The following is a 72,089-nucleotide window of genomic DNA, read 5'->3' on the forward strand; positions in this document are numbered from 1 at the left end:
TTAAAAATGATACAATATTGTTGCTTCCTTTATGCAAATGAGAAATGAAATAGCCTTGAGATGATTTAGATACACCCATAAATCAGACAAGCCAAACAAAGTAAGCTTTGCTTTGCACAGATGTGACAGCCAGATGTGGCTCTGCTTTTTATTTCATAGCCGTAATCTGTACTGGATTTAAGTTATTTCCTGAAAAACAAGGCATGCACTCAAAGCTGAAACATCACTAGTAGCTTCAGATCAGTACTTGTTTTTAACAGGGCTCATTTCTCTGTTTGGACTCTTTTCCTCTGGGGAAGAGATGGAGTAGAAATTGTTGTTTCAGGGCTTTTTCTTAAGAGTTCTTAAGAGAGGCCAGCATATTTCATGGCATTCAGATAGTGGGATCATTCTTTAGATTTCTGTTTGTTTAAAAGATTCGTTCAAATTATTAAATAGTTGTTGGCAACAGGCACAAAATGCCTTCACTGTAACAGGTTTGTTTCTATACCACATTAATTTATTGCTCTTTTAAGCCATAATTAATATATATCCCAGGATGGTTATGTTTTAGTGTAGAGAAAGTTTATTATTAGCAGGCTCCTTTGGTGAAACAGAAAGCTTTCATGGGTTTTCGTTTTTATGTTTTTCACTCTATACAGTTGATATACTCTCTAGAATTAAGAGACCAAGCTTTGTCCTTGGCATATGCACTCTTCCAATTAAAGGTAATGGGTGAAATTTTGTTCTCAGTTATGTGACCATGATTTCCAACAACTTCATGCCAATTTTTATAGAAATGATGAACAAAAAACCTAAAATTGCAGCTGTGATCGCTTGTATAAGGTGCAGGGAAAGTGCTGTCATGTCTCTGTGCACTGTCCAGTCCTTATTCCTATTGCCTTGTTAATGAATACTCCATATCTAACCACTTGTTAATGGATGCTCTAAATCTAAAATCTGCATGCTCCAAATGAGTAAAAAACATCTAGGTGTTTGACAGTGGAAACCCAAGACACTGATGCTTTCACAGTCAAAACAGTAGGCAAACACCTTCCACTTGCAGATGGATGAGGCAGAAAGATGACCTTAAGATATACAGTGCATCAACTTTGTTTAGGCTTTCCTATTCAGCTGCTTTCTATGGGCTTTCCCTCTATCCAAACACTGCTTTTCCTGGATTGCCTGGCAGCTACTAGGCAGTCCTCACCTCTGAACCTCCCAGCTCTGTCTTGCTGTAAAGTTGTGTGTTCTGAGACAATGGGTAAATAGTTGTATCAAACTGGATCCTGTTCGTTAGGGGTCAGGCACTCTGGAGATCCTCTCTCTTCTGATAGCACACAACCAACTTTGTGAAGTTGACTGTGAAAAATATTTTTTAGTCCTTTTTCTTGTATATGGCGTATTCTAAACAAAAGGTCTGCTTGGTACTGTGTTTGTAGATTTTCAAGGCTTACTTTAACTGCAGCTAATACAAGTTATATAGACTTGTAAACATTGATTCCTTTTAGGGCTTTGTGACTCCTAGTCATTTATATGGAAGCTTTTTGGTAGGGTAGGAATAGGATCAGTTCTCTTTTCCCATTTATAAAGACATATTCTTGAGAGAAAACACAGTAATGCCATTAGTCAGACCAAGGATACAAAGAGGTTTGATGTCCTTCCATTACAAAGTAATCCGGGCATGAACTGTGATTGTCCAGTTGTCTTGGATTCCTCCATGCTCAGATTATCTGATAATGATTTTTGACATGGTCATGGACTAAAAACTGATCACTTTATTGAAGCGTCTTCATTTGAATGGCAGTATTTAGGATATTAAACTTATTTTAAGGGCCAAGGTATTTCCAGGGTACACCTCTTTCCTGTTTTTTTTTTCTTTTTTTTTTTTTTTTTTTCATTCCAGCATTTGATGAACCTTGAGGCTGGTCAACTATTTATGTCATCTATACTTCTTGTTTAGTATTTTTTAGGTATTATTATCTTGTGTAGTATGAGTAGTTCCTGCTAATCTGGAAAAGAGAATAAAAACAGGCAGATGTAACTCACTTATTCAGGCAGGCAGGAGGTTAGTGAATAAAGCAATGTTGGCATGATGTAATGACTCAGTGTTAAGTTAAAAATCAGACTTAGAGTTGGTCAGATTACAATTTATAATGTGTCTAAATAGATCAGCCTGGAAGTCTATACTACTTTTGCTGTGCTCTTCCAAAAAGTGGTTCACCCTGGAACCTGGTAAAAGGGTAGTCTATAACTGTACCCAGCTAGGATGCTACCCTGGTAAACAAGTGTCTATTATTTTGTCATTACAAGGATTACATGCCTTTTTTTTTAAGTCTGTTTATTAAACTTATTATCCTAGGTTCATTTTGAAAAGTCTGTTTAGGTCTCACATAAAAAAGTTAGCACAAATACAGCTGGAGACTTCCCTTTACAATAGCCCTACCTAATATTACTGCTTTTTATTTCAGTCCATCACTTTTGCATTCACTTCTGCTGTGATGACCAATCCTCTTAGTTCATCATTTCATAAATCAAAAATTCAAAACTTTTTTATATATTTCAACACCAAAAATTCAGGTGTTTTTTTTTTTACAAACGGCAATCCTAGATGCCACTGAATATTTTGATCTTGGGTTTATGCTCAAAATACAGAATTTCAAAATACAGACTTCAGAGAAAGATCTGACTGGCTAGAAAAAGGTGTACTTTAAATACAGAATGTGGTTGGTTTAAGTCACAGTATTTTTGAGAAAGACTACATGAGCCCTCTGTAGATGTCTTTATAATGAGCTTCCACATTAATTTTAAGAAATCAGTATGATGTGCTGCTTGCAGATTATAATGTAATTCTGTAATACAAATTAGATCAGCTTTGAATGTCTTTGAAATGTAGTGTGTTAAAAATGGTATGTACAGGTTAAAAGATACAGATTCAGAACACCGGGATTTACATGAAATTATCACACATGCTTTGATAGAGTCCTAGACTGATTCAAAAGAGCAAGTTTCATATGAAGCTGTCTCATTTTCTTTGATAGCCACCTTGATCTTTATGCAGTCATCTATTAATTATATTACAGATAAGGTAAATAAAAGTGTTGAAATATTGAGATCACAGCCTCCTTTTTTCTTGTGAAGACTAAAGGTATGCTTCTATGAAGTCAGTGAGCAATGGGGGATGATAAAGGTATTCTTTAGCTGTCAGACAATATTTATTTTGACACGTGACTGAAAGATCTAGAGTTCAATAGCTAAGAGCATAACTGAAAGGGTAAAACTTGTATGTGATCTAGACCAAAGGTGCTATAAAACAGTCTACGGATTTTCGAGGGCCAATGCACTGGATAACACTATGAAGGTTTTCCTGGTGGAATTATATTTCATTTAGTTCTCAAAAGATTGCACTGTGAGCCCAGTCCTGCAATGTGCTGATCACACCATACAACTGCCATTAACATCATTGTGCATTCAAGCTTGTTTCCTCTTAGGTTTGGCCTCTCTGATTTCCTCACACAAGCAGCTTGGAGGCTTTAACCCTGCTAGTTCTAGAGGAGCCCATCATGGTTATTACAGACTAAACATAGGAAATTTGCTTATTTTATCAGTGTTCAGGATTTAGCAGTGTGGGTTTTGAATGTAGCAATTTTTCAGCTTTTTTTTTTTTAACACACCAACATTTAGCTAATAAGCTACAGTGTCACAGTTACAGAGTTGTAACTGCAGAGTACTCTGTCTCAAAAAATTGGCTTATCTGCTCATTCTTTAATTCAGAACTTTCCAAAAGCAAAGTCCTTCGCTTTCAGTAAGCCTAAATAGAAATGTCTAAACTATAAAAGGTATTTATCTGTGTAGTGACAGAACTTTCAGCTGAACTAAATGCATGTACTCACTTTAATATTTAATTTCAGTGTTCTGCCCTCTGTAGAGACAGATAACAGAACCTGCCACCAAATAAGCAATCAGATCATGGGTATATCTGCTAGAACAATAGCTTTATTTAAACAAACATACAAGTCCCTATACAAAGCCATCTATCAGTGCAATAGATTTAATTCAATTCATTGCCTATACAGACATTGGCATTGTGAGAATCACAGAATCATAGAATAGGTTGGAAAAGACCCTTAAGGTCATCGGAAGATGACTCCAGAAGTCTTATTTCTTTTTTTTTTTCTTTAGGATATACTCATATATATTTAAATTTGAACCTAATATCAGCATTGGTTTGTATAGCTCACTGTGAGATCACCAAAAGTTAACACCCATGTCTCCACTGACGTGTTAAAAGTGTGAACCAACAATCTGCTAATAAAAGACTCTAGATCCACATGGTTGTTAACAGTGTGTTTCTCCTTTAAGGGATTCTTTTTCTAGTTCTGTGTGTTTCAGTCATAGTCTTTAAAGGGTTTATTTTCCAAACATGCATATCATTCCTACCACCATTGGTGATATTTATGCTACAAATGTATGAAGAGTGAAAACAGTGCTTATGCTTTTAAAAGTATTTTATATAAATATTGCAATAATAAAACTATTCAGAACCCTGTCCAGTATTTTTCTGTACTAAAGTTCTTTTGTAAACTCACTTTGTAGTCAAGACAGATGAGTTTTTTCTAAGTTTATTTTTCTCAAACCAAGGAATGCAATTAGGTGACTTTTATCTAAAACATAAATCTGCTGACTTGCTGTTAAAGTTTTGGAAAATGAGGAATCAGGCAATGGCTACAGCAAAAATTGCCTAGACTGCAGTTGTCTAGGTGCTTATTCCTAATTTTGTGTTTTGCTCTATAGAGTCATTATATGGGAAAACTGTGTAAAGCATACACTGGCTATATGCAAGCAGAAGAGAGCATGGAGAATGAAAGGGAACAAAGACGGACCCAAATCCCCTACAGGAAAACATATAGAAAGCTCTAAAAACATTCTTCTTATAGGATGACCAGGTAGTATCCTCTGCTAGCGAGGTTTTCATCGAAGACAAAGTGATGATTTGTATGTTAAGATCATCTTTGGTACAAGACAAAGAGTGGTAACATCTGTGCTTGAAAAAAAAGTATCATAATGTAGCAATGTACTAATACAGAGACAGGAGATGATTAGATAAGTATGTATGTTTTCCATAAAACAGGACTGGAGTATTGCCAACTGATGATGAGCAGTTCGGCCTGTGAGAAAGTAGCTTCAACAGGTTTCCTTTCATGAGCTTAATTTACTGTAAAATACATCTTCTAGTGTGTATGAATGCCCATTGCTGTTCTGGCCTTTGGGTGATTTCTGTAAAATTGTCAAAACTGAAAAGTGATGTGGGCTTATAAGTCATGTGCATGCTTGACGTTTCTGAAAACTACACCCTCAACTACATATCGGACCACACAAGATATGCTTGTATGGACAGCTAAAAAATATCCAGGACCTTGCTATGCAGATTTTCCCTTTTTGGTTGTTCGGATTTTTTAAACTTTTCCGGAGGAAAAAAGTAAAAAAAAAAGAAAAACAAAAAACAAAAACAAAAAAAAACCAAACACACACCAAAAACCAATTGTCATAAGTCCCAGGGTATGCCAATAGAAATACTTTCATTTTCAGACACTTAGATGTAGTAGGAAAGTAACACGTTCTTGTCTTTTTATTGAGCATGTCTATCAAGCAATTCTTTAAACCATTAATTTATTTTCTCTTGCCCTCCAGATTAATTCATACATACATTGCTTTCCAGAGGAACTTCTCACCTGTGGTTTGGAGGTTTGGGGGTTAGTTGTTTTTATGGTGTGATTTCTGCTTTTTTAGTTGGTTAAAAAAAAAGCACCTCTAAGTCATTCACTGAAGTATCAAAAGTCAGATGCAAAGACTTTCCAGATTATCTCCAAATAGTTCTGGATTGTCTGACATAGACCAATATCTCACGCTACAACAGCCATGATATGGTCTAAGAAAAACACGATCCACAAACTAGCTAGGGACACCAAAGTTGTAGCCACAGATATCTTTTGATGTTCTAAATTGATCCTTGCCCTCCCTGCAGCTGTGAGAGCTGGCACCAGCATGCTACTTGTTGATGTGCACAGACACAAAACTTGTGATAACACCATGAGAGTCATCAGAGAGGGGCTGACATCAGGTGACCTCTTCTAGGTGGGAAAACAATTTTCAAGTCGAACATGGGCCTTCAGGGGCAAGTAGCAGATGAGCAGGAGGGGGATTTTTTTTTATGGTTCATAGTTTTTTACTTCAGTACTTTTTTTCCATGTTTTCCAACCAGTTCTTTCGTCTCCTATGGCCTATATTGAATAATAAACAAAATACACTGATTTTGTTTGGATTGACTGTCTGAGCCTTTGGATGTAGAATAGTGAAGCATTTGTTAGCTTTTATACAGAGTTTTTATCTTTACTATAGTTTTCATTCAATATGCATCATTGTTTCTATGTTAAATGTAGGTCTATCACACATGAATACATTACAGAACACATTTTTAAATATAAGCTAACAGTTACTTTTTTCTACTTGGTTAAAAACCGTGTGCCTTTGTTTGAAAATCAAAATAGGTGTTTCCTTGTAGGAAAAAGCTATATCCACAAGATTAAAAGACACAGAAAGATATAGTGTCTAAGATCAGTTGGGGAATTCTGAGACAATGTTGTATTGATAAATTATTAGAAGACCTTGACTTATCATACGTTTTGAAAGGTCACTCACCTTATGATAACAAAGGCTGACACTTCAGACCCCAGCTTCCTCTTCCAGATACTAAGCATCTGACAAAACCCAGCAGTATAGCATACCAGAGACTACTCAACAGATGTCTGTAACTGGTGTCCTCAGATCAAACTTCATCTCCTTCTTAGCATACCCTATTCCAAAGCTGTAGTGTTTGTATTTATGTGTGGTGTGTACCATTTCTGCACATGCTTTTTAATACAAAAGTAAGCTTCAAAAGGAATTTAAATCCGTCTCGCAATGCATATATATCTGTAATGCAGAAAAAAGACAGCAAATTGTCAGTCATACCACCTTTTCTGCTAAATCTACAGAATACCCATCTAACACAAAAAGAACATTTTTGCAACAAGTGTAGGTACATTTAGAGCTAATCAGAAGGTAGAAATGATACACAGAACCATCCATAATAATTATGCCACTTTTACAAGTATTTCATTCTTGTCCTAATTTTCCTGCAAGCTAGTCATGGGATGCCCCTGAACCTCCCATTGATATGTTAACATAAGGCGTTCTGAAAGTTTGTCTTTCTCTAAAAATACACTTGAACTAGTTGAACTTCCTGATCTACTTCTCTCCCCAAAATAAACAATGAGTGAGATCTGTTTATATTTGAGAAGAAACTGCTGTGAATACCCTTTAAGTGCTTTTGTAGAAGTGCATTTAACTGCACATATTATTCTAAGTTTTGTATTATGCAATATTCCTAATATGAAAACTCCAAAGGATTTAATTGGAACATAAAAAGAGCAATATCCTTAATCTGATATGTTAGGATTTACTAATTTTATTTAATATTTTTAAATTTATGAAAATCATGAATTACAATAGATTATTTTGGAAAAGGTCCCATGTTATTTGTTCCCTAATAGTCCCACGGACATTATATTTTTTCCAAAAGAAATATAAATCTTATTAAAAAAACTTGCGAAAGTTGGTGTGTATACGTCTAGAGAGAGGTTACTTTCCTTTTCATCTTTTTTCATCCAAATTCTGATTTCTTTGCCTTTGTCAGCTTAAATTAGGCTTTTAATGTTATTTTAACGTTTTGTATTTAATATGTACTGAAAACGGTCTGGGCCTAATGTTAGCACAGCTGTGAAATTTGATTTTTATCCTCTTTGCTAAAAGACTTGCAGGAGTATAAAGATTGTTATAACAGTGCTTCCTAAGGAGGTAAAAATAATCAATATAATACCACTTTAAAAAAAGTAGATAATTTGCACAGTACTCCTGACCATAGCAGTGATTAAATAAACACTAGGTAGGGTCACCCGCTGCTTGTAAGCTGGTAAGTATAATTTAGCCATTACCATCCACTCCTGCTTTTTATGTATCAAATTCTGGCACTGTGACAACAGCTCCAATGCATTTCATAGAGTCATACGATAATTTAGTAGAAAGACCCTCTGGAGATGGTTTCTCAGGGACGTGTCCAACTGAGTTTTGGATATCTCCACAAACAGAGAATTCAAAAAATCCCTGCACATGTTTGAAAATCCTTGTGGAGAAAAGATTATTCATAATATCTAAAAGTTGCACCTTCCATCCATCGCCTTTTACCCTGTCACTGTGCAGCTCTGAGTAAAGCCTGGATCTGATTTTCTGCATCCTCCACGGTAGAGGAAAACAGCAGTAAGATCTCCCTTTCACGTTCTCTTCTTACTGCTGAACAAAGAAAGATCTCAACCTCCCAACAGGTGTCCTGTGCTCCAGCTCCTGCTCAGCCTGGTGGCCCTACAACAGGCTCTCTCCTGTGTGTCACTGGGTGACTTTTACTAACTAGGGAGCACAAAACGGACACAGTACTCCAGGTGCCTCCCCTCCTCAGTGCTGAGCAGAGGGGAACAAAACATTTCCCTTGACCTGCACCTCCCTTAGTCATCTCACCAATGCCCAATCCAGGCTTAACAGGCAGAGGAGCTGGAACCTCTTTTCCAGGAAGGAGTGGATGCCTACTCCTGCATCCCAGGGGTGTCTCTCCCACCGCTGGTGAAGTTGGTATGGCTGGTTCTTATCAAGTCTTTGTTGGAAAGACTTGGTTGATGGGGCAGGCTTGTGCCAGTCTTTCCCAAGCTGGACTGGGCTCTGAGGAAATGTTCTTTCTTCAAAAGGTCGATGTAAAGTCCCTCATGCTCCAATCAAAGAGCTGGCAACAACTCCCATTTTCCTCCTTACACCCCTGCCTGCTCCAAGACCCCTCAGTGACCACAGGGATGACACACTTAGCGACTTGAGGGGCCAGTCATGTGGGCAGACTTCTTTTAAGGGCTAGGGTACAACAGGTTACCCAGTATGGGCTGTCCGGTGGCTGGTGACAGCAGGAGGTTATTGAGAGATACTGTACCTCTGTTTCCTGCCTCCAGGATTTGAAGTCCTTCATCAAAGCCACCCACTGGGTGGCTTCTCCAGGAATGTCTGGAAACCACTTAGTATGCCAAGACAACTTTCATCCCAGTTCAATGGGAAAGCTTGCACAAACGTTTCTTGTTCATAATTCTCTCACACTTGATGAGTTTACAAAGATAAAATAGGAAATGTCAGTAAAGATAAGTTTCTTGTTAACATTCAGAATTAATCAGAAAGAGTACTTGTTCTGTATGTATTCCAAGATCTCTGGGTGAGGGTGAAAATACAACACTGAAGTAAAATATGTTTTACAATTACTTTTTCAATTATTCTCCTTTTAACTTTCATCACCTTCATTTTTTAATGTATTAGTATCTATTTAGCATGGTTTTTCCTCGATAAGACAAATATTGATCACTCATGATCAAGACTTCTGTCATTTTGGACAGGTAATTTATAAAACTCTCAACATAACACAAGATCAAAATTATATGCCATTTTTCTTACATTACAGTGTACTCTATTTAACTAGTAATATTACTTAAATCAATAATCTCCAAAATGTAATCTGGAATCTAAAATATTTTATATCAATGGCAGAAACTTCTTCAAAGTAATGTTGAATAATATTAGTCTGTTTCATGTACAATTAAAGGTAATAATAGAAGTTAATCCTAATGAATTGCAATAAATGAAAATATTTTCTAAATTTATGTTTACTGTTTACTTAACCACTTAAAAGCAGTTACCTACCAAGACCTGGAATTCAAAAAAGATAACTTCACATAATTGTGTTTAAAACGATGTAGAGTAGTGTAACACTAGTTTCCAACATTAGTAAGAAGCAGAAGCTTGAAAAATCACTTTCACATAAACCCACAATGAAACTTTGATAATATAGTTGTCACAAGAGCAATAGAAGAAATATACTAATATCTCAATTATTATAGTTGCACTTTTACTTATAGACATAGAGGTTAAATAAGAGGATTTGAAGAGAGTTTAAGTAAGAGAGTATTACTGTAACTTTTGGCAAATGAAACTGTCATTCTATTATTTGAACTTTTAGTTAGTGTAAGCAGGTGGTTGTCAGCAGCACTCCAGCTTGTTTTTTAATAGAATTAAGATATATTTTTTATTAAAACCACCTTGGCTAAGCTTATATCAAGACGTAGCTCTTCTATGTTACTAGAAAACCAAGGTATTACCTGTCAGGGTACAGGGTACGGGCAAAGTACAGGGTTGTTAGATTCCACATAAAGAACATCTTACAGGGCCAAAAGAGATATACGCTTAATACTGCATTGGGATAACTGGAAGGATTTCTTTACTGTATAAAGACATACAGTATTCCCTATTCTTCCCCTTCATTATCAGCACTGAGTTGCTTTGGCTTTGAAATGAGAATGTATTACTTTCCAGCCTAAAGATGAGTGCTATGTTGGCACATAAAGGAAAAGCTATCAACATACAGCTTTGTTTCACGTGCTTAGAAATTTCAGAATAGACCCACCACAATTTTAAACCCTTCTTCCCTATTTAGGTAGCTGCTGTAAAGCCCCATTTTTAAAGGAATTGAGAATACAGAAGGTCTTTAAAAGGATACTGAAATATGTCTGTGGAAACATCTTCTCTCCATTTAAACATCTTGAAGGTAAGAGGGAGAGGTCTGGAGTTTACCCCCTCAACAAAACCAAGAAAACTAACATTAGGGACATAGCTAAAAAGCAATAGTAACAAATTATCAAACACTTTTATGTGATGTTGCTATCAGCATATATTTAGCCAGATATATGTTGTCAAGATAAAACTTCAGGGAAGGTAAAACTTCAGGCTTTCACAGGCTCGTGAATCAATGCCTGAAACCCTCTGGGTTAAAAATATATGAAGTGTGAGTGCACTACTCCAGTTTTACACATATGAAACTTCATTGATTTCTGGCATGAAAGTAGAGTATTGTACTGATAAATCAGACCTCTGCATTTCCTACAGGTCTAACACAATGTTTTCTAAGGCAACTTAAGGAAAAAAAAAACCAAACCAAAACAAAAAAACAAACACCACAAACAACCACTCCAATACACCCCCAAAAAAACCTGCACCTCCTAAAACCAGAAAAGGCTTCACAAAAAAAAAAAAAAAAAAAATTAGTATTTATTTCATACTATGTACTGATTTTAAAATGCATCCCTTGAACACATCATGAAAGTGGAAAAGAAATAAAAGTTGTACTTATTTTGTAGTGACCTGAATTTAGCATCAGATGTTAAAATCAAGACATGAAATTTTGGTAGAGAGATAAAAGTCAGAACAGAGACCTGACCACATGCCGGATGATATTAGTGGCAGATGTGATCGTCAGAAGTGTGATGGCATTTCCTCTGAATAGGCAAATGTACTCTTCAAACTTTGATGTTAACATGATTAGCAATGAAAGTATGCTTTGTTCCTTTGCCTTCACATGGTCTCAATATTGGCAGTTATCGTTTACTTGTATTTTTAAATCAAATATTATCCTGCCCTGTATTCATGTGCAGATGCTTTGCACAATGCTGCTTTTTCTGTTGGACCTAGAAGAAAACTGTGAACCAGTGTACTGAACAGGGGCTAAATATATATATTTTTTTTTCTCTTTTACTCAATCCAAGCATTTGTATTTCTTAGTTTTATACTAGAAGTCCCAGTACTATGCTTTCTACTTCACACCAATATTTGTACTACTTTGTCCATTGCCCCCAGACAGCCATTAATTGACTGCAAACACAACTTTATTGCAAAATGACTGCAGCTTTATTAAGCAACAGGATTTACAGGCAATAACATAATCAATATAACATTAATATATCACATAATTAAGTAAGATTCTTACAAGCTCTGCCTCTAGCCTGAAATTGTAGACCATCATTGTGACCAGTGATAGCAGTTGCCCAAAAAAGATACAAATCATTATTTCTAAATTGGGAAAATACATATCCTCTCTGAATTGAAGGAAAGATGTCCTGTTTATCCCACACACATCCTCATCAGTCACCTAGAGATTCTCATTTGTCCATCTGAAAATATAACAGTTGTGTAAGAATGCTACCATAATTAAAGGTAGAATAGCAAGGTGTGTTCTTGAGTACATAATGGGATTGACTCTTTTATTCAAACTCCTGTGAATACTCCTGGAAGTCAGTGATGCTTCCTGTATTTGACATTACTTGTGTGAGTAAAGATGGCACGTTTGAACTCAAAGTGACTGGGAGTGACTAATAAGTGAAATATGGAAAAAAAGTCAAATGTTTCACTAGACTGTACCAAACAAAATAGATAAAATGTTGTTAAGTCTTGCACATTAGAACACCATTGAATGTCTCAGCTGCTGCAATAAATCTGGGTGCACTTACAAAGTTCTGCAAACCTAAAATAGGGTTTACTATTTCCATGAACTCTTATCTGTACGTGAATGAATGACTCTTGAGATGACTGAATCTATTCAAATGGTACCAATGTTGAAATGCCCTTGAACATATAACTTGCCAAAAACTTGCACAAATAGTCTCCGATGTTCTTCTATTTCTTCCTTTTTAGCCAAAATATTAATTATTCTTACTACAGTGGACACATGCCAACCTGCACTGTCTGCACTGCCTTGTTGTACTTTGGTTCTGTTGGCAGCCCTGAGGTCATATTCCCCGAACAAACTCCCTTACCGCCTCCATCTAGTTTTTAAATGTTCTCTGGGGCATGGTAGGAATGTTGCTGCTTGAACAGGGAAATGAATGGGAGAGAACCATGGAAGTATCTAACACCTCCAGCATACACCCCCATACAGCCTCAATACCCGTGCTCTGTAGTGCCCCTCTTGAAAAAACTAAGCCTATCCACACCTCTCTTTCTCTCTCACACACACACACAAAAAAAAAGGGAAAAAATGAAAACACCCAAAAAACTGCCCCAAAACAATTTCGTAGCATAAGATCATGAGATCTTCCTGCCATGCCCCTATACCTACTTTCTGCACACAGAACGTATCTCTTCAAAAAGACATGGCACACATTGGCCTTTTATTTCTAGGTATGGCACCCAAGCAATGACAGTATGCTGCCTCTGGGAAATCATCAAATCGGGAGAAAATCTGGACAGAGTTAGTTTAGGAATACGGTGTGGGAACGTCATTTGCAGCCATCTTAATTCTATAGAAAGCACTGACTGTTTGGACCAAGTCAACTTAATGTAGAGAGGAAAGCAGTGACACATTAAGGAAGAAAAGCTGATGGAGTTTTACAGGCCAAAGGCAGCAACTGCTTGGAAGGGGGCTACGTATAAGGAGGTTCATCATAAAAGACTACTGTGCAGCTCATTCTATTCTTGGAATGGAAGATGGGAAGACAGATCTCCAAACTAGTTAACTCAAAACATAATGGAGGAAAATAGGACCGAAGATGATATCTCCTAAACAAGGATACTTCCAGAGATACAGACAGCAAAACATCTGCCACGCACATAAGCCTGAGTGACCTCTGCCTACCATTTGCTTTGTAGGGGCTTCCAACCAAGCAAGGCAACCCCTTCAGCTTGTTTGGAATCACTGCCTAGGGGCAATGAGAACTATCCCAATGATATTCACTGCCTCGTGCCATGCTTCCAGGCTGGCAATCTCTTCCCTCATGCACCTAGAAGTTATTCTTCCTCCTCATATCAGTGAGCAATACTCACAAGCCAGAAACTAGTTATTCTCTCACACCGTGTAGGATACAGTTCTGCTACACCTACAGTCATCTGAAAAACCCATATTGGGACATTCAGACTATCCTACACTAGATGAGGGGGAACAATTGTCTTGTGCTGATTCCCTACTCCACAAGCTCCATTTCAGAACTTTCCGAGGAAATTCCTCAACATCTCTAGGAAGTGAGACAATCAAATCTTTAATGGTGATTTACAGTAGAAAATCCCAAGACAGCATTCATTCTGTAGAAGAGGAGGCAGAGGGAAGGATGGAGATCACTTTCAGACCAGACTTCACACAATTTCCCCATCACTCAGAGGGACTCTTGATTTACACACAACACGCTTACATAACTAGTCCTATCCCTGCTACCTGAAGATGAGGATGAACATGGATGTAAGCCCAGAATTCCCTCTGGCAGAGAACTGTGTATTATCAAACACAACAAGAAATAACCAGATCAAGAGCTGTGTCCCAGGAGAATCTCACAATCTTATCCACTCTGGACACTTTCTTATGAATAACTGGGCAAACAGCCCAAAGCCTGATCTGGTTAGAATTGCACATCAGGTTTATACATTTGACAACAATAAAATATTTTTCTACTTTCCAACATGTGTTTGTTCTCTGGGCTTGAGGTCCTTTGGGACTGCCCTTAGCTCTACTGCTGTTTTCCCTGTCTTCCCTATGAGATCTGCATGCACATGCTCTGATCCCAGGAGATGAGAACTTCTGCACATTCAGGTATGGACTAATGGTCTCTTACAGAAGACCGGGGAGTTTCAAATCTCATTCCAGTGAAAAGTTTGAAAAAGATGACTTTCAAGTGCAAAAAAAAGTTCTCCCTGGGATCAGGGATATGAGAGATCGTGCTTCCTCTGACTAGGAGGTGCACAGCCAGCATTTTTTCTGCCATCCTTTGAAACTGATGTAAGGAGCAGCTTCTGTCAGGAAAAACAGCAGTATTCTTGTATTCCTCTGCTTGGATCAAGACTAGCAGAAGACTGGTCAGGATGACAGGCTGTGATGTTTGTAGTGATGGTTTGGGAGCAGCTTCCCATTGCTCACTGTCTCCCAAAAGTTCAGTAAAATGACATCCGTATACCCTCAATAGTGAGTTGAGTATTTTTTCTGATGTAAAGGGATGATGGAGGCTGGTACTCAGTGTGGAACAATTTTTTTTTCCTTGTAGTTTCACAAGAAGTTTAAAAGTGTCATTTTTTTTTCAAGTGAAGGGGGAGGAGAATGTTTTCAGTTTGGAGAGAGAAGGGAGAGTAGAGGCAAGCAGACATGGAGGCCTGGTGTAGAGGACAGAACCATCAGGCTGTCTGCTGACAGCAGCCTGTTCTTAACAGCAACCAAGGGAAAGCCTCCTACCTGCTGAGAGGATACAGAGGAGAAACAAAGAAGACAATATTATTTGAAAGGGAGGACGAAGAACAAAAGAACCCAGATAAAAGCCTTGAAGCCAGAAAAAGGCCCTGAGGAAAGGTGATGAAGATGACCAATGAAAACTGAAAAATGAATTAGCTTTCAGCCACAGCCCTTCCATTCCAGGAGCAACTGACTGAAGCCACATCCACGGTCAATGAGCCCAGACCTGTCAGTGCTTATTGTCAGGAGAGACTGAGCACATTGTGGCTCCAAAGATAAGACCCACTTGCCAATGATGCAGGTGAGAACCCTTGCATTTTATATTGGTGATCATACCCAAGACCCAAAAGACGTGCACTGCCAGCATGGATATCATGTACTATCAAAAGGTGCTTTCCACAGAGATGTGACAAAACTGAACCAACTTCTGAAAGCTGATAAGAGGCTATCAGACAAATGTAGGTAGGCTCAAGTACTATCAGCCAAATATTATTTTTGGGGGAAAAAACAAAAAAACAAACAAACAAAAAGAAGGCAAAGCCAATAGCCTAGTGAGACCAAGAACATGCACACACCACTTACAATGGAAAAGCAATCAAGAGCGACAAGTTTGTTGGCGAGAACAGCACTTCTGTTATGCTTCTCTGATCCTCCATATACCTTGCATAAATTGGTAAGAGAGGGCCTAGGCAGACTGTAGGACTTGTCCTGCCTAAGAAAGCCATGTGCTTGGGCATTTCAAGGAGTCCAGCAACTTAGCTTTCACACTCCTTCTGAGAGCATCCTCATACCTGGATAGCAGCCACACAAAATGTAAGGCAAGTTCAGACTTCGTTAGCTTCCTGGTGGATTTACCACAGATTACCAGAAGTATACAAATTTCCTGTGTTCACAGTAAATCATCTCCTCTTACCTCTTGTCCACATGTAATCACTTAGACTCACAGAGCGGCCCTTATGAGCAAGGCCTGGGGGAATAATTTCTTCACTCTCTAACGTACACATGCACACACATATACAATAGTAGAAGGCCATATAAATTTTGAAAAAAGTAGTTGGTGACATGAATTGGTTTCCGCTTCCTCCTCTGTTCCACTGCTTTCATTTCTTGTAAAGTTAGTAAGAAGATCACTACAGAGAAAATGTAACTTGAGAAGGAATTTATATGTTCCCTCAAGTTATTCCTCTCCAAAGGGAGATGCTGAATTAAAGCATCACTATGCTTTTAAGGTTCTGGAAAGTAAGCCATGGGAGACACACAGGTTGTACACCTCCATATCCGATTCCAAACTCAAAAGTTATTAATCTCTTCCGTTAGCACGCTAGTCTGTATTTTAATTCTACCAGAGGCACCATCACCACTACACTCTTCATTGTATCCCACTCTCTTTTTCAAAATGACACCCTGTTTTGTTCTCTTTCATTCTTAAAAACTCCTTCTAGTAAAACTTTGTGCTCTGTGGCACTTATCAGTATTATTTAATTCATATTTTCAAACAGATTCCAAACTGCTGACGTTCAGAGCAGCAGTGAAGTATTTTTGCTATATCCATCCTCATAAGTCTCCTGCTCCCTCACACAACCTAAAACATGCCTGTCTCAGATGAAGAAAGTATCCATTTTCCCTTCTCCTCTCTGTGTAGAGGAGAACCACATTTATGGATATATTTATCATAACCTCACTTTGCAAAACAGTATTTTTCAAGGTTTACCATCTCTTTTAAAACTAGTTTTCCAATGTTTTATATTATCTTATTTTACATATAGTTTTGTGTGTGAAGTTGTAAATTATTTATCCTTTTATACAAAAACTTGAAGGATTTGCCTGGCATTTTTAGAAATCTGTTCATTAAAAAAACTGTTTATAAAGGAATTTTCCCAAATATTGCATCATTTTGTAGGTTAGATTGTTTCTCTAAATATACAACATATTTTTCAAACCAAAGAGACCAAGAGTAGGTTCCTCAATCAATTTTTAACCACTGAAATACATAGAGCAATTTTAAAATATTTTTTTAAGTTAAAAAAAACCCAACCTTTATCTCAAGGCCTTCCTTACAACTGTAACCCTTTCTAGGGCAAGCTGCTCTGATGAATCCAGTGAGAATAAGCATAATTTGTAAATATCAGATTGCTTTCACTCACATAACTAAGTACAGCTTTCAGTGTGTAAATTCAGATACAAGAGTCAAAATGTTTCCAGTGACAACATGGGAGTTGATGACATTGTGGTAAATATATTATGAGGCTGTGGATGCAGTTTAATGGCACCAGTTCTGGCTCCACCACTCACCTGCAGTCACTGCGAATCTTTGAAATATCCCAGTACAGCTGAGTCTTTGTCAAGTGAAAACCCTAATTCTTAGGCTCGGGTTCTCATTTCTGCTATAAACAAAGTAGTTAACTTGGGGAAACCACTTCTCTACCTCTGCGCCTCCATCCTCCACTGGTCTCACAGAGGAATTCTTTCTTTGTTACGTTCTGTGCAGATCTCGTCTAGTACAATTTCACTTGTTCTAGGACAGAGGCTTTCTTCTACGTTATACAGAGCCATTTTTAAGAGGATTCCAGGTACTGCTATTTCAAGGCACAGAATAATAATCACTTCCCCTGGGACTGTGAGTCTGAGCTGTTTCCTCCTTGATAGCCTAAAAAACAGTAAAATGCATATATTTGAGCAAAGTGTTACTGTCACAGTAGAGCCAAAAGCTGATGGATGAGAATGAAAAAAAAAAAGAGAGAAAAAAACAAAAACTTACTTTAAAAGCAAGACTTTGTGTAGTAGTCTATGCAGTTTATCTTGCTCTTCGCTCTGAAACAGCTGGTAAAAGATTCTATGAAGTGCAGTGTGGTAAAACTGAACACTGATCTGATCTGTTTACGTAACTTACATGTTCCCACTGTTGCTTGCAGTTAATGTATGGATTTTCTTGAAATTGAGCTTATTGGATACATTTATTAAGGCCTGTGAAGTGTTTCCTGTATGTAAATTCAGCGGGCCTGAATATAGAAATTTCACTTGCCCGTGAATATTCCATGTTGCATATACGTAGAAAATCTAATCTGGAAGGTTCATTACTAGAACAGTTTTATTACTTCTGCTGCTGTATCATTATCAGACAGGCAACATACTGAATTTGAGTAGAGGAGACGCTTGTTGGTTTGTTTGGTTTTGGGTTTTTTTTCATTTTGCAGCACCTAGAATTAATAGATGGAGGAGTCCCCTTCACAATCACACATGAAGAATGCAAATAGTTATTTCTAATACCACAGCTCCCACATTATATTACTCTAAACGGGTCTTCATTCCTGTAACTGTTGTGAGGTGAATTGTTAATATTCTATTATCAATAGTGATGTCACTAGGCAAACGCAACTGTATCAGAGGGATCAGCCCAAAGTCAAAACTGAAGTTTACAAGGATTGAGATGAAAGAAATCGATATAAATAACGAGAGGGCAGCGCTACAAGGCTCTGCACTGGCGGACTTGCTAACCCTAAACCCTTCCACCTGAATTCTAACAAGTAAATCAAAGCGCTCATATCTGGATCAAGGCACTTTCCTGCTTTGCTTTAGTGACAGGGGAATGGGCATTACCCAGAAGCTGCAGGGTGATGTTCAGATGCGGCTAACAAACCACCAGCTCAGCTTTTCTTTTCCACAGGGCAAGCACTCTAAATGCTCCTCCTCCCCTTAACTTGCTGAAACTTGCAGCTGTGATTCACAACCTGATCAACAGTGATAGATAACAAACCACTGACCTTGAGGGCGGCTTTGTCTGTCAGCCTTCTTATTGCGTTGAGTCACCGCACTCCTCGTGTGTGTTATTTTAAGTAGCACATTTATCAGCCAGTACCAAACAGAATATGTGGCCATGTGTATTTTATTAGTGGGTTTTGAGTATTTAAAAAAAAAAAAATTCCCTCCAAAAATCCGCTTTATTTCAAAAAAGGCTTGAAGGCTCTGACACACTTTAAAAATCTCCTTGTTTTCAGTTACAACATAAGGAATCTATATGGATGCTAATATGTTTGCATTTGTAGCTTTTCCAGACTTTTTTTTTTTTCTCCTCCCAGCACACTGCAGTATAGCAATGTCAGAAATATACCATTCCCCATAACAGGACACATCTGTGGTGAATCTGCACAGAAGCAATTAATTTCCTTGTGGTATTTTTACACTGGGGGCTTAATGCAAGTCCCCATTATACAAACAAAAAGCTCTAGACAGCTCCTGCTGCCTGATAAAAAAAAATAAATAAATCAGATTGAGAAGGGCTGTTTGGCCTAGGACTGCTACAGGCAATGACTTGTAATGAGGCATCCCAACACTAATTATGAAGCTTATTAAAGAGAATTGTCTAAGTTGTACTAAAGTGCATGCTATAATCACCTTAAGGAAGACATGCATACCGAATTGGGGTCCTCCAGTTTCTTCTCTCAGAGAAGTGGACCCACTGCTTAATGAAGCCAATTTGGGTCTCCGTTTATAGCAGCAATATTATTGTGCTTGGCAGACTGGTCAAGATGAATTTGATGGAGAGGCAGGTGAGAATCCCAGCAGCTTGGTGGTAATTCACACATCATAGCCTTCACAACTAACTAACATCTGCAGGCAAGTGGGCCAAGAAACTGTCAAAAACAAATACTTCCAATCCAGGATTTTATTATTAAACTTCTCCCAAATCTTCACTAAGGTTGAAAAAGCAGTATTTCAGTGTACTGTTTCAGGAAAGGAAAAAAAAAAAAAAAGATTAATAAAGATGTTAGGAGGCTGAACTGCTGTGAGATTTGTTTAATTATTCCCCACAGTACTGCCCCAGCAATCTGCTGACATTTAGCCCCGACCTTGCAAATCCTCAGTAAATATTAATATATCAACTCAAACAGGGACCGTTGTTTTATTGGTTCACAGAGCTCAGAGAGATTCGCCACAGCAGTGAAAAATAATGTGCAGAACTGAGGAAGAACGGCTCCTTTGATATCACCTTCTGCTGCACACATGTGCTGGGAGCATCAACAAAATGGAAATTCTGTTACTTTGCCACAGCTGTAGAGTGACACTTCAGATGCCTTTGCTTCCCTTTGTACAGCCTGCTGGAATAATCCCAAAACCACAGTGGCAAGAGATTAGAAAACACACACGCGCGCGCGCGCGCGCGCATACACACACACACACACGCACAGAGGAACAGAGAGAGAGAGAGAGAGAGAGAGAGATCACATTTTATTATCTGACACAGTGAAAATTTTAATAATGGTAAGCTCCTATCTTAAAACCTAATAAGCTTTGCCCAGAACAATGAGTGCGCTAATAAGAGCCAAGGAGAGCTAAGCGCAATCCACTGGAATCTGTTTACTACGGTGACTTCGCTGTTTGTCTCCATGAGCGCCACATAAACTTTTTTCTCCTAACAGTTGCCCCTATTGACTGCTTCCTAATGTATTTTCTGTGCCTACCAGTCCTCACAAAATACCTCCAATTTATTTTCTCCCTTTTGTTTGCTTGTGTCAAATGTAAATGTACATTATTAAAATATCTTCTCATAACTACACTGCCATTACTAATAGACGAGTGTTTGATGTGGGTCAATACTGCATCCAAAATTCTTGGGTTTAGGGGAAAGGGCTGCTGTGCAACATTTGGCATTCAGATGTATTGAGCTGCAGAGTTAATGCGTGATTAATTTTATTCATAAAAATGTTAATCACTTCATTGTGAGATCTTTTTAACATTCTGTGCACCGAACACCTTTTAACTTCTTTTTCACACAAGCTCACAAATGTATTTAATATTTTCAAACATTTGGTTATTACCAATAACACTGGTAATTAAACATACACTTAAAATGCAATAAAAAGCTGGCAAGTAACGGCACAGCACCAAACACAAATGGAAGCCCGTTGCCCACTGCCTCTCCCATGCCCCCTCCGCCTTGGCAGCAACTGACCAGTTTCTTTAATGTGCACTTTTTTGCAGAGTCCCGGAGGCATTTTTTTTCCTCGAGCATGCTTCAACCCTCATTGACACAGTCGAATATCGTGAAAATAATACAACCCTGCAGCACACTATAGATGGTGCTAAAAATACTTCTGTTCTCAGGGAGGGGAGGATCGCAGCACTGGGCACATCGCGGCAGGTTGGGGGCTCCGGGGGTTTTGTTTTGGGTTGGGATGGGATGGGGGGTTTTTTGAGACATGCACTCGAGCCTCATCCGAGAGTGGTGTCAGGCACTGGTGGGTGTGCCGGCTGCACTCACTGACTTCTTGTTTCCAGCTGGGCAAGGCTATTGTGAGTGTATTCAGCCAATGCACTCATGAAACTGGATAAATGGATTAGTGGATCAGAGACATCATCGGCATCTTCAAAAGGAAAACAGCAGCCTGCAAAAAGACTGACATTTGTGTACTGGGGCAGAGGGTGTGTGAATGCTCTGCCTCCTCCAAAGGGACAAGACAGTGATAAACTTTCCACACTGACCACCTCACTTTGTGCTACAATTGACCAACAAAATAAATGGATTGCTTCATTGTTTTTGAACCATAGGCAGCACAGGGAAAGCGCTACTTGCGCAGCAACAAAGGACAATGTATTGTGTGGGGCCAACAGCTCAAAATAAAACCTTTAATTATCTACGGGTCAGCCATAAATCTGGAATAAAAATAAATGTTACTTTTTAAACTCGCCTTTAATTCTGCACAGAGTTTATGCCGGCGCTTTCTATTCTCTCAGGAGAGGCACTACCGGGACTCGGTGTGCGCCCCACGTTTGCATTTTTGCATTAGCTTGACTCCAGAGGAATATGTTGGGAAACAAGTTTGGCTATCAGACGTGAAGGATGTCTGTAGTGCTAATTAAAGTAAGTAAAAACAGATAAAAGACATATTTTTTCCACTTTTTTTACAAACACCCATGCATGTATTCTCTTCATAAACACAAAAGAGAAGCCAAAACTAATATTAATAATGGTGACGGGGTTCGAGTAAATTAATTCCTCACAGAAGTACATTGTTTAGTTTTAAGAGCTCATATTTTCGAAGTCTTAAATTTTGAATACCTATTTCTGTGGGGTTTTCAGTCTCCTGGTACTTCCAGCGATTCCCGTCCACATGGCTGGTTTTACAGGCCAGCTACGAACGGCACTGCATGGGGGCACCGCACAATGGGGAACACCAACCTCGCCAGGAGCCGTTTATGTAACTTTTCACTGGAAAACACGCCACACAGGCCATGTTTATTACATGTTCCAGTGTTTTACTTGATTTGTTAGTCCCAGGTAAGATTTACTGCTGAAACGTAAAACTTGGCAGCTTGAAGCCTGGAATCGGACCCCACGTCCCTCCTCGACGCAGCCCCCACGAAGCTGGCAGTGGGATCAGGCCCTGCCGGCCATCTCTGCAGCCCTTCCCGGCGGAGGGGGACTGGCAGTCCTGCATAGCGTGGCTCCATGTTTGCCTCCCGCTTCCCACAGGCCGGCGGGGACCGTCCCCGGCCAGTTTCGGCCACGGCTGCCTGACCCATGGCGGGCAGCTGGGTTTCAGGGACTGCGGGTGGCACATGCAGGCCAGGGGCTCCCCTCCATCCGCCAGCAGGCCTGCAGGGAGGCGGGTAGAGGCAAATGCAGGACTTAGGTGCAGTGTGGTCGCCGAGATGGCGCGGGGGCCTCACCCCCGAACGGAGCCTGGGGCAGGGGGAAGGAGGACGCGCGCCGGGGCCCATGTTTTGAGGCTCTCTTTCGCGGAGCAGTTATTACACATCGGACCTTCCCCTGTGCTGCTTGCGTGCCGACAGCCTGCCCAGCGGGCCTCCGCCAGCCCTGGCCATTCCTTACACCTCGCCTTTTAAGGACATTTGGGAATTAAAAAAATAAAAATACAAAAAAATAAAAAATACCCAACATCAGAACTGGCCAGGCGATGGAGACTCCCTGTAACACCTTCCCTCCCCAGCCGGGCCTGCCATTGGGCCCCGTAGGCCAGACAGGGCACAGCCCGGGTCAGCCTGAGCCCCTTCCCCGCCCCGGGGTGCCCACCCGACATGGCGGGCGGCCGGGCAGCCCCCCTCTCCCCTGGCCGAGGGGACGGGGGCGGGGGCGGCAAGGCAGCGCCCCGGCAGCCCCTTCCCCGGGGCCGGGCCGGCGGGGCGGTGGGCGCGGGAGAGTGGCCGGGGCCGGCCGGGGCAGGGGAGCCGCGGCTGGGGGCGTCTCGCCGGGCGGAACTAATGCCGGACCGGCATTGTCCCCCCATCAGTCGCCGGGTTATTTCAATACGAGCCTGTTTAACACGGGGCCGGTGGCCGGCAGCGGCGAAGAGCCACCTCTCCTGCCGGCCCCCGCCTCCCCGCCCCCGCCGCTCTGCGCTCTTTGTAATAGTCTCATCTACAAGGACGATTGAAACTTTATAGTGCATGATTCATAGAGCGGGGCTGCGCTCGGAGCCGCGGTGCATATTACATTAATCAGTGTCAGGCCACTAAAACAGAGATATGAATATGAATTCTCCATATTGCAGGGGAGATAAATGTGCTTGTGAATAATTGATCGGCGCCCATGAAAAAAAAAAAAAAAAAAAAGGCTGGAGGGGAGGGGAAGGAAAACAGGGTCACACAATGAAAGTTACCGGGAGATCGGAGGAGCCCCGCGGGGCGGGCTGGTGCGGGGCGGCCGGCGGGACCCGGCGGGACCCGGGTGCCCGCGGCGGCTGCGCGGCTTCGGGGCTCTGCAAGTTTCGGAGCGAGAGCCTCGTAAACTCAACCCAAGCAACAAAAAGGGATGACAGGAGCCGGCAACGACAGCAGTCATAGGAACGAGCCAGTTGAAGCACATGCACCCTGCTAATTTTCTCGTTCGCTTTCTCCGGGCTTTTTTTTTCCCTAGTTGAAAATAGATTTCTTTTTTCAGAGTAAAACAGAAAAAGAATAAAAAATGAGGCATGCATACCAATGAGCCCGTTTCATAACTACGTCTCTGTGACAAAGCTAAATCCCCGTAAAGCTGCCGTTTGCTTTTAGTGTGTTCGGGCAAGTGCTAATTTCGGAGTTTGCTGAACTCGAGATTGTATCAACTTTTCAGCGTTCTTTCTGCACAGATTTCTGCCATTCTTCTGCTAATGCTAAGTAAATAATAACGGACACAAGACAGCTAATTTTTACTGGGGGAGGATGGAGGATTATGCAAACACGTACGAAAAATGTTTTCTGCCACCCTCTTAAATAGCACGAAAACGTATCTTGGCGCTCGGTTGTTGTTCTAAAAGAAGTATTACTCGACGCAGCTCCCATCCGATTCAATGCAAATTTTCCTATTGACTTTATTTATCAGGTTCGGGTACCGTCAGCGCTTAAAAAAAAAAAAAAAAAAAAAAGGAAACTAGGACTTTCCAATTTACTCTTATCAGCTCGAAGCATTCCCAATTAAGGCAAATCGTTTAGCTTAAGCTTCTCCTTTATTATTCTCCCTACACTCTGGTGTTTGCTGGTATACATCTGCCAGGGTGGGTCTCAATGAAAATGGAAAATACGACAGAAAAAACTACAAATTATTTTCCTGCCAGGGTGACGTAAACGATCATTCCTAGCCCGGCTCACGTGACAAGCGAAACCTAGGAAAGATGGAGCCCCCGCTCCTTCCCCAAACTGCCGCGGGGCGCGGGGCCGCCCCCGGCGGGGAGCGGGCGGGGGCGCTGGGTGGGCGTCCCGCCCGGCCCCGCACCGGCCCCGGCAGCCTGCCAGGGCTCCCCGCGGTAGCGCCGTGACCGCTCGCACTCCTCCGCTCTCGCTGAAACTTCCTCCAGGAGAAATGGCCACCTCGGTGGGGCTGGCGGGGGGAAACAAACGAAATTGCCTCCCTCCTTCGGGTGACAGCTAGGCTAAGGCAGCAGCCCTCGGGGGCTGCTGGGCGCTCAGGCACGCACCCACGCGAGACCTTTTCTCGCTTAACAACACGACGTTTCTCAGCTTGGCGCTGCAGCTGGCCTCACTACTTTGGGGCTTTCCCTTCTCTACGGGGGAAGCCTCTTGCGCTCCTGTCCAGAAACTTTGGAAGCGGCTCAAGCACCCTCCGCCCGAGGACGCAGGCTCCTGCCCGCCGCCGGCAGGCAGCTCCCCTGGGCCGCCCCCCGCCTTCGCCAGCCGAGGCGGGGAGGCTGGAGCCGGGTGCTTCGTCCCGTCCCCGGCAAACGCCTGCGGGCGCGGTGGGGAGAGGCGGTGGAGGGTGCCGGCTCGGCGCTGACCCCGCGGGGCTCGCGTTCACCCCCGCCGTAACCCCCTCAGCTGGCTGGGGAAGGAGGCATCACAAGCGTTATTGGGGAGTAGGGGAGGGGGTGTGGGAAATTCAAACAAGCAGATGGAAAACAAATAATCAAGTTCTGCAGCGGAGCCTGCTCTAGAGATGCTGAGGCTTGCACAGGCGGAAAACTGCCAGCCAGATAACTCTTGGGAATTATCACTCTCCGGAGGATAATCAAAACTGGAAGCACGCTCCGCAGGATGTTGCTGGCTTTCTGGCTGCATTGAAGGCGGGCGGCCTCCCCCTCCCCGCCCCCGGCTGAGCAGAGCCGCGGGCCGGCACCTCCGCCTGCCGCCGCGCCGCGCCGGGCCGGGGGACGGCGCCGTCCGCAGCCCACAGAGGGCGCTGCGAGCCTGCCCAAAGCCCGGCCCGCGCCCCGCCGCTCGGCCCCGCTCGGAACCGCTCGGCCCCGCTCGGAACCGCTCGGCTCCGCTCGGCCCTGCCCGCCGCTGGCGGTGCGGGATCGGGAGTGGGCGCGTACACACGCACACATTCACGCTCCTTTGCTCTCCACAGTTAAAGTCCCTTCTGACGTTAATATGCCGCAAAGCAATCCCTTCTCCTCTCCTCCCAAGCCAATTTGGCACCGCCGCCTTCGCTCCGCCTCGCAGAGCGCCACTGCGCGCTTTTTGCGCGCCGTCTCCCCTTTCGGAGGAGCGGTGCCCACCCAGGACAGCCGGGCGGGCGGCGGAGGGGGGCCGGGGCCGGCCCGCGGCGGCACCCCGGACCGCCGGGTTGCTGGGGGCCGGCTGCGCTGCCCGGGAGGAATTTGGGAACCGGGCCTAAGGGGGGCGAGGGGCAGCCGGTGCGAGGCCGCAGCTATTTCTTTTGAATTGATAGGAAAGAGAAAGCAATTCCATCAGGTTTACACCAGCACTGATCCGACGTGCCGTTTGGCTTTACAGGCGTGAAGCCCGTTTTCTCCCCCCCACCCCCCTTTTTTTTTTAAAAAAAGATGTCCTCCCTCTCTCTTTTCCTCACTGAAATCTAAGTTACTATGGTTTGGTTAAAACTGTAATGTACTCTTTTTGTTGGAACTGTTACCAACGCGGGACTGCCTGTGATTTAGGAAAAACAAAACAACTAAAAGCAAACTAATTGATGCTATGCTGGGAACCGCAGGATGTCAAAATGAGTCTCTTTTCACAGACAGCCCTTCAGATATGCCCCACAAAATCTATTTCGTCTGATCTGTTTCTCTGATCCGTCTGAAAAACGCAAAAAGTAAAAGCCTACTGCCTCCACGCCTTGGTCAACAGATCTCTAAGCGATAGTTTACCGAGACCCCTCTTTGCTTGCGATGATTTTGTAGCTAAATCAAGATCGATATTCTGATCTCTGACAAGAATTTTATTAATATTTTATTTGAAAATCTCATCGTGTTTCCGACAAGTCCTGGTTTGAGGTTGTTTCAGTTTGGATAGGGCGTCACCACATTATTTCTTAATGACTTTCCCAGCTGCTTCTTTCCATTTTCCACCATCAACAACCATCTGGTATCTTATTAGCACCTCAATGCTCATTTAGTGTTCTCATTTAGGAGGAAAAAGAAGTAAACACTCAAAATATTACACCTTTTAACGGACAGTCTTCGGAAGATTAATGCCTTTATAAACCGATAGATTGTCTTTCTCAGTCTGTTTTTAACCAACAGATCAGAATCGCAGAACTTTCTTCTGGGAAGTGCAAGAGCTGCCATTTTTTTTTTTTTTTTCTGCTAAGATTGTGCTTAATCTCACAGGGAAAAATCTTTCACAGTCATATTTCCTCTGTGTTTATCTAAAGCGTAAATCGTTACAAATAATTCTAGTTCCTAATCTAGTATTTTTTTCGGCTTCGGTCGGAGTGTATACCAAAGCACTAAAGCTCTTGATCCAATTTAGGAACCGGTTTGGAGAGCAAAGTTATACACCAGGGAACTGTGAACAAACTTGTCCCTTTCATTTTCAAGAATGTATTTTATAGCGTAAGTGGAAGTCGGATCCATTTATGTTCGGAAAATGCATACTACAGAACACGTCTGATTCATCACAACTGAAAAAAAAAATAACTTCTGTTTTACTAGTCGAGAACCAGCTTCACTCAGCTTCTTAAATTTACGTGTATGAAAAGCGAAGCTCGGAGCTTGTTTTCGACAAAACAGCTACAAGAGTCATTAAAAGCTTGGATTTGGTATTTTAAGTTTCAGTTACCCAAAGGCAAAAAGATTTTACTTTTTAGAAAACAAATTATAAATGTTTGAATAGATTTGTAATATATGTATAAGATCTGCAGCAACAGAATACATACCTGAAGAGAGCTCATAATTTCATTTAGTTTATTAGACAAAAATATATGATTTAGACAAGTTTTGCTGACGCGTTATTTACAGTCTGAAATCACTCTATATACAGAAAAAACACAAACACATGGGAAACATTTACCAAACAAATAATCCAAGAATGGTTAGAATAACACGATCTGAAATGGTACAATGAAGAAGGGGATCCATCTACAGATTTGTGTAATCGCTTTATGGATTTGCACCACCTTATTGCAGAAAGAGATTGATGGGAGTCGTTTATATCGTTTCCTTTTTTTTTTTTTTTTTTTCTGTCCTTAATACCAGTCTCTGTAATATTTTTTCACCAAACCATTTAATCAAGCTGAAGGGAGAGCTGTTAAAATTCTCGGTGCTCCCTCTTGCTGAGCCAAAGAGCTGCAGGGGGGAAGGGAGGAAGGAGAAAAAAAAAAAAAAAAAGAAAGAAGTAACAATCTTTCAGAAAAAAAAGAGAATCCTTTCCTATAATTGCCTGTCTATTGCTATAGCATCCTAGTATTAGTTAATTGCACAGAAATCATTGTCACTGGTGTAATTAACACAAGATCTTTGAGGTCTGTTAAGTTTCAGAAAAGTTACAGGCTGGCTATGTACAATTGCAATTTAGCGTAACTTTGAAAAGATTACAGCAACTTCTGTGTTGTTCTTGTTGTCTGTATGTATTATTATGGTGATGATTAGGTGTTATAATTAGTCTTTATTATTCAAACACTCTGTTTCACATAAGTAACATTCCTGCAGTGAAAACAAACAAACAAACTCACTTGTCACGGACAGGCTGGAAGGGCGATTTTAGCGGCTGAGGTGGGGATTCAGTTCTTGGTACATTTTCTCTTTCTAGAAGGAGACACAAGAAAAAAAAAAAACAAACAACAAAAACAAAACCAGGAGAACCGTTTTAGAATAACAACAATAAAAATCCGGACAGTGTGCAGAGAACACACATCCCTCTCACCCTCTTGTTCAGACGTGTATATACGTGTGTGTGTGTGTGTGTGTGTGTGTGCGTCCAGCACTATTCCTTACTTTCAATATTTAAGGAGTATGCAACCTTTTCTTGCCACGTTTTTGACTGTCATTGAAAGTATTGGGAGATGAGGGTCAGAGAGGAGGGAAGGAAAGCAAAATTCAAAGAATATGTTTCACAGAGCTATTCCTGCATTCTCATCTTATTTGATGGGCGTATAGGGTGAGAATGTAATAGCCCACATGAAATGGACTTAATGTATGCAATCAACACGCTCCGGGTTGGGGGGGGGATCAACGCTAGGGTAAACTGTCTGTAACTCCGTTAAAAGCAATCAGTTACACCAGGGCTGAATCTGACACCATTCCTCAAGGAGAAGTTCATGTGCATGTGTTGGGGATGGAGGGAGAGGTGGATGCCTGCTGCATTCATTACCTATGTGTTTGGGACTGGTCCTCTCTGAAGGTTTTTCACTGCTTAGGGCTCCCAGGGTTGCCGTTAAAACAGAAGGTTGTTGCTGGGCCTGGAGGTGGTGATTGTGATGAGCAGCATGGTGGTGATTTACTCCCAAAAAGGACCTCACATTTAGGAGGGAACTCTGAGTGAGGAAAGCCCCATTTGTCCAGTTGTGAAATTTGCCAATCTGGCATGTGTAGAGTCCGTGGCTAGGGAGAAAAGCAGGGTGATGGATCTGTGGAGAAGTGTGGTTAACCTGGGGAGGAGGGGGCGGAGGGGGAGAAGATTTCAGGGCGCCGTCGGGACTGGTTGCCGTCTCTGCCAAGGACCAAATCTTGGGTTTGCTGTGAGATGGCATCTGTAAATTGTTCTGTCCCCCGGGACTGACGATTCGTGTGCTGTTGTCAGAGGCCTCCTTCACCATGGCCAGCGCGTCTTCGGGTTTCAGCCCTTCAGACCCTGACAGTGCCAAATCCTTCTCCTTTTCCAGGTGCTGCTCTTCACTGCTTTGTCTCAGGAGCTCGGGCTTCTCCTCCTCTTCCTCGTTGCTCTGCTCCCCATCGTTCTCGTCGATTTTATCTATGTCTATGCTCTCCAGGTCGATTTCCTCGTCGTCTTCGTTCTTCTCGGGGTCCCCCTCATTGTCGCTCCCGAAGAGGTTTGCATCTTCTTGGTCCTTACTCCTGGAGCCCCAGGTCACCTTGTTCTCCTTCTTGAGCCGCCGGCGGGCATTGGCGAACCAGGTGGAGACCTGGGTGAGGGTCATCTTGGTGATGATGGCCAGCATGATCTTCTCGCCCTTGGTGGGGTAGGGGTTCTTGCGGTGCTCGTTGAGCCAGGCCTTGAGGGTGCTGGTGCTCTCCCGGGTGGCGTTTTTGGGCCGCCCCGGGTCCCCGTACTGGAACTGTCCGTAGGGATAATAGCCGGGGGCAGTGTGGGCGGCAAAGGTAGCAGGGTGGACACCCGGATTATCTTTCAGCTCGTACTGGGAGCCCTGCAACACATTCAGACAAGCGGAGAGGAAAAAGCACATCAATTATCTCGTTAGCGTCTCTAACAGACCTGAATAGGCTACTCCGGGAGCCGGAATACGCCTTTGAGCGGTGCAAAGGGTCTTCACAGGCAAATTCGGCCCTCCCCGCTCCAGGCTCTTCACGTTTAGATCAGACAGAGGTATTCCCAGATGATCCCCCCCCTTCTCGCCGGGAAAGGAAAAGAGAGGGGCTAAGCTGGGCTCTGTCAGGCACGATGCGTATTTTCTCCTCAAACCAAATCAAATCAAACGATGGAAATGCAGCAACTTCGCATTCGCCTCGGCGAGACAATTTATTGTGCCCTCGAAATTATCAGGCAGAGCAAGCAGGTACTACACCACCGTTACAAACTAATGCCTGCGCACAACGTCGCATTTATCTGCAAAATATCCAGGAGGATATTATAAATGCATGCAGAGCGTTCTTCTTTGGCCCCAGATCTGCCTTTAAAAGGAGTTGGCGTGAGACGAGACTGAGGACATGAATGCACAACTTCAGTACTGAGACACTTATAATGTGAGAGATTTTCCACACACAAGCCAAGTCGTCCTCCCCCCCGCCTCGCCCCCCAAATCATACACCAAGATTCTGGTGTAAAACATTAACTTCTCACTGTTAGAAGAGCCTTTAAACTCTGGAATGAAAACTGACCCACGCATTGTAGAATATGGATATGCAGACACTTTATCTCATAAGTTTTACTTTGATCTGGGCAGAGCAAACACAAATTGTTTACAAGCGTTTAGAGACGGTGATTTATTTGCAATCAATATTCTTTTTATCATCAGTAGTAAAACACAGCAAGTCAAATTATCCCATCAGGTGTTTTGGTAAATAACATTTTATCTTTCTAGCAACCTCATTAGGCCTCATTATTACCGCAAATTGTCCAGATATTAACTTAATATTCTAACTCTTGATTTACAAATGCTCAGAATTTTAGAATTTATTTCAAAATATCACCGTCACGGTAAATCACTGTAGTAAAATACCAGGATCTTTGCGAGGAGGAAAGGGAACTGTTCCTAAATAGCTAACATTTAAAGCCGTTTTCTTTTTTTTTTTTTCTCGCTTCTACTACAATGTCGCTTTTTTTCTAGTCCAAAAATACATTCTTAGTACTACTCTTGCGAAATTTGTGTCAGCCTTAAAAACGAACCTCTTCAAAAATGTCCGCGAAGAAACTAATCTAACTTTGCCAAACAGTTAAAAAGGAACACGTATTTTAATTTCAGAGACAAAGCTTATAGACAAAGAGAAGCCCGATGTAATTTTTGTAATGTGTTACAGAGTAGGCTTTCTGCACTCCCTTTATTCCGCTGTCTTTTGTTATTGTTGCTGAAATGATATTTTTTGTGTAATGTCTTTTGGGAATTCTTTTGAAGAAGCCACTTGTAAATCACTCACTGCTTCTGTCTCAACTTTTACTGCATTTCCAAAATCAAGGTTAAAAAAAGTAGGAAACGCATGCTGTTAAAAGTGCCTTCGTAGGAAATGTTTGCAGCACAAAATGATCTGTTTTCAGACGCTGACCCCTGTTCAACAACCTATCTACCTACTTGCCGACATATATGTGTTAAAAACCCTCACAAGTTATGTCTTGAATGCACCCAGTTGTAAATATTCATATTTTTATGTTTCGGGGGGAGAGAAAAGAGGGGCATTTAGAAATTAAGTGGAACCTATGCATATTGCCGACGAGAAATTTGGAGATACTAGCAACGAAAACGTTTCAACGCCAACAGAGATAAAAACAGTTAGTTAAAAAAAAAAAAGACGTTTCATTTTTTAACTATTACATTCTAAAGAAGAGGGAAAAAGAGGTCCGAGGACAATCTGGGTGACGGCAATTTCTTTTCGAGGTAACGCCAATACGCCTTTCTGCTCCCATGCGTATAATGGGATGTAGATGCCATCCTTCGCTTGATGCAAATCCGATCTATGATACTCGCCATAAACAGAGTATGAAAAGTTCAGGGAACAGAACGGGCCATTTTTAAGACTTAAGGAAAATGTCTTGAAATAAACTGGGCGTACCAGCTACCGACACTGCACTTTGGCCTTTCGGAAGGAACCTGTTTATAGCTCGGCGGCAAAGAAAAGGACCGGGAGAAGAGGGGAGCGCGCTGGAAACCAACAGAAACCACAGGACCGACAATATCACCCGTCAACACCACCACCAATAACAACAAGGAGAGGGAAAAAAAAAAAAAAAAAAAAGCCGAGTTGCTCAGGAAAGCCGACAAGACGGAGGCAGGAGACCCGCTCAGCCCTTCCACCGCCAGGAAGAAAAACTCGGAGTAGTTTTGCCCGGCTGGAGCGACGGGGCGGATGGGGGCCGCGCCTGCAGACGGAGCCCGCCGCCCCCGGCCCCGGCCCCGGCCCCTCTCTCCCCCGCAGGCCCGCCGGCACAGGCGCTCCCCTCTCCGCGGCGGACCCCGCTCCGGGCAGCAGCCTCCGACTCCGCGGCCTCCGCCCGCCCCTGCCCCCGGCTGCCTCTGCCTCCGCGGGTCGCGGCCGCGCTCGGCGGGCCCGGGGCGGGGAGGGGGACGACGACGGGGGAGGCGGCGCGGTGCTCACTCACCATTTGGGAGAAGAGGCCGAGGTCGGCGGTGTAGGGCAGGAAGGCGCTGTAGTTGGGGGCGCTGTAGGGGCTGGCGTACATGCCCAGCACCGAGGTGACAGCGGCCGAGCCGCTGCCCAGCTCGGCGCCCGCGGGCCGGCCCGAGGCGGCGGCGGCGGCGGCGGCGGCTGCGGCGGCGGCGGCCAGCACCCCGGGACGGTCGCTCCCGTAGACCGCCTGGCTGGCGCTGAGATACTGCGGGTAGCCCAGCTGGGGGAAGGACATCTCCGGGGCGCGGGCACAGCGGCGGAGGCGGCGGCACTGGCGGCGGCGGCGGCAGAAGCGGCAGAAATATTAAAAAAAAAAAAAAAAAAAAAAGGGGGTGGGGGGGAAGGAATTATAAAAAAAAAAAAAAAAAAAAAAGAAGGGGGAGGAGGGAGCCTGAACAGCCGGGGAGGGGAGCGGAACAAACCCAGGCTTCTCTGGATCTCTCTTTCTTTCTCTGTCTCTCTCTCTCTTTTTCCTTCCCCCCCTCTCTCTTTACTGGAGTCAGGCAGGGCGAGAGAACAGAAATCGAGCCGATAATTTTCTCTTTTCGTTCTGATTTCTTTCTGTCAGAGATATATTGCAACCTAGGTATGGAGGAGGAGGAGTGTGGAAGGATTCAGTGGGGTGTCTTTCCTCAAATCTCGGCTCTTCTGTGCTCCTAAATCCCTTAGATGTGATCTGATCAACAATTGAGCTCCAACTGATGTGTCTGCCCTTAGGTCCTAGGCTGATCTTTCAGATACAATTTGAAGTTGATGTTTTGATTGGCACCCACTTGAGCTGCAAGCGCCGCCCCGCGCCCCCCCCGCCCCCCCCCCCCCCCGGTGCAGCACGTGGTGCACAGCCCAGCCTGGGCCACTTTCCTCGGTGCCTGCGTGTGCGTGTGCGTGTGTGTGTGCGTGTGCGCGCGTGTGCGTGTGTCCGCGCAGCTGCTGTGCCATGCCGTGTGTGTATTTAATGTTTAGCAATGGGCTCCTTTCAGAAAAGCCCCCACTGCTGTATGACAACCTGTCTACACGATTTTACAGCTGTCCAACATTGGGGTTTTGCTGTTTCGCAGCTTTAGTGTGTCCCCTTTTAACAAAAACAACTGTGTTGCTGTTTTTTTCCACCTTTAACATTGAGTCCCCCTTGTCGTCGTTGGACTCAGGAACAAACGAGAGTGGCCGTGAGACAAAAAGGGGGCTTTGCAGCCAGGCGACTTGTAACAATTTACCACTAAAAAAAAGGGGGCATATAAATAATTAAATAAATAAATAAATGCGGTCTATCTATAGCAACCCACAAACGCCACACACACACCAACACACACACACACACAACTTGCTGAAAGTCAAAAGGCTCCTAGCAGTTCTTCCCAGAAGAATCTTTAGCTAAAAAAAGAAAAAGAAGACTCGCAGCGATCTTCCCCCCCGCCCCCCCCCCCCCGCCCTTTCTCCTCCGCATGCCCTGCCGACCGATTGACACTCAGGGACAATTATCAGAGGCATTGCGACAGTCCTCGGAATATTAGCAATAAATAATCCCGCAAATCGACAGTGGCGACATGTATGCCGAGGGGCACAGAAGATCCCCAACCCTCCCCCCCAACCGGGGGGGCCTGAGGGGCTTTCTGGATTGTCAAAACTTCTATCCGCCCGTTTCAGCGGGGACCAAAGGAAACGCATGGGGGGGGGGGGGGGATGTTGGTGGGGCGAAAGGACCAAAATGGGCTGTTGCCACTGTCGTTATTAACAGCAATGATGAGAGCAAGGGGTTTTTTTTCCTCCTTCTTCCCCTTTTCCCCTTGGAGCGGGGTGGAAGGTGCAGCGGGAGACAAAGGACCCCTCTGCGAGGGACCGAGGGACTCGGCCGCCTTGAAGGAGATGAGTTGTCACCGCTGTGACCCGCCCGCGATGTTGCCCGTTTCCTCGACGTGGCGGGGCTCGCCCGTACCCCCCCGGGGCTGGCAGCGCCTCGCACCGCCCGGCCGCCACCGCAAACTTTCCTTTTCCTACCGCTGCCGGGGCCCTCCCAGCACCCCCCACCCCCGCTGGGAGAAACGGGGAGCGGGGGGGGCGGCGGGCCGAGCGCGGGGCGTTTCTTGCCCCGACCCTCCCAGCCCCAGCGGGACTGCCCGGGGGCCGCTCTGCCCCACGAGTCCGGCCCGCGGCGGGGCTGGCGCTCCCGCTCCGCCGGCCGCGGGGAGGGCACGGCCGGGCGCCGCTGGCCCCTCGGCCGGCCCCAGCGGAGGGGCACGGAGCGGCCGCCCCCAGCCCAGCCCTCGCCTCCCGGGAGCTCCGTCTTTGTGCTGAAGGGGCGGACGGGGCCGCCGAGCTCTTCCTCGAGGGACGGCGAGGCGCGGCACGGAGGGGGCCGCAGAGGCGAAGGCCCGCTGCTTTTCGGGATGCAAGTGTTTGGCGGGGACGGAGGGAGGGGGGAAGAAGGCGGGGGGGGGGGGGCACGGCTGCCTCTCTCATTTCCCCGAGCCCAGGGCGAGAGCCAGGTCCTAAGGTCCGCGCCCCTCCGCGGGGCTTCGCGTCCCCTCTCCGAGCTTGCAGCAGCGCGTTCAGCCCGACACCGCGGGTCCCGCCGGGTCTGGCCGCCGCTGGAGCGGAGGGAGATGCCTCCCCTCCTGCAAACGCCCCTGCGGGGTGTCTCTAGCCCCGGCCAGCCCTTCCCTCCCCGCGCTCCAGGGAACCGCTCCGTCTCAGAGAGTTGGTTAAACTTCCTTTCCCCATCAGTTGGAAACAGCGAGCTTTCCCCTTCCTATGTCTAACAGGGAAAGGAGGACCTCCCCCCTCCTCCTCCCGCTCCAAAATCTCACCCTCAAAGCAGGAGAGCGACCCTGAGACAAAAATGCACCGCCGTGACAAAGCTGAGCGGGGCTTGAAAATTGCAGCGGTGTTTTGCGAATGGAAGTGTCACATTACAAGGGCTGCAGGTAAATAAAGGTGGGATAAGGCACCGACGCTGCCGAAATCTTCTTAGCGCTTTAGATCTGGGTGGAATGTGTATCCAGAAAAGGTTTCCACTTGGAGGCTTAAGAAATGTGAGTCATCCCCTCCCCCACCCGCCCCCATCCTGCTCAGATCGGTTCAGGGGGGAAAAAAAAGAGGGGGGGGGGAAGTCTCGCTTGCTTTTCTATCAGCCCAGCATCTTCTCGGGGCGAAGTTTGCTATTTTTCACCTTGCGTGGAAATAGAGAAAAAAAATACAAAGTGCAGGTTACCTGTAACGGTGACTGGGGAGGGGGGAAGAAGAAACAGGACAAAAAAATATGAAGGGAAAAAAAAAAAAAAGAAAAGAAAGAAAGGAAGGGAGGAAGGAAGAAACCCGCCGAGGACGAGGAAAGTTGCAAGACCGGGAGGAGAGCTTTGTTTCTCGTCTGCAAAGTTCCCGGCGCAAGGATGAGCAGGGTCCTGCCAACTCCATTAATTATGCACAATTCTGATCAGTAAATGCCAGTCCCTCACCACGCGATTCCTGCTCCCGCATTGGACATTGCCCATTTTTTCTGACGGTTTATTAAGTCACTTTAGTAGGCAACCTTTCAAAGCCCTTTTTAATTCCCCCCCCACACACACCTTGTGCAAGTAAGCTGGGACCAGAGCTGCTACATTAAGCTACTTAGCTTGAAAATCAGTTTAGTGAAGGTCTGGGAGATTCTGGGTTTATTTCCCCCCATACAAGACCTATAGCAGGAGCTTAATAACAAAAGTGAGAAAAGAACGAAACTGTACGGAAAATTACAAACAGCAGCAGCAGCTGCCAGAAGCACGAGGAAAATCTTTTCCTAAACCCGAGACCTAAACAGTCAAAAAGGTTGGTGTGATCAACCCCCCTAACCATAAATTAGCCTGGAATTGTTAAGAAATGGAATAAAATACTGTTTAAAAAAAAAAAAAAAGTAATTTTACACTTAATTAGAAAAAAATCTCTTATTTTTACTATTTTTTTTCTGAGATCTGTGTTTTAGTTGCTCGAATGTCTCCTTAACTTTCGGCAAAACCTAACAAAAAGGAGTGCGGTGCCAACTCATTAGCCGAACAGCGTTTATAAAGACGATAAACAGTCACGTAGCAAGAAAAGGATTTGAGCTCAGAGCGCAAAGCGGAGTCACCTTCCCGTTGGAGAGCGGATGCACGTCTGAAAACAGGCGGGAGAGAAATATATGGCAGGGCTGGGTATAATGTGATTATACCTAAGGTAATCGCTTAAAATAAATTGTATACTGTTTAAAGTAAATCGACCTAAATGGCCACCCTCAACTAATTCGAAGATCATTGGGCAGATAAACTTCTCCTTAAAGAGCCTTTCTCGAGAAGGAGTTTGCTAAGACAGTGTGATCCTTCCAGTTTCTTAAGGCGATGCATCCACTGCCAAGAGATTTTCTCTTTATTAGTTTAGATAGGGGTCCGATAAGAAATGCAAATCCAGACATAGGGGTCGCTGCTTGGCCGAATTTTAACTAAAGGCTGGTTCTGCAGGAGTTGACTAAAGGGTATGTCTGCGAAGAGGGTATGTGAAGCTTTAACACTGACTCTACTAAAAAAATGAAGTCAGTGATATTGATCTGCTCCAGATGTCCTAAGAGTGGATATTGCAGTGCTGGGAATGCGCACCAAATATCTGAGGGCACTGATGGTAATCAGCGCAACACATCAGCCAGGGGGGACTGGCAATTGTGATAACCTGCTGCAAATGTGCAGGGCTGGAGATGGCAGTGATAAACCGCTGAAAATATCTTCAAATGGAGATGACAGAGATGTTGAAAGGAGACACCTAACTATGGGGAGAATAGGATACTAAGCAGAGCGCAATCTGAGAGTGGAGTTCAGATATTTACTAGTCTACGGTTCACCCGTGTAATTTCCACAGAGATACACGCGTTTGCTCGCCGTCTCTGCATGCAGACACGGGCGCGTATGGACCTGTTAGTAAAATTCGGGGTTTATGCGGCGTTGATAATAAGATCTACCAAAAGAAAGGGAGGCTTAATCGCTAAAGCGCCTTGTTTGTGGCTTGAGAAGAAAAGTTTTCATTTAATTCTGTGACTGCTTTGAAACATCCTGGTAACGATTTTTTTTTTGCAAATCCTCTCTTGATTTTCAGCTCGCAGTGGTAATAGACGAAGAAATTTAAGATGATCTATTCAGTTAATAGTCCGTTTCAATTTTCTTTCCCTTGGAAGGAATGTGCGGGGTGGTGGCGGTGGGGGGGGAAGTGCCAAAAAGTAGATTATCCGTATGTTGCTAATTTTCTGACTGTTCTCTGCAGGTAGTTTCACTGTCTTTTTTTTTTTTTTTTTCTTTTTTTTCCCCTCGCTGTCTTTTTTATGTGTAAGTTTAGAATTACTCTACCGTGTTAAGTATCAATCCTATACATTTCAGTGATACATCTGTGGAGGACCGAATCCATCAATTTAATGTATCTCGCCTAGATTCTAATTATGCACCGACTGTCGACTATTCGGATCAGTTGACTGAGTTTTCATTAAGTGTATTATATCTGATTGAGCATGGGACCGTGTGTCATCTGACGACTTGTCCTTGTTTTGGGGGGGCGCCGGGTGCCCGGCTGCGGCTCCGCGGGACCTTGGCGTTGGTTTCCCCCCGTTGGCCACCCGCTGCCAGGCCCCGCCGCCTCCGCGCCTCCGTCCTGAGCGCTTCTCATCAGCCCTGATTTATGAGCCTTGTTAAACACTCATTATTACTTTGCACCTTTTTTTCCAGCAGGGTCTGGGAAACAACCCCACTTTGTGACAACAGGGCATGTGTCAAACAATTATAGGCGGAGAGGTGATGTAGCTCTGGAGCGCCGGATTCCGCCCCCCCTCCCCTTCACGCCCAACCTGACGATCATTTCTGTTAAAAAAAGGTAAAAGAGCAACAACAACCTCACTCTCTTTTTGTAAATTTAATTCACAGCAACAGCAGCCTTCAGACCTCTGACCGTGCAAACGAATGGCTTGGTTTGTCCAAACAAACACAAAGTTGCAATCAGGAATGCCTGGTCGATTCCCTAAATGTGGACGTGTACGTATCCGTAGTACAGGTAGCACAGGAAGGAATCCAAGTCTGAGCAGCTACAGCGTTTGACTGTACTCGAGGTAACGGCTAATAAGGCGTTTACAAAGATTATGTTATTCAGAGAGAGAGCATTTTAAAAAAGAAAATATGGTCATATCTCACTCTCTCTTCTTTAAAAAAAGTAAATTAAGATAAATTGATTTTTTTCCCAGTACCTTGGCAGTGGCTTTTTATTAATCCTTTATCAGTCCTCCTCAGTTGCAACTTACATTTCTTTCTGATAGCAATGCGAATGCACAGATGCTCTCTTCCTTGGCGCTTTTGCAAATGAATTGTTAAAGCCATGCACACAGGCCTATATGAACAAGGAGACGAATCTGTAGAATGAATCATCTGTCTCTCTCTGCGTCTATCTGTCCGTCTGTCTGTCTACCTATCTATGAATATTTTATGGGTCCAAACTTAATTAACAAAATAATTTCCATTTTGTCACCAAAATGATCAACAGCAATTATGTGAGATTTTTAAGGTTTATAATTTTATGTCACCAGACTGTTGCTTGGGGGCAGAGGCACAATTGCCGTGCCAGCTGCAGTTGTATTTATTTGTTTTTCTGTCTTGTTCCTGTAGGGCTGCATTATGCAGTTTTTAATTAGTTTGTGTTTGTATTTCACCCGTCCCAAATCAATGCCATCCTGGAGCAATGTAATGTAAATTCCTGCAGTACAGGTGTAGCTGCTAGCTCTGGAACACTAGGAAACTCATGTCTTACAAATGAAAGCAGTGAATGCCATTCAGCCAAACTGTCAGCTTTAAACAGCCAAGAGGAAGGAGATCAAAGCAAAGAGCAGGAACTTCTACTCTCCAGATTAGTCTTTATGGTTTGAACGCCTAATGCTATTAGAGGGAACCAGGACATATAGCACATCGTTGGCTACAAAGTTACTTCTAATTTTGCTAAAGTCCTGCCTTATTTTGGCCAATGTAAGCCTTCAGAGCATTTCAGGATGCACTGTTTCCTTTGAGGCCTAGTAGCTACTCATCTGAAATTATGCAGAACTAATACCTTCAGAGACACATTTCTGTTTGTGCACATATTTATATAACTTATCTCCTTTTGAAAGATAATTTTGATTTCCTCCTAGGTTCCACAAAGTCTTTTAATAGAACTCGCAGCAATAAAACCTGAAATTCTAGTATCTCCAGACATGAAAAGTCCCTTTATGTTGTGTTTGGTGTCTCTTCTTTCTTGAAATGACCTCTGTACCGTGGTGTATAAATCTATTATTCCAGTCACTGGGGAATTCTTTTAAAGCTTTCTTTTTTTGTCAGGAATAAGAGATCGTTCATCTTTAACTAGGCCACATAGAAATTATGATTCAACAGCAGTGTATATTTAATTAGAGTAATCTCACTTGAATTTAATTACCTAATGAATTATTTGTTTAAAAGGTAAAAAGGCTTGTTTGCCAAGTACAGTGCAACCCACTGATAAGAACTTCCGTTATAAGCACATTAATATTTTAAAAAAACATTTTATGATTTTATATTTTAACTCTTTGGTTATGCCAGCCGCCGGTGGGCACGCCGAGCCCGCTACGACCAGGGCTCCGTCCCCGTCCCTCCGATTCCCCGCAGCGAGACCCGCGCAGCCCGCCGCCGCCTCGCGTAAGTAACGCGCCCCGCCGCGCAGCGGCAGGCGGGGAGGGGGGGGGCGGAGGGGTAGACGGGACGCGGGCTGCTTCACCGGCTGAATTTCCAGGCGAAACGCCGGCGCCGGCGCGATTCAGCGAGCGGCGGCGAGGCCACCCAGCTGCCGGGGGGAGAGGGGCTGCGCGCCGCTCCGCGCCCTGCGCACCGCCGGGCAGCCGCCGGCTGCGGAGCTGCTCCCCAGGGCTGCTGCCCCCTCCCCGCAGCGCCGTGCCTGGAAGAGGTCCTGGCCGGGAAGGTGTCAGAGCGCGGAGCGTCAGGCTGCAAACAGTCATCTTCTTTCTCTTCTTTTTTTTTTTTTTTTCTTTCTCCCTTTTCCCCCAGTCTTGTGGACAGTGCAGCTAATGACAGTCCTTCGATTATTTATGATTCTTCAGCCAAGACAACAAAAACTGACCAGCCTCTACCCTTGACCTTTCTCCTCGGTTCCCAAGTTTTCCAGCTACCGCATTGTTTGTTTCCAAGATACAACGCATACAGTGCTGAACTGCAACACTTGTCAGAAGATTCGTCTGAAAGCACCACAGCTCAGGGATTATCCGCCTCAAAAAAAAAAAAAGGCAGTTGTTTTTTTTTTTTTCTTATGCAATAGTGGGAAGCTCTGCTTGATGTATTCTGCTGACCTGCTACAGAAAAACTAGGTCCAAAAAAATTCCTTTTTTTTTGTTGTTGTTGTTCGTTTGGTTTTTTTCTGCTGCGCTAGGAACTCTTCTGTAGCATTTGGCAATGGGGCCTCTCGAAGGTACCACTGTGCGGCTACCTGTCTCTCGGACCGAGAACTTTAGGTCTGTTCTCCCCCCTTCCTTCCCCCGAACACAGGGAGGCCATCGGCAAGGCCTGAACCGGAGGGCGGGGAGCAGCGAGGGGTCGGACCGACCTCTCCTTCCCCCTCGCAGTGATGCTCTGGCACCAGGCAGGAAGCCCGATCGCTGTCATGACAGGGAACAGGCGTTAAACCGTATCTCTGGAGGTGGCGAAGGAGGTCAGGGGATGCCAAACATGAAGAGGTATTTCTGCCTTTTACCTGCCAAACATTCCTGCTTGCGAAGCACCAGCAAGACGGAAAGGGGAGCGTGTGTATGTTTCAGCCGTGGGCAGGGAGGGTGAAAGAAGAGGCAAGCTTAAAACTAAGGTTCAACAATGTTGAGGCATCAGTTCGAGCCAAAGCCGTGTTTGCGGGTCCCTAATAGGTGGCACTGAAGCTCCCACTCGGGCAGTCCCGCAGCGAAGGACCGCACGCTAATTAGCCCGTGGGCGCACAGAGAGCGCCGCACACGCAGAGGCAGAGCTGGAGATGTACCCACGGTTCAAAACACCAAACTCGCCTGCTCGGCAGGGAAGCCTCCCCCGCTCCCCCTTCGCGCCCCGCGGAGGTGGCGGGGGACTGAGAGCCGCCGGTCGCCCCGTTGCCGCCGGGCGAGGCTGCCTGGCTCCCGCGCAGCCCCCGGCCCGGCGCAGCGCCCTCGCCCCGCTCCCGCGCCCCTTTCGACGCCGGCGTTTGAAGTGAAGATGGGCTCGCTACGGTTTCCACAACAGTTGGCTACTTTGCTGCAGACATGCCTGCTCAAGCCCTCAGTCAATGGCAGAGCAGCTTGCGCAGCGCTTAATTACACCCCAGCGCAGCTGGGCTCGGCCCCAGCCGGAGCGGCGGCGGGGAAGCCCGGAGAGCCCCTCCGGGACCGCGAAGTCAACGCGCGGGGGTCTGGGGATGTGCTGGACGTCAGGCAGGAAAGGACTGGCGGAGGCGAGCCTCAGTCTTTGACTTTCTCTGTCTTCTCCATTTCAGGGTGGGGATCCTAATGTTTTGGTTTGGTTTGGTTTTTTTTTTTCATGATTTTTGGAGGTCTGCTGAAGAGAAGCAGCTTGATGCACAGGTTGCACAAGCTGCTGGCACCGTGGCAGCAGTGGAGCTTACCTGCTTACCAGCACCTCAACTCCTATTTCTTGGTGCCAGAAGTGTTTGGGTATGATGTCTGTTTCGCACTTTCAGGTAAATATGCCAGGTCCTGAACGCAAGAGTAGCCCTGGGTCTGTTACAGTGAGAATGGCATATTCAGAAAATCTCAAACCTCACAATTATATTAAAAATGTTTAAGACATTCGAAGCTGAGACTGGAGTCATTTGCAGATCTTACAGCAAAATTATCACAATATCTCACTGTTTAGAGGCACATAAATATGTTGGTCTCCTCTACTATGCGTCATTTGCACACAGTATTATTAGAATCAACTGGCAACTCCACTGAAATGTTTGAAAGTTATAGATCTGTAGGCCTGGTGTTTTAATCCTTGATGGCCTATACTTTTCTTAAAGTTATGGGCATGGTTGTCACAGCACGTCTACATAATGTACTTTACTCCATTAATTTTGATAACCAAATACATATATTAACAGATCATATTTGGCTGTGTGTTTTTATTCTTACCCCCTTTGGAAGGTGTATGAATTTCCACTGTATTATTGCTGATAAAGTACAGCTGTATAATTTCAATCATGTAGTTATGGTAGGACAAACTATTAAATAAATTTTAGACTGGAACTTGTTGAATTAAAATTCCTCACAAAAGCTCCTCAGATTCTTTTTAATATTCTATAAACAGCATAATTTACAACGTCATTTCTTTCTCTTCTATAGCTTTCTTCTAACACTTCAGCATTAGCAGTTGGTGTATTTTCTTTCTTTGCTTTCTTTTTTCTTAGATGTATAGTGACTCTTTTTGCTAATATAATTGACTTATGTATCCATTGATGGGTGCTGCATTTTAATGGTGACTTTTTGTTTTATCCAATAATACTTTTTAATAAGATTGTCTGGATCATATTTTAAGCACAGGTGTAAACTCTTGCTTTGGTTTTTAATGCCCAGTGTAGACCTGGGCAAGACTTTTGCCTGTGAACAGATTTGCACTCAAATCAGACTATACATTTTTATGCATTTATACACTTAGATACATTTTCAACTTGACTTTACTTAAGGCTTACTAAATTGTAATTAGCTTCCCTCTTCTGCTTCTTTCCTCTACATTAATATACTAAAGTCCATGAGGCACATACCTCTCTTGTATTTGTTCTTTCTAGTAACACAAGAGCATATTTAAATGGCAACACAGTTTGAGCCTGGCCTGTATCAAACAGCACTAGTTCATCGAAAGCATTGCATCAGGATAACAGTGAGACCAGAAATAAAGTGGATTTAAAAAACTAATAGTAATTGAATGAAAATACTTCTACTGAAACACAATATTATGAGAAAATCCTTCATATGTGGTGCTGAGAACAAATATTGACTGGTGGACTAATAATATAGCTTTTCTTAACAAGAAAGTTAATCATGTCCTCCACTGAATTATTGGTCTAGATGCTGTAAGAAACAGGAAACTAGACTGTTCAATTTTTTTTTAGGACTAGGTCTTTGTGGTAGTTAAATCACTGTGGCAAGGAATAGAACTTAGTGTGCACTCATGAGCTGCATCATCGTACTCTACAAAGTAGCACTGAGTTTATTTTATTGATTCATTGCAGTTTTTTCCCCCCAAACTGCTGTTCCCCATCTCATATGTTTCACTTTACTTACGTATGGTACTTCCCTGCCAAAGATGGCAATTTTTAGGATTTTGCCTGGGGTTGAGAATAATAATAATAATAATAATAATAATAATAATAATAATAATAATAATAATAATAATAATAATAATAATAATAATAATAATAATAAAGCAACAACAACAACAATAATAACAATAATAATAATTCCACTGTTAATTCTTCATCCATAACTAGACTGCATCAATTTACAAGACATTTTATACAATATGGATAGATATATTTTTCTTTTTTCTTTCCATATGTATTCTACTGTTTCCTCATATGTTTTGCATAGTTCGCAGACAAGATAGATTTTAGAAGTCTAAGTCATGATGTTCAGAGACTTACAGACATTATTAAGAACAGTAAGGAATTATGAGCATTTATAAACACAACAGGCCCAAATTAAGACCCTCAGTTCAGCAGCTGGAAGCTTTTTGGGGTTAATTACTACACGCAAAGAGAAAACGTGCAAGGAACTATGTACTCAGTATATTCTGCATCCCCAAGTTAAAGAGATTACTGATGGAGTAAAATATTGGTTAGCTTGAGTATAGATATTGGAACCTGAATTGAAATTTTTTATTGTGTTCACCCATGTCCATAAGTTCAAATATTTAACCCCGGATGCTTTTTGAATGCCATATTCATATAATATGAATAAAGTTGGATACAAAACAAATCTAAGCCGAGCAGATGTTTTGAAGGCAAGGAAAGTAAAAGGCCATATCCTGCAGAACTGGGCTGATAATGGGCAAGGAAGTATTTGCTTTTCTGTTTCACCTTTTATTTCTTTCCCCAGCTTTTCCATGAGGGTCAGAGAGTGAAGACAACAACATGGTCATTCAGTAGTTCACAGGTGTTTTTTTTTTTCTCTCTACCTTGTCTCAGGCCAACAAGTGCAAGCATTTGCAGTCGTTCATACTGTGCTGACATCGCCCCCTGTAATTGCACTGACCCAGAACACTGTTTCCATAAACATTTCTATACCAACCTTAATAATTCTAATGCTTCGTGGAAGCAGTCTTGGTGCAGTTGCATTGATGTAGTAGATACTGCCAGCGTAACTCACAATAATCTCGCAATCCTTACAAAGCCTGCTCTGTGCAATTTCCTTCTACTTCACATTATTTACTTGGTCTAAACTACTTGCTGTTTCATATAGTGATGAATGCCAGTTCATTTAGTTCAAATAAAATAATCTCTTCAGATATTGATTGGTGCTCTGACTAATCCCCACTTCATGAGTCCATCTTGGGACCTGTTGGGAAGTTTCACCATAATGCAGTGCTACTGCATGGCTGAACAAACTTCTGTGTTAATATAACAAATTTCCACCTACACAGAGGTTTGCTATGGATTTCTTACATTGTGACAAGTTTATACACTCTTTAAAACCATGATAAGTTCTACAGGTATAAAAAGGACTTTTCTAGTAGAAACTGGAGAATTCAATGGAAAAGAGTGATCAAGAGTTTGACATCTCAATTCTGCTGTTGTTTTGTTTGCTTGTTTGCTTTTGTTGTGAGTTTTTGTGACTGCAGCACTGCCTTGAAGTCCTGGGAGCAGGACACCCAAATTATTCTCATTCAATAGGGCACAGAAGCAGTACAATAGCCCTTCTTGGGGGGAAGGAACAACTCAGTGTTTAGAAGGCTATTGGGCACCCGTATCTCCACTGACAAACAGAGCTGTTAATAATGTCAGTATGCTGACATATAAAACTTGGATCCTACTACTTACATTATTTTGGGTGCCAGTCTTTCTCTCCTAACTCAGTATACTTTATTTTTCATTATTCTTTTTTAGATATTCTCATCTTGCTTTCTTATCCTTTGCCCATTCATTGCCACTTTTTTCTTTTGTCTCCATCTCCCATCTTCCATGTTCCTATTTATTCATCCCGCCGGCTTCATGTTTGACCCTCTTCATGTAACTACAGTTGTGTGACTAATTATGCTACCCTTTTCACTTCACTAAAACTTACACTTGAAAGAGAATGTATGTATGCAACAGTGAAAACATTTCTGGATTTGTTTATTTTTGTGTTCCTAACAGTTGCTGATTAATATGAACATGTTTTGGAGAAAAAATGGTGGCCTGTGGATGCAATCTGATCTTCAGCTAGAGTTGATGTCAAGTAACGTTACAGTTTGGCATCTGAGTGCTCACAGTGATAGAAAAGCGTGTTGGTGTGTGTGCATTTAACTGCACGTCGTGCTCTGTGCATGTAGTACTTGTACAGCTTCCCCAGTTGTAAGGGAATTAATTCATACATATACAGTTTTGAACACTTTTGTATGATTACTACTATTTAGCTTTACTTGACATTTATTTATGGGCAAGAGTAGAAATGAAGGAATAAATGTAACAAAGGAAATAAAAAGCATTTAAAACCACCTAAAGGATTACTTCAGCTAGCTGGACAAGTCCATGGGGCAAGTGAGGATGCAGCCAAGGACATAGAGACATAGATGAAAACACAAAGGACCATTCTCCAGTTCAGGACCTGAACCTGAGAAGTGAACTTCAAGATGGATGGACCACTGGTTGGCCTGTGACATTCCAAGGGTGATCATGGTACAAAGCCCTGCTGGGGGAGTTACTGGTGGAGTCCCTCAGCACTTCATGTAGGAACTCATACTGTTTCTTATTAACCTAGGAGCTAGGATAGAGTGTACCCTTAGCAAGTTTGCAGATCATACCACATTGGGTGGGAGTGGCTCTTTCACTGTAGGGCATGCAGTTATTCAGAAGGACATTGATAGCCTGGAGAAAGAATCCAGCAGGAATCTCATGAGGCTCAGCACAGGTGAATGCAGAGTCCTGGCCCTGGTCTGGGAAGACATCCTTCTTCCACACAGAGTTGGCCTCAACTGGTTGAAAAGCAATTTTGTGAAAAAGGACCTAAGGGCCCCAGTGGACAACAGAAGGAACATGAGCCAGCAATGAGCAGCAGTTGCAGTGAAGAAGACCAGCTGCATATTGGGCAGTAATAGTGTTTGTGTAGCCAGTAGGAAGGAAGTAATTATTCTCCTCTGTTTAACACTTGTGAGACTCCATGTGAAGGACTCTCCATTTTTTAGCTTTCCAGTGCAAGAGAGATATTGGCATGATGCAGCCAGTGTGGTGGAGGGCTACCAAGATGATTAGAAGCCTAGAGCTCATGACGAGGAGAGGCTGGGAGAGTTGTGTTTGTTCAGCTAAGAAGAACAGGCTAATGGGAGATCTTCTTGCTGCCTTCAGGTACTTATCGGTAAAGTGTAAAAAAGATAGAAACAAGCGCTTCTTAGAGGTGGCAGGATGAGAAGCAGAAGACACAGGTTGTTATATGGGAAATTATGATTAGACACCACAAAAAAAGAAAAAGCGGGAAAAAAAAAAAGCAAGCCATAAGTACCCAGAGAGTCTCTGGACTCACCGTCCTTGAAGATATTCAAAACTGAACTGGACAAGGCCCAGAGAAATCTGACACGGTTGGACCTGCTTTGACAGGAGGGTGGAACTAGATGACCTCCTTTCCAACCCAAACTATTTTATGATTGTGTAGCAGTTGAACTCATAGCACTGTATGAGTGGAGTTAACATTATAGGGCCATTTGGGGCAGTCTACAAAATATGTGGCAATAATGCATGTGGCTGTAATGCATCAGTTGTATTGACTACAGATACATTTATTTCACAGCTTTGAACTCTCATCAGAATGCACTGTAACAGCACTCATACTTCTCTCTCTTATGGGTGTATAGTACAGCTTATACATAGCCATGATAGCTAATAAGATGCTGTTTGATACAGTGAATGAGCCATATTAGCAAGCTAGAGAGGTCTGGCAAGCACTGTGTCATCTTTATCAGAAAGCCATTTCTGTGTCCAGGAAAGAGTGGAGAGGAGGGAGAAAAGAGTGAGCAAGACCTGAGGAATAGTCATCATCCAACTGATTAACTGACTTTCTGACCCAGATGGTGCTTTAACGGCCTGCTCCTGGGGACATACAGGAAGTAGACTTGCATGTAGATGTGCAGGATAGCACTGTGAGAAAGTAGAGCCGCCAGTTATTATCATGTACTATACTTCTGAGGATAATTTCTTTGAGTACACAAGTAAGGGTACTTCCTAGCTGAAGAGCTTTTGTTTATGGCCAGGCTAACATGATTCGTCTCTCTTGGCTTGTGATGTCCCAGGAGAGCCTCTTGGCCCAATCCAAGATTAAGATCCTTTGTCATTTGTTACAAAATAACAAAGAGCAAAGTCACTGAATGTAAAGTGCATGGGGGGGAGCAGGAAAGGCTTTAAATGGATTTTGTAGTGTTGAAATGGAAGTGTTCTCTGACCTTTCTTAATCCTAATTATTGTTTATGAAAGAACAAGTGCTGCTAAATAAAAGATACACTCTTAATTGTGGAATTAACCGTAACTGCATGGCATTCTGAAATATTTCATAATTTTGTAATTGTTTAAAGTGTTGGTATTTAGTGAACATAATTTACAGTAATTCCTTTATTCTTTCTTTGTCTAACCAATAATCATCTTTGTAATAGGTAATAGAATCATGAACTGAACAAAATTGTACACGTAAGTGTTCAAAACATTTCTGTTTGTCTTTTGTTTCAGTAGGAATCCAAAACAAAGTTAATCTGATCAACAGGGATCAATAGAAAAGTGAGTGAAGATTCTTATTTCTTTGAAGCCAGTGAAGGCAATGAAATAATCCTTCTAAACAATGAAGGCCTTTAATTCAGAGTCTCGAACACTGAAAGGCATTGTGAAGTGGGATTTGCAGTGTTTCTGGTTTTAATTTAAACTGTACAAGCAGGTGCAGTAATGGGAGGTGAATTACTCTTATTACATTGTTGCAGTACTATGAGACAAAAACCACAGAAAAGCCTCAGACCTGATGTATTAATGACTGGAATAGTAAAAAAAGTCTTAGAACAGCTTCCTTCTGTCTTACCCTCCATGTCCCCACCCCTGTTTTTAATGTATCCATCTTCTTCCTTTCTTTGTGGTTTCCTTAGGTCTACAAGTTGAAGGACAACCACGTACTTGGGACTGGGCACCCATGTGAGCTGGCCATCTCTGGAAGCAATGTCAGCCAGTCCTTCAGCCTCCTGCTACTTGGTGCTTCCACCTGAAATGCCGGTAGTGGACTGGGCTGCAGAGGGCCCTTCTGCGAATTTTTGGGGCTGAGGAATGCATAATAGAATGCGGGATGGGTCCACCACCATGAGTTGATTGGTTCATCAGGTGGGTAACACACAGCCAGCTGGGCAGGGCTTTGCCAGCCAGAACCCCATCCTACCATTCCTGAGTGAGGGGAGCAGGCAGGCCCAGGATTGGCTGCAGGGGTCTACTGAGACTGCAGAACACTTAGCATCACTTGGTGATGAGGCAGGTCCAAGTGATGTAAGTTGGCAAAGCAGGATCAGGTCTCGTGGCAGCAGCCAGGGTCCTACTCCAGCCCAGTGACCACCAGACAGGTCCTGCAGTGAGATGGCAGGTCTGAGGTCAAGCTGGAAAGTCAGCTCATGGGTCAGGGTCCAGTCCAGCAGAGTGCATGGCCGGGCATGGCTGTGATGGACCTGGAGACAAGCACAGCTACAGCATAGCTCAGGCAGGGACTGATGGCCCCAGGCTGAACTGAAACAGGGGCCCTGGACCATGGGCAGGGGTGTGGGGAGCCACCCAGCCAGGGCTATTAAAGCCTGTTCATGCCCTCAGGGCCTTGATAAGCATATGAGACAGTGGCTGATGAGTAATCTGAGACCAGGAGTAACAGGTGCATCTTTGCTGGAAGGTGCAGTGCTGGACAGAAGACAGGATGCAAAGAGGGGCCCTCCGGCTCATGTTAAAGCAGCAAACCAGGCTGGCCAAAGGAGAGCACAAAGGACTCTGGTTATGCTGTAGCTGATGGCAATGCTTTTATGGACAGCAGGAGGATGATGAATTCACTCTACATTTCTGTCAACTGCACAGGCTTGTGAAAACGCAACATGCAGTGGGACCCTTGTTGTCAGTCACCATTAACTTGTTTGGGGTGAAAAGAGTGATTTCTTAGTAGTCCTCCCCTGACTTCTTCTGCCTCTTCTCCTGATTCCCTTACTTCATGTTCAGTTAGAGTCTAGTTGGCAAAGAAAATATTAATATTAAATATTTATATTCAATATTTTTGGTTCCATATCTCTTACAGAAGGAACTGAGGATTGATTGATTTTTCTCTGTGTCTTGATCTTTCACTTTTTTGGTCTGCCTTTCCTTTTCTTGTAATGTGAGAGGAAGTTCAACTTTTGAACCTAAAGTTAAAATGTTTGTCTTGGCACTAGGCTGAACTTGCTGATTTTGATACTTTATGCTTTGTTTTGTAGAATCTAGGAAAGTATAGATGGGCAAAATCAGGCTTACTGTGGGTTCACAACTTTAATCATGATGACTGCAATCTTTGTGAGGACCATTTCAAACGTATTCGGTTCACATGTTGTCTTTGGAGTTTTCTGTCTACCTGCAAGAAAAAATACTGTCCTCCAACCCACCTACCTCCAGGAGCTCAGGGACACACAACCATCAAAGCTGTCACATAAGACTGGTTTCATGGCATTGGGGGGAGAGGCATGATGCCAGAGTGCTGTTCTTATCTTCAAATAGCATCTCCCTGAATAAGGTCCTCTTTGTCTCAGGAGCCATGGGTGTGTTTTGTATGCACTGTTCATTTATTCTTTCAGTTGCATGTTCAGAGATAACAAGGGTTGCACTAATTGCCTAAATAAGATTTGGAATTTAACAAATTATAATGTCCAATGGCATAATTTTCTTTGACAAAAGCAACACAGGTAGTGCTTTCCCAGTGTGACAGCACTGGGAAGTTGAGTTGATTCAGAAGTGCAGGAATGAGATTCTAATAGCATAAGAAAATAAAAAGTGCTATCTATCACTGTTTCAGTGTCACCAACTTGTTATTTTTATTATTCTTCAGAATAATGGAATTTATTGAAGCAGTTTATCCTCAAGTCACATGATACATATTATGCATGAAGAACGAGGAGGATTCCAAATAGCAAAACATAAAAAAGCACCTTAAATTTAACAGAAATGCACAGCAAGGAGAGCTACACTTTAAAAACTATGCTATTTCTGTCTGGAACAAGCAGAAAACAAGTACATATGGAAAAGAAAAAGTTCAGTTATTAAAACCACACAAATCAAGATATTTGCATAGTTACTGCTGCACTCGAAAGAAGATAATTGTGTATATGAAAGGTTTTCAACAGCTGTCTTTGGAATCAAATAAAGAATTAGATAAACATGTTGGCTGCTATGCATCTGGGATATATACACCAACACTCAATATTCACAAATCGCTAAATGGTTGTTGGACACCTGAAATTCTATTGATTACTAAAGATCAATAATGTCTGAAAGACTTGTTCAAAAGAGCAGGCAGGCAAACAAGCAATTACATAGTACTGGGACTCTTAGCATATACAAAATTCACTACGATAAGAGCAAACATTCTGATCGGATAAATAATCTTAGTTCAGTATGGCAGCAGCCATAACAGGAAACCTTTCAAATGGTGATTACATAAAATTAAGGATGATACAGTGAAAGAGAGTATTGTAAATCAGACAGCAGGGAATTTCAAGGATCACAAATCCTTGCCTAATATAAATTGCAGCAATAAATTCTAGCATGGATTGTTTCTTTTATAACAATGGTTACCAAGAAAATAGGAATTGTGAGCTAAAATTCCAGGACATTTAAATCATGATAGTCCCTAGAAGTTTAATTGTTTTATTTAGTTTCTAGCTTGCTGAAAACTGAAAACAAGCAATAGATGTAAAACTGTTTGATTGTATAAATTAATGTCTGTTTGCTTAGATTCTATGTTAAATCAGCAAATAACACTCTTAATGTAGTTATTATGGTAAATAGAAATAAATAGTTAACTTTATTCCTTCTCTCATAGATTTTTAACATGATCCTAGTGACATACTTTCATATGTCAAGAATTCCACTGAAAACTGTGGAAAGATACCAGTATAAAACTGGCATGTGAGTCAGTCTCAGCACTTGGCAGAGGTTATTGTCCCCTGGATCTTCTCATTATTACAAAACACTCAAAAAACAACTGCCTGAAAGATGAGAACAGTAATTTCAAACAATTTCTTTTAACATCAACTCCCAGAGAGCTGTGCCTTGCTTTTCATCTCACTGGAGTTATTAGTCATCTCTCAGATGGCTTAACAGGGATGGTCATTGTACTGTAACTCTGGGCTCCGATTGTGGAGATGTCCTTATGTCGTAATTAAAGAAAAGATATTGCCTCAGAGAAAACTGTAACAAAAACATGAACTGCTCTGGCTAGCATTAATATGTTTTGATATGAAATGATCTGGCATCATGGGAAGCCAAAGAAGATTTTCTTCATGTGGTTTACAAACAAAAGAAGAGCACTGCAAGGCTACAGAAAGACACAACTCCAACTATGCTTATAATTTGGCCTGGGGTAGACGTGGACAAGCTAGAGAGTTGGGCGGAGAGGAACCTAATGAAGTTCAACAAAGGCAAGTGTAGGGTCCTGCACCTAGGGAGGAATAACCCCAGGCACCAGTACAGGTTAGGGGTTGACCTGCTGGAAAACAGCTCTGTGGAGAAGGACCTGGGAGTCCTGGTGGACAAGTAGTTAACCATGAGCCAGCTATGTGCCCTTGTGGCCAAGAAGGCCAATAGTATCCTGGGGTGCATTAGGAAGAATGTGGCCAGCAGGTCGAGGGAGGTTATCCTCCTCCTCTACTCTGCCCTGGTGAGGCCACATCTGAAGTACTGTGTCCAGTTCTGGGCTCCCCAGTTCAAGAAAGACAAGGAACTACTGGAGAGTCCAGAGGAGGGCTACAAAGATGATTAGGGGACTGGAGAATCTCTCTTATGAGGAAAGGCTGAGAGCTGGGTCTGTTTAGCCTGGAGAAGAGGAGACTGAGAGGGGATCTTATCAATGCTTACAAATATCTTAAGGGTGGGTGTCAGGAGGATGGGGCCAGAATCTTTTCAGTGGTGCCCAGCAACAGGATAAGGAGCAATGGGCACAAACTGAAACACAGGAAGCTCCATCTGAATATGAGGAAAAACTTCTTTACATTGAGGGTGACAGAGCACTGCAATAGGCTGCCCAGAGAGGCTGCAGAGTCTCCTTCTCTGGAGATATTCAAAACCCACCTGGACACGATCCTGTGCAACCTGCTCTAGGTGAACCTGCTTTAGCAGGGTACTGGACTAGATGACCTCCAGAGGTCCCTTCTAACCCCAACTATTCTATGATTCTGTGATTCTGTGACTCCATAGTACCTGCAGGCAATCTCATGCAATGCAAAGTACCACTAGTGAATTCCAGTTCTCTGTAGAAGGCAGTTCATAATGAACATTGGCTAGTCATCGTGCCCTTATGACTAGTTAAATGCCAAAGCAATGTTTTGCATAAATTAACCTAGGTTCCCATATATTTCTGGTCAAATACTCCTAAAAGAAAAATTCTTATGTTACACATAGCATGTTCCCGTTTTTTGAGAATAGTCCCCCCCAAAAAAAGGCTAGGTGAAAAATCTAATCTCTGTTCATAGGATTAACATTTCACTGCCCTTAAAGTTTTCAACAGGTCCTGTTCAAAACCAGAACTTCAACTCTATATCCAACTATATGAAGTGTTGAGTGGTAAACAGTTTCTGCAATTTCCCCACAGAATGGTAATGGTTTGGGACCAGTCTGTGACTACTCTGTTCAAAGAGGAATGACAATGACCAGTGTACAATTACACAGTGTCATTTGATGCCACTGACTGTGTGATATAGCTAATTATCTGTGAACATACGTTATGCACAGATGATGCCCCTGAATTTTTCCTGCAGTTCTTCAAGAAATTGTAAGATTTGGACCCATTATTTATTGGCTTTGAGTACTTCCACGAGATATTCTATTATATATCTTATTCAACATACTTTGGGGCTTCAGCTAAAGTGGAGCTATTGCTGGAATAAGATAGAAACATTAGTAGTGACTCTAATGCCTTTGTCATGAGGCAAGAAGAAAGCATAATTTCTATGACTCATAGGATTTCTTTGTACAGGACTGGTTGTACCCAGACTTGCTGCTGAGCAGTGGTGTGTAAGGTAATCTCTCAGAAGACCCAGAGTTATGGCTTTCAGTATATCTTCTGCTTATATGATGGCAACATTGTCTGATACTAAAGGCACATAAAAAACTCATCTCTTTTACTTTCCTTTTATATGATTGGAGCTAATGAAAGTGTTAGGAGGTGAGCAATTTCTTTGCAGAGAGTTTGTTGTTTAGTTCCATTACATCAATAAGAAATGAGGTATTAAAATATATTAAAAGATAAATATGACAATCTTTCCCTCTGTTTTTTCCAGTATGCTTTGCCTTCACTGTGTCTGCCATTCAGGCAGCAAAGACTTCATGGTATAGAAGGTGTTTTTTTGTATTGTCAGTGTCTAAGAAATAGTAAGGTATGAGCACAGAGATTAAATTGGCATGAAATTTTAAATATTGTATTTAGGATGGTGGAACTGCACCACATGTTCTGCAATAAATTAGTTATTTATATAAAAAAACCTATTACAATTCCTGGAATGCATTTCCACCAATTCTTGTATTTTTCTATCATACACTTCAGGTCAGGGCCTTGACAAAAGAGAGTTAAGTATTGTACTTCTGGATAGTCTCTTCTTTTCACAAACCAAGGAATTATATTCTAACAAGTCCTCAAGTGAACTTGCAATACTGATTTCTGCTGGATACCCTTGACTCCTGTGTTTTCACCAAGGAATTGTGGAGAAAAATGGAAGCATGTCCTCCTCAAATCCCTGCTCTGTGACTGAGCCCAGTGTTTGGGTTCCCATTTCTCACTTGCAGAGCCTGGAAAGGTTCAGTCTTCTTCCCATGTGGGTTTTTTTTTTTAGAAAACAAAGCTGATGCACTCTCTACTATAAATAGCCACAGATGGTAATAATGGCACTGGTAAGCAACGAGGTGAATGCCAAACCTTCCTTGAAATGCCCCAGCCTCTACTGATGAGGAGGCTTGCACACAGAACCATCTGTCAGGGGTGTTCATTTATCATTAACCAACTGGGGAGACAACATGATCTCAAATGCCACCAGAAAAGAGATAACAGCTCTGTTTTAAATGCTGTACATTTGTTTCAAGAAAAATTTGTGAACAGAAAGTAGGGCTAAATGTATTAAATAAATGATTTGCTCTGAGTCAGATTCTGCTATGTTTACTCACACAGAAAAGTACTTTATTTAGAAGCTGAGTGAGCATTTCACATGGAGTCAAACAGTGTCTGAACCAAGAGAAAAGATCAGAAATTTGCATTATGTTGTGGGAAATATCAGAAACTGTTTAACCATGGGAGACTGTGGTTAGAAGGCTTCCAGTAATGGTGGGTAGGTCACTTCATCTTAGTGCAGTCTGTGCAGAAGGACTGTCTGAAGGGCTTACTACCCCATTTCTAAGAAGTTCTCTGTTGCCAATATTCAAATGATGATTTTCAGAAGCTTAAATGTCATCCAAGCTTAAGTGAATTTTCAAAGGGATAGCAGGTCCCAGACTGGTCCCCTGCTGCATTCCTGCTTCTTGCTCCAAAGCACATTTGACGATCCTGCAAGAGTTGACACCAAGCAATCAGTAAGAAGAAATGTATATAATACATACAAATGCAGGATAATGTAGATTACAGAAGATTGCAGGAGGTCCCCAGTCCAACTTCCTGCTAAGAGTAGGGTCAGCTATGGGATCAAATCAGGCTGCGCAGGGCTTTATCCAGTTGGGTCTTGAAAACTTCCAAAGACAGGCACTGCACAGCCTTTCTGGGCAACTTGCTCCACAGTTTGACTGTTTTCAAGGTGATAAAGTTTTCCTGATATCAAAGCCAAGATGGCAGATTTGGTGTGGATTTTGTTCTCTTGAATGACTGAAAAGCTTCAAATGAAACTACTCTTTGTGTAAAAGTGGTGTTAGTTCCCTCTGCCTTGTTTTGTGTAGGATTTGATTCAGAGGACATGTTCCAAAAATACCTATTAGTCCAGGTCTGCCAAATGAAGTAAATGGATATTTAGACACATAGGACCTTTGGGTACATCTAGGTTACGATGGAGGTAGCAGAGGTCTGAGGATCTTGACTCTGCAGGACGTACTCGAAATCTACCGTAGGTATCCCAGGCCTTTTGCAGCTCCTTTCCTGTTCTTAGGCAAGTAAGACTTATTCTTAGTAAGAACATTCACAAGTTTTGTGGGGCTGGCACTCTTAAGAGCATGTTTGTGATATAAACAAAGAGAGTTTTAGAAGTGTTGATAGCTTGTGTATTTTCAGTTTTGCGATGGGAATCACATTAATGCGAACATCTGACTCAATGCTTATTCTCATATGAGATAAAACAAGTAGACAAACTGATAACAGCATCAGATCCGTGTTGCTTATCTTTTCTCTTTTACTTTTACACAATGCACTATTTCCAGGGAAAACAGCAACAACAGCTATAAAACTTCCTCTGGACAGTTAATTAATAAATCTATATCAATTAACTTTAAACCACTGTTAACTACAAAACCAGAAGTTTAAATCAGTCATAAATTCAGTTTTATATTCCATCCCCACCAGCCCCATTGTGACAAGCAATTTCTAAGGATTGCTAACAGGGGGTGATATGAAGGATTGGAGATATCATATAGCACATTAACTCTAGTTCACTGTGACTACCGAAGGGATAGAAAGCTTATGAAAACCTGAATGAAAACTTTTTAGATTCTTATATAGCAGTCATTATGTCTCCCTTTGTACTACCCCTCATTGTCAAATCCCTCCACAACCAGTCCTGTACACATTCTTCAGGGAAAATGGCACTCTGCCACTTTTGCAGTTAGAAAATATGGCGTGACAGGTACTTTGGAAGCTACATGCAGGTCCCAGACAGTTAATATGACCCATCAGTACTTGAGAGGCAGTCACTACTTGGCCATTCAGCACATAAGTGATTCTGGATGCATCTGGGTTGGCTGTGCAAGCAGGGGTAGACAGAGGACAGTGGAAGAGTAGAAAGTGCTGTTGTGGGGAAGTTACCTGAAGGGGAATACAGCACATACAATGAGCTATTACTTTATGGACAAATTATAGTGAGAATAGAGGACATGGGTGATTTGAGGTGATGTGGTTATGGATAAAGGGGATAGAAGATATGAGGAGGAGCTGCAGATGTGTACTAGTGGATAAATTGCCTTTACCGACACACCTGCAGACCTGGGCTGAGTAGCATGGGTCCCTTATGCCCCTTGTCAGTGAAGGATATCTGCAAGCTCTATCATAAAGAGTGTTATCGGTCGATAAGCTGACAAGAAATACTACCTTTACTGTAGCCCTAACCAACCCTTTTCACATTGCCTGCCATACAAAATGGCTGCAAACAGCTTTACCTGTATTTTCCTGAACTTTCCTTCTAATTCACTTACCAACAGTGTTTAAAGGACTCACTAAAAAGGGTGTTCTGATTGAAGTGATAATGCTGACTGTGGCTTTTTCCTTTGTCAGCCAGAAATCATGTGGCTTTCAGATGTGGTTTAATTTAGGCCCAGTCCTGAATTCCCTTTTGGGTCAAAATTTGAATAATATCAATGGCTGTTTTGGTCATGCAAGGATTGTTAATTTGCCCTCTGGATGTCTGGGCTGGCATCTTCTGAAATGTTGATCTGGCATACAAGTTCCATAAAGAACTTAAATTTAGAGTATTTCCCCCTTACCATATCTTCACATATTTTTTTCCTGTGGGAAACAAAAAGCTATCAGAAAATCACAAGCGATTAACATATTGTTAAAATCTCAGTTCTGAAAGTGCAAATAAACCATGAAAGCTCACCCCCAGAGCATTAAAACCACCTGTAAATACCTACACATTTCATTCCTGAAACTTTTATTGTTTTTCAAGTAGGAAGAATATCTCACTCGCTCCAGTCATCATAAATTTTAAGACAGCCACAGCCCCATTATAATGTACCTTCTTAAAGCTTGGTCTTCTCTCCAGTATTTTTTCCTCTTGCTTGCCCAAGTTACAATGCATTTTGAGACAGAAAGGCAGTAATAGACAACTGTCTTTCTGTAAAATATAGTGAGGTTATTCTGTACAAATGGAATGAACCTCATTTTTTCATTTCAGATCAAAGTAGAAATCTTTTGAAGTTTAGCTATTTGATAAAAAAGGGCTTTATAACAAGCAGATATAGAAGTTAATAGGACATAGAGATATTTTATTAAACTGCAAACCATTATTAATATTGCAGTTTTAACTTGAAAGAAATATGTGAAATGACACCGGAAATTAATTAGATTATTTCATCATTCTTTTACATTATAAACTTTGATACACTTGCATAGATATATAGGTACATTGATAAAAAGACACAAAGACAAACAGAATTTTAATGAGTGGGGAGCTTTTATCTACTATCACTTTGTGACTTAATTTTTTCTGTTTATACTGCCTATTGATTCCAGTTGAAACCTGCTGTTTTAATGTTGTTATTGATATTCTCTCTGGGTTTTCTTCTAATTCTGGCATTGATATTACCTTGATCGGATTTAGTTTATTTGAATTGCCTGTAGGTTTCAGTCTCCAGAGTTTTTCACTGCTTATAGACATGCAAAGATAAAACCTCTCTTTTTATCTAAAAATCCTTGAGAGACTCTGAAAGATACAGCCGTTTTCTGAGAACATTAAAAAGAAAGAGACAACAATCAAAAGGAATATACTTCTCACCCAGCCTATTCAAGACATCATTTCTATACACACTGCATATTCTCTGACATGCACAGACTTCTCATCTAGTCAGTTCCATTTTACTTTTGGAAATGATGTGTGGAGAAATTGGTTTGTCATAAACTCACAAGTGGTTCCAACCTCCAAGTCACGGGATGCACCTTCATCGAACCGTCTCTGGTCCTGGCTAATCTGGGAAGTGGACTTGCATAGTGCTCCATGTTACTTATTTTTGCACCCTGGTGAAAAAGTAGGCTTTAGCACATTCTTTGAATGAAGAAGAAAAATCTTACTTCCGAATGAGAGAAGTCAATGTGTGAGATGGGGTAAATGAGAGACAGTGAGTGGGGTAAATGAGAGAAAACTTACTTGTGTTTGGGCTAGAGGTAATTTCTGTATGTTCTTGTAAGTTGCTATTTCTGCAGTTTCCCTGTGACTCTTAGAAAGAAATAAGAAAAATAACACTTCAATTTAAAAAAAGATTCTAAACAGTTTTTTCTTTCAAAATGTTAGGTTTCCTTTTTGTAAAAGTAAAACAAAAAAGGATAAATACTCGTACCTCACCTTTCTGCTTTTTTATCTCTCTGTCTGTAATTTGTTTGCTTTATTTTCTTTCTCTTTGTAAGGCCTTTTCCTTTCGCTTTTCTTTTGGCTTGAGTTCAATCTTCATTTCCTTTTTGTTTTGTTTTGGTTTGTTTTGAGTTTTTTTCCCCTGCTTTCTTCTTCCTGTAGGCCTATAGTTTATTTTCTTCTCTTTGTTCTGACTCCTTTGTCATCTAACAGTACGCTTTTTTGGAAATAATTATTTTGCAGGAAATAATGAACATTTTCAGGTCTGTAATTAAAGCCAGGTAAAGACTATGAATATATGTGTAAACATGTGCTCTATTTGCACGTGATTTATTTTCGCTGTCCAGCTGTCACAGGCCAGTTATATTAACAATTTAACATACTATAGAATTCTTTAACATCTAACAGTCAGCTTGTGCAGTATAGGGTATTCACAGACAGGAAGAAGGCTGAGAGTTGTTCTCATGACTTAACACTGAATTATCCTGGTATCACCATAAATTTAATTTTTAATAACATTAATAGGGAACAGTAATAGAAAACTGAATTGGAGATTGTGGCAAAAAATATTCCTCTAAGGCAGAGAGCGTTGGACTATGATGTGCTATTGCAAAGCAGCACAGAGGGAAGGGAAGCAGTGTTTGCCTTTTACTACAGTCTTAGCTATGGATCACCTGCACAGGGCCATCAGCACCACTGTCTACAGCCTGTATGGACTGTATTGTTAGAGTTACTGTGCTTCTAAATGCAGAAATGAAAATAAGTTGTAGGGGTACCTGTCAGGCCTGTATGGGGAAGGACAGGGAAGGAGAGAACTTTCTCACTTGCGGAAACCTTCTGAACCACAGCCCCTCAAGTCTTACAGACCCTTGTCTCTTGCTCATATCTCCAAACACTTCTCCTTCAAAATCCTCCAGTGCCTTGCAGCCCAGAGTCCTGACTCCTCCATCTGAGCTCTCCTTTCCATCCTCAAATCACTTTACTGCTCTCACTTATTCAGAATAACCCTTCTCCTCATTCATCTTGGGGCTCTGTTTCTTCTCCTAACCTCTCTTAATCTTTCTCCTGCAAATCCCTTCCCAGTTTCTGCCTCAATCACCATATCCTTCTGACTGTTCTCACACTGGATTTCCCGCATCCTTCAGCCTACTCAGGCGCATGCACCAAACTCTTTCCTTCCCATGTTGCTGAAAACATAGCTGAACTTCTCCTCACAAAGTTACTTCCTTCTTCCAGCACCACAGTCACCTGGGGAGTCTTTTATCCCAGGGATTCGACACTCTCTAATAATTTCTGGGAACCCACAGTTTTGCTGGTGTACCATCGCATGCATTTGATGCCAGCCTTCACTATTGCACTATTTGCACTATTGCAAATAGCAGTGCTTTCTTGGCCATTTTTTTTCTCTGAAAAAGCACACTTCTGGCTCATTTTCTCATCAAAAGATGAGTAGCAAAGTAGAAAAAGTATTCCACCCTCCCTAGGCAAGGTAGGCCTGTGGCTAGGGTGTTTCCTGGAGAGAAACATCTCAAGTTTCTTGTAAAAGAGCAAGGCTTGTAGGACTACCAGTGAGGTGGAAAGATGTTGTGGTCTTTGGGATAGGTATAGCTCTGCTGCAGCTCTTTGCTCTTCATTCTGTGCCAGTTTTCTCTGTCGGAGTAGCTCCTCTCCAGCGTGCGTTCAAGCAGGCATGTATGTATACCTTGGCATGCCGGAAACTGGGATTCTGTGTGTTTGTTGGAAACCACAGGCAAGAGTGACTGAAGTCTGTTGGAAAGGTGTCATGCACACATTTTACAAGAAAATCACAAATGGCCCACATATATTTGTCAGAATTGCTAGAGGGACTTTCAGTTGAGGTGGTTGCAAAACAATACAGTGTAAAAAAAGTGAACTGGTGTGAGCAAAATCTGGGGGGGTCACGTTGCGCTCTTGCTTACTGAAAATGGGGATGATGGTGAAAGTGCTGCTATTGTGTTCTTTTATCTCCTCCTGGTACAGATTTGCTTCTGATGAGGAACATGGATGGCAAAAAAAATCAATAAAACACAAGTTTTAGCCCAGGAACTTTTATTGTAGACAAAACCAATGCTGTATAGTCATTGGGAAATAATAGAATAGGAGGCAAAGAATGTGCACGTGAGGGAATATGTCTGAAAATCAGGGAATAGGAAGAAAAGACTGTTTTCTGCCTTAGAAGGTTTATCCATATCAGGAAGTGACAAGGAAGCACTGAAGAACTGAGAAAATGCCCCTTTTCAGGAGTCACGGAGTCAAAGTGATGTGGTATCTCACATTGAAAGTGCCACACCATCTCAGATATAAATGAAGGTTTTTTTGCAGTAGGCTATAAAACCTGCTTGTTACATTGACTAAAATGAGGACAAAACAAGGCTGAATCCTGCAGTATCACTTTACCTGGGAGACTGGCGTTGACGAGACAGTATTTTCTCAGTAAGGGTTTTGACTTCATTTTGAGAACATCCATACAGAAAGCCTGTAAGCAGTGAATAGCAGATACTAAGGGATGATCATGGAAGTGAGTACTGACTAAGATTCTGACGTATCCTCCCAGCTTCCAGGAATCAGACAGATACAACATACAAACCACCATTTTCAATGGCCCAATGTACAAAGTTATCCTCGATTATACTTTTTGAGCTCATTTAAACTTTGACTCACTGTGGAATAAGTTCTACATCTGAGATGTACATTTTGTAAAAACCAGTTCTTTCTGCTACCTGATAATTTCTCTAAATGCCCCCTTGCTCTTCTGTAATGAGAAATAGTGGATGATAATTTTTTTATTCACCTTATCCATCCTCTTCATAAATGTATACACAAAGTTACATCTTTTCCAAGCTGAAAAGTCTGTTATATACTCTTTCCCATATTGGAATAATCTTGTATCTCTGATCATCTTTGCTATTCTTCTCCAGTTTTTCTATCTCACTCTTTTCAATACTGCACACAGCATTCAACATCTTGGTCTAGCATGAATTTACAAAGTGTCATAATAACATTTTCTGTGTTGTTTTCAGTTACATTCTCACTCTTACTGGTAGTCTCTGAGCATAGCATGTACATAAGTATGCACAGTAACTTCAGGACCTCTTTTTTGAGATCCTGATTTTAGATGTTTCCAGCAATTATCTAAGAACTAACGTAAAATCTTTCCTTGTGCACAGTTAGATATATTTTTTCCTATGTGCATAACTGTGTTTATTAAAACCTAATTTCATCTGACATTTTAGAACCCAATTAGTCAATATCTTGAATATTCCATTTCAGATTTTGCTATTCTATATCTGTCTTCATCAAACTTGGGTTTTCCTCCTTTCTTTCCTCTTTGTCCTACTGTCTTTCACCTCACTCATATGTACTTAACAACATGTATCTCAGTACAGATCCATGTTCGTCATTGGTAGACCTTTGACTGGTTCACCTGTTCTGAGACTGAACATTTATTTCTGTTCTTTGTTTACTCTCCTACAACCAATTATTTATCAATGAGGGGACCTTGTCGTTTAACTCAAACCAGATTAGTTTCTTAAAAAGGATTTGGTAAGAGAACTTGAAAAACCTCAGCTGTACTCTGTCAACGAGGTTATCTTACCTCCCTATTCATTGACTTCTTCAACAATTTTGGGAATCATGACTTCTTTTTACAGTGTAACATATTTTATTTATCCTTTCAACCACTAATTCTATTTCTTACTAAAATTTTTACCAATTTGCCCACTTGGGCAATCAAACTTACTACTCTGTAGTTTCTGGAGTAATTTTAAAAAGCTGGCATCATATCTGCTGTCTTCTATTCCTTCAGAACAGAGGTAAGTTAAACAATAGGCTACACACTCGACTGTCAAACTCTTTTCCAAGCCCTGTTCATTCTCTGACTTGTTACATTTCTTCTCCTTTTCTTGATTGCCCAAGTGGGCAAATTGGTAAAAATTTTAGTAAGAATTTTAGTAAGAATTTAATTTAATCAATTTTGTTCTAGAAATTTCTAAACTGATAGTCCTGTTTGGGGCTTCCTACCAGTTTTACATCAGTGTAAGTCCACTGACCTTCAGGGAGCTGCTCTTGTTTTGCTGGTGTGTCAGAATACCAATAACTTATACCACATGGAAGCTGTTGTCTCCAGCCATTCCCTCTGTATCTGCATTATTTACTTGCTCTTCTCTGTTTCATTGTCATTTCAAAAGTTAATTGCCAGCTTCTTAATAGGTAAACAGTTAATCTCACGTTGGCAGGCATTGAATCAACTCATCTCAGACTCTACAGCACTAACATAGTCTGTTGCAGACTGGTTGGCAGTATTTATTTGCTGACTGGCAGTTAAATATTTAATTGTTGGATTCACTAACAATTAACTGTATCACACAAAAATGTTGAATAGCTTTTAATTTTCATATTAATTTACTTTTCACTTTCGTCTGTGTTCTGCTTCTTAAGAAGAGTTAGAAGCCTCAGATGTATCAAATCCAAAACAACTATAGAATTCTGGCACCTTTTAAAGAAGTCAGAAATATGTTATAGTCCAAATATTCTCAAACTCATAAATGTCTTCTCTGATTTCTTTCAAATTTTCATGCAAAAAATATCCCAGTCTGAGATGATGTTGCAGTATTAAAATCAAAAGGCATTATGTATGGTGCCAGACACCTTTGCTGAGCTTTGGTGTTGGAAGGATCACAGAATAAGAAAGTTGTTTAGGTTGGAAGGGACCTCCTCAGGTCACCTAGTCCAAGCCCCTTCTCCAGCATGGTCAGCTAGAGCAGGTTGCCCAGGACTGTGTCCAGTCAGGTTTGAACAACTCCATGGATGGTTTTGCTGGTCTTGCCTTTGCCTTCAGTTCTCCCCTTGCTGGCTGCAAGGCAGGATGGAAAGGTAATGAGTGCAAGGAGGAGGGACTATCTGGAGTGCAGGATTAGGCAGGAGGAGGAGAGATAAGGAAGGACACAAGAAGCCTTGGTATGAGTAGAAGTGGAGACTACAGCTGAGGATGTGGAGGCAGAAGGCAGAGGTCTAGCAGAAGCAAAGAGCAGAGACAGGATTCTGGGGAAAAATAAACAGAAAAAGCAATTTTAGAATATTCCCTATCCAGAACCTGTCATGGAAACCAGATGTGCTAACTTCTACATTTCCTGAGGTCAGTGAACAGGTTTGAAACCCACTGGTTAAAGTATGCATCATATCAATTTTTTAATAGTTAATCAATATATTCAATCTACTATCACCAGCACTTTTGCTGTTAGCTCAGTTAGAGAGGTCTATGTTGTGATTCCAAAAGTCCAAATCCTGATGGTGGCCTAAGTATTAATGCTAATATAGGTTCAAACAGCAGATGTTTCATTATTACAATCCTCAAAAATCTATGTGAAAAGAGCATTGAGATTATAAAGTCAGAAATACAGATACTTGAAACTGCTGAGTCTAAATATGTGCACTTGTTCCTACTTTTGTTCTTTTTCCGTAACTATTATGCTGTAGCCTTTAATGACAAGGTCAGACAAGACAGGGCAGAACTGTGTGACCCATACCTCACTGAATGCTGAAGATTTCTTCTCTGAGGGTGAAACAGGTTTGTGTCCCTGTTGTCTGTAGCATCTGTGCCTCACATGTTGCAGTAAATAGAGCAGGGGGATGCAGAAGACAGCAAGCACAGCCTTACAGCCAGAGAATATGAATGTCTTTGCCTCTACCCAAGACTTACATGAGATATGAAGAGTGACATGTAATCATTCCAGTTGCGTAAAAATCCTGGCTTTCTCACACTCTGTGGATACCTATGCAGGACTCTAAGGCCAGATTTGTGGAAGTGTGGAATTGTTACTTCTGGAAACTGAAGTAAAATTTACTGTTCTAACCCTATCTGGGTTTGAACACAGGGGAAAAAAAAAGAAAGAAAAAAAAAGTGGGGTCTAAATCTCTCAAGTGAACTTGTTGGGTTATTTTGACTATTTTTGCCTCAGATTCCCCATCTGTAAAAGGGTGATAATACTTTTCCTCATTTCATACAGATACTGTAAAGAAATGTAACTAATTACTGTTCATGAGCACAGCTATGCTCATAAAGGAAGAAATTGCTCTATGTATAGTGTGTATTTGATTGCTTTTGCTAACATCATGCACAGAGCTGAGCACTGAGAAAAGGATTAATTCAACGTGACTACATCAATCTAAAAGTTAGGCATTTAGTCTAAGTTCATGTCAACACAATGATCAGATGATTCATCCTATTCCAAGCAGACACTTAGACAGAACAAATCACCCTCTGTGGGTGCTGGACTGTCTGTCATTGATTATCGAGGAAGCAGAGATGACTAGTTCAGACCAGATATCCAAGTTTATAAGCTTGTGATGAGAGTGAAGGTCAATAATCGCTGTGAACAAGTACCCATGATTTGGGATCTGGACAAACTCTTTTTGACTAAAGCCTTTCAAAGTAAAAGTTGACAGCATTGTAGGCAATTTAAAGAAAAGTCTTTGTATTGTGCTGGGTAATATAGCTGGAGGAATTGTCCTCTGGTGCAGTTACAAACTAATGAATGAAAAATGTGGAAATAAAAAAATGGTATTTCAGTCATGTAGAACTTCTGTAAACAAGGTCAAAGAGTTTCAGCTGTTTGACTGGGATGATGAAGTGGGCATCTTAGGCCTACAGTCTAAAGACACAATCCATCACATATTTTTACACCATCAGAACTGATCAGCTTATATTATTTGATGATGTTAAAGCATATAAAAAAATCAGTGTATTAGCTACTGTGTATCGTTACACAATGTATGTTACATATGGACTGAATATCATGTCTGATGATGGAGAAAGTCTGTTTGTGTCTAATACTGTTCCCTGGAGAAATTGTTCAAGAGCTGCTCATCCTTGTGGAAAGATTACTCTGATATCAGTGAGACTTATCTGCTGTGTAAGTGCCAGTTGAGTTGTAAAGCTCCTCTAGGGCATTTTATCAGGTGTTCTTACTCAGCAGCAATGGTCTCTATGAGAAGAGAAAGAGCTGAGAAACAAGGCTTGGTTCTTCCAGTTAAAATAAATGGATCTGGTAAATGCTTTTTTTTTTTTTTAAATATTTTTAGTGTGATGCAAAGTATATCTACCCCTCTTCTTTGCTGTCACACAGGTATTGAAACTCATAGCATTTCTGTTTTACTTAGTTTTTTCTCTCCATTAATGCTGAATCTTACTTCAGAGGAAAGAAAAAAGATGTGCTAAGAAGGATCTCCATTTAAAGAACTGGTTTTCTTGTGCTTATGCCAACAATTTCATCTTGGAAATTCTTCAAATTCTGTCCTCAGACAGATTTATATATGGGCTATTCACATATGTTTCAGTGAGAATTTCACACTTTTATCTTACAGAAGAATTTGACCTCTGGGTTTTGCCTCTCTTAGGAATAGTTTAGGAATACTAGCTGTACTATGCCCTGAAAATATTTCATGCCCATTTCTGCCTGACTGAGAGTAATTCAGGAACCACTTTGTAAGAGACTGAAAGTGGATTTTGTAATCCTTTTGAAATCTTTCCTTTTTTGATGTCTGTTTGTTAATCAAATTGAAAACAAAATGTAGAAAAAGCTGAGACTGTTACTGTAAAATACAGGGCTGTTAGCTAGTGGTTGAGAGTGCAAATGGAAGTCAAAGGATAAAAGTTCTGTTATAGCCTCAATTACAGATTTTGTGTATAGCTTGGGAAATATCCCTTAGGACTTGAACTGTTCCTGCTGTTGTAACTAGAAGGAAGAAATACACATTTTTTTGGCAGCTGTTTATTCAGCTATCAAATGAGGTGTTAATTTTTTCCTATCAACCGGTGTGTGAAGGCTTTTAGATCTCTATTTGATATACTTTGAGAGTCAATACTTTGAGTACTGGTATTACATTTTGTGTATTTTTGTACTTTTGTTCTGTGTTTTTGTCAGTGTAATGAGATTGTTCACAATTCTTTTACTGCTTGTGAAAGAAGACATCACAATCAAGCTTTAAGTAGGTGTTATTATAGTAGCTGGGTTTTGTCCCTATTGTTCTTAAATGTCTAAGTAGTGCTGGGGAGAGTGGAGGGAGATATGTTTCTCTAATATTTTGGGGGAGAAAGAGTTGATATGGGCATAATAATAAAGCAGAGGAAAGAATCAGCAAAAAAAAAAAGGAAGCTGAAATGACTTCTTATTTTTTTTTTCCCCCAGAATTGCACAGCATCTTTTCCAGCTAGCAAAATAAACAATTAAAGGCCTTTCTGTTTGATATATTATTCAAGTTAATGAGCAGAAGCACGTTTGTTACTCTCATAATGGAGCTGAGAGAAGGAAATCTGTTTCAAACTTGTCATTGTTTGATGCAAGGCTGAGGATTAATATTCTTATTTCAGATCAAGAGTATCCCATTTCAGTACAAGAAGTTGTTATTTTGTGAACTTGTGCAGAAACCAGTGTTCACAAACAGGATTACATAAAAACAATAAAAGATACGAAACAAAAACAACTCAGTCATTTCTGATCTAACTTTTGGGTATTAAATCCTAAGGAAAAAAACCCACCACAAAATGCCCCATAAAAATGTGTAATAAGCCTATACAAAATTGAGAAAATTAATTAAAAATGCTGATGCAACATAAAAAGTATAAAGAAATAATTGTTGCAACCACAGTATGTATTGGATTTAATCTTTTTCTGACCTACTGGGTTCCTAATATTTCCATAAACTCCCAGACAGTGGACATCACATTTTTGTGCTAATTGAACCTTTAACTCTCCATGTCTTTCATGGACTTCTGTGCACCCTTATTACCACCATCTAAGCTCATATAAGCACAAGCTGTACATTCTAACATCGTTCTCCCACTAGTCAAAGACTATTTAACCATGGGCGCATCAGCCAGCTGTGGTTTCCAGATTCTGCTTTGGGAACAACTACTTTAAAACACGTATGTGCTTTGTGTAGAAAATGGGAAAAAACCCACTTCTGTTCATTCAGTTAGTTATGCAGATAGTAACTGAATATTCAAAGTTGCATTCCAATTTAAAGAATCTCTTCCACTTTATTGTTTATCCATTAAGATGGGTGGAGATGAGTGAAAACTTTTTGGTGGCTTAAGTTCAAATCATATTGATCTATTTAAATAATAAGATTTTTTTTTTTTTTAAGATATGGTAGACATCTATTAACAACATCTAACTTCTAAATGTTATTTCTGGCATCTCCTGGTTTTCCTGGACTGTTCAGTTCTGGCTTGAATTTTAATTTGTTAATCTGCACAATATTTGAAAGAGCAATCTATAGCTACTTACAATTGTCAGAAAAAGTGTAGTGCGTGTCTGAGAAGCTGTGAATTGAAACTTCCTTTTTCTGTGCTATTTTGTTTTCTAATGCTATTTTTGTCATATTACTGATTCCAATAGAAGTCTTTCCATGATATAGTAATATCCTCTCTTGGCAACAAGGTTTGGGACTGCATTGGTCGACAGAGTTGAAAAACAAGTAATATTAATAGCTCTAATTACCCTCCTCATAGACTAAATGGAATGGAAGGATTCCTAATTCCTCTTTGGAATTTATAATAATTTACCTGCCAGCTGACCTGAAGCACCTAGCCAGCCCACTATTATAAATGAGTGTCTCTTATCAGTGTTTGTTTTGTGTGGGATGAAGGAATTATTTACCATTAGTGCTTATTGATAATGGTGATTAGGCTGCATGTCCTACTTCTGTGGAGAAGCTTACAGACAGGAATTTTACAGTAGGTGCACCAGTGAGCTCCAGAAGTAACATCAAATCACCTGAAATGTCCCTGCTTCTGTGACAGGTGAATCACCCGAGCTGTCCTTATTCCAGCTTCCTGCCAGCTGAGAGAGCCACCCAATCTGGACAGGAACTTTTAACTTTGTGAATCTTAGGGCTGATAAAACAGTGGAAAGTGTCCACTGTGCCTAGCAGTCTTTGTATTGTTCTCCCTATCCTTTTCTTTATATGTAGTAAAATACTGTGTAAATAAAATTTGTATTAATATGTTCTTGCTTGAGGGTTTTGGTTTGGGTTTTTTTTTGGTACTGCTTGTAACATGTACCTAAGGTTTACTGTACACAGTAATTTAAATTTATTTGCACTGTCTGCAAACCCCTAATTTTTATGTAAAAGTGCAAGAACAAAGTGTCGGTCTCATTGATCCCTTAATTAGGTGTAACTACTAAGTGTAACTGAGAATGGGACACCGTTAAGCAAAAGTCTCCTTGTTATAATCCCTCAAAGATGTCTACTTGGATGCAAGGTAAAAGCATGTAAACCAAAAGGTGTAATAGTATTTCAGGATAAGAAGCCCAGGGAAAATAATCACTGTCATGTAAAAGCAGAGCTGGGCATAATCTATAATACTAATGCTTTTCATATGTGCGTTACTGTATGTGAAATGCTACAGTAATTGCCTCCTTAAAGTATTATCTTGATTTCTCATGCAAAAACCAAGCTGTACACATTAGCATGAATAGATGCAAATGGTCTTTTTTCAGCTTGTTTGTGGAAATGATCATGCCAATTATCTTTTGCTCTTAAGCTGAATTTAGTTGTTATTCAGCATGTTTTTGTAGCATGCCTGGTGGTGTCATAGAGGATTTTCAGCTGGAGACAGCATGCATCTTTTTCTAGGGCTTATGTCAAAACTCAAGTTATTGAGGCAGAAACTCTTCCAGTACATGGTGCTAGAGAACTCCTACTCTATTTGATTAACAGCCAGGTAAGCTTCTAAGGATTTCTTTAGGAATTACAGTTCTCTGCTTTCTTTGGAGAGTTGCATCCCTTGGAGCTAATGTAATCTGCAGATGGGCAGCCTAGGAATGCAGGTTGGAGGAACAACTGTCTCACACGCAGGAACCAGCAGTGCAACTGAGAATTAAGAAGATGCTGTTAAAGGGAGATTGCTTGCTTTGAATGAGCTATATACATTATACTGCCCTCACTAGGGAGGGTGACATAAGTCCCTCGATAGGAACTTGCCTCTCTTGAGAATTAATATCCCACTGTAAGTATCCAGAACCATGAGTGTATTTGTGTTCGTGAATCTGAGTGGGTGCACAAGGGCTCAGATCTTGACATTCTTAAACTTGTTCACACAGATGAAATTTATTGGTGACAGTGAGAATTAAGGGCCACAAATCTGGCTCCAAAAATTGCCTAACCAGCTATCTTTCCCAAAGCTGACTGAAGTCAAGAAGTGTTTTGTATGAGGTTTATGGTTTGGAAAAGGTAAGGTGACCTGCTGGTCACTCACTTCTTCCTTCAGGCAGTTTTATTTAACATATTGCTGAGAAGACGCATTGCTGGGGTTAAAATTAGAAAGATCACTTTTGAAAGAGATTCTGTCTCAATTTATTTTGGGACTTGGGATCTGCCTTTCATTCATTCATTCATTATCAAAGTTCCAAAGTAACAGCCAAATGGTAATTCAGCAGACTTTGTAAGGCTTTTCATCCCATGTCTAAGACCAGGCATGGGAAAGTCCGGATGGGTATACATTCCAGAAGCCACGTTTGTGTGAACACAGCACAGCTGGAACGATGAGGCCTCTTGCAGCACATGTCTAGAGTCCAGCTGCCCAGGGGCAGGCAGAGATCATCTTCACAGCCTCTCTGCAGCTGCCGTGATTTCAGCCGCTGTGTCTGTGTCATCCTGTATCTAATTATTGCACCAGAGGGCTGCAGCATTCCCTATGCAAGGAATCTTTGAGTCCTAGCCCACAACTCATGAGGGAATCACTTCCCACAGCTTCTCTCTGCCTTGGAGGATTTATATACTCTGAAGAGATGATTTTAGGTTTTTTAAGATTAGAAAAAAGTATTTTTTGAAATGTAATAGCATTTCAGAATTTAAATAAGGATGCTATTAACAAAACAGAAATAAATTTTTGCCTTGTCTGCTTCCTGCCATCCTGCTTAGCCTGGAAAGAAAAATATTCAGCTGCTGTTCTAATTGCTCTGTGGGGGCAAATAATTTATATATGAGGGATTGTTTAAAATGAAAGGGGCATTCTCCATCTTACTGTTTCCTATCTAGGCTCTAGATCAGAGTTGTGATTGCATTCTGTAGGGAAGCAGTGAGCATGTCTTTAAACTGTAATGGATTTTAATTAAAAATAACTAAATATGTACAACTTAAAGAATTATTGTTTCTAAATGAGAAAAGATAATTGTTCTTCTCTCTGCTGCCTCCAGATGAGATATTTGATCATGAAGTTGATGTAATTGTCATATGCTGACAGGTGACAACATGGAAGATGGCCTGTGATATCCTGCAGACGTGTACTGAATGCATCCATGCAGGAGGATCCTAGCCCATGTTCTTCTGAAGCCAACTGGAAGTTCTGCTGTTGACTCCAGGGTGACAGAATTATTCCTTCCCAGATAAGAAAAAGTTTACTTATTCATGCTCTTCTAATCAGTGGAATAGTTTCAGAATAGGTAGTAACATGGACAAATTAAGAAATCAGATACATAATTTTTATTCTCAACATGTCATGCACATTAAACTTTGAAAAACTGTTTCCTTTTTGTGAGCTTTTCCTCCTCAGTAATGCAAAAT

The 72,089-nt window shown here is 41.9% G+C and overlaps 1 protein-coding gene across 1 annotated transcript; it reads right to left on the bottom strand.

Annotated features, from left to right (window-relative positions):
• Positions 1–27,989: 27,989 nt before the first annotated feature.
• On the bottom strand, positions 27,990–33,046 carry IRX1 (iroquois homeobox 1). The gene is made up of 4 exons (XM_087736595.1): positions 32,783–33,046; positions 29,144–30,158; positions 28,506–28,578; positions 27,990–28,119 (listed from the first exon to the last, which is right to left on the bottom strand). The coding sequence occupies exons 1-4, from the start codon at positions 33,044–33,046 to the stop codon at positions 28,062–28,064; spliced, it is 1,410 nt and encodes a 469-aa protein (XP_087592721.1). The 3' UTR covers positions 27,990–28,061.
• Positions 33,047–72,089: the final 39,043 nt, after the last annotated feature.

This window comes from Nipponia nippon, unplaced genomic scaffold, assembly GCF_047370975.1.
Source record: "Nipponia nippon isolate SJK-2023a ecotype South Korea unplaced genomic scaffold, ASM4737097v1 scaffold_1, whole genome shotgun sequence".
NCBI classification, from domain to species: Eukaryota; Metazoa; Chordata; class Aves; order Pelecaniformes; family Threskiornithidae; genus Nipponia; species Nipponia nippon.

What these genes read in the sequence shown, in the direction of transcription:
- IRX1 (XM_087736595.1), bottom strand. Translation starts at nt 33,046, where the DNA reads ATGTCCTTCCCCCAGCTGGGCTACCCGCAGTATCTCAGCGCCAGCCAG. An exon ending in TCGGCCTCTTCTCCCAAATG is followed by an intron (nt 30,159 to 32,782) that starts GTGAGTGAGCAC and finishes AATGTGTTGCAG; the next exon opens with GGCTCCCAGTACGAGCTGAA. An exon ending in TTCCAGCCTGTCCGTGACAA is followed by an intron (nt 28,120 to 28,505) that starts GTGAGTTTGTTT and finishes TCCCCCCTGCAG; the next exon opens with CTCTTTGGCTCAGCAAGAGG.